Below are 72,089 nucleotides of genomic sequence, written 5' to 3'. Positions count from 1 at the left end.
GATGATAAAATTAAATTCAAAAGCAGATACAAGAAAGGAATTTTCAATATGTACACAGGCACCAGGCTGCAATAGGCTGCATTATTTTCCATAATTAGTCACTTTGCTGTTAATAGGCTTTTGCACTTTTCTATATTTAGCCCTACATAGACTTATGACTTGTTGTGTTTATCTAGTTACAATAATAATAATATGCATTTGTAGGACATTTACTTATTAGAATAATAGGTTTTATTAAATGATAAGTATATTTCTGTAATGTAGACTGGTGCTGTTTAACAATTGTATACTCAAGTATAATGTATATTCAAAATCTTAGGGGCATGTGTTATTTTTCATGAATTTATTGACAACTTAAACATTTTCTAACTGGTTTCTTTACATGTATTTCTCTTTTTTATTTCATTTTTGTTTAAATGTATTGTTCTAAATCATTATTGATTCATTTATTCTTTCTTTCTTTACCTGAGAAAGTTATAACTTAATCATTACATAAAATAACACATTTGAGTTTTGTGGATAAACTTCCAAATTAGTGGCTATTTGACTTATTTTTTTTTATTTTTTATTGAAATGTTATCATTTTAAAGGCCTTTGGGCAGCAGTAGACCGCTTTATATTTTCTATAAATTAATGCGACATAAACTCCCCCTTCTCTTGCCCACTCAGACGTCCCGTCAGGCCGTCTGTCAAACATAATTCTCACAAACCTCAGTCTACTGAGAAAGTTCTTAAACTGACAAGGAGAGAGCTGTTATCCTAATCTGAAATAACTTAGCCATCACAACAATTATTCTGATTTCACTTTTCAAATTGAATAATCTCAACATGTTGGGACGTAAAAGCTTGATCCCAAGCTGGTTTGGAGTGTAGGGTCACGTCTAATAATCCTCCTCAGTTTGCAGAACTTCCTAATTTGTCTCAAAAGCAGTTTAAGGTTATATTAAAAACATTATTATATAAAAATGATAAATAATGGTGAATTAAATATACAGTGTGCCATTGCAGCATCATGAGTTTCCTTATTTTGGACAGTGTATGCTGATGTTTGCTCACCATCGACAGAGGCTTCTGCAAACGTACAATGTTTTCTTGCAGAGTGTGTTTATCAGCTGGAAACCATGACAACAGCAGATGGATGGAGGTGTGTTTAGTTCATCTGCTGTAAGTACAATCTGCACAAAGAGCTATAGAGGATGCAGTAGCAGCCATTCAAATTGGCCCTTACCAGTCAAAAGTCAGCTGAAAGATAGCAAAATCCCCTCCAACTTCCAGCCACTGGCCTTCTCATTGGAGTTCAGATTTTTTTTACTCTGACTCCAACCTTTCATTGAATTACAAACTCTGACCTGGACATAACTGCCACAGTCTTAGTCCTGTTATGTTTTGAGTATTCAGTTTGACTTTGCTCCATGTTCTCTAGTTTTATTGGTTTAATTCTTATTTTGTTGTGTTTTCTGCATATATTTGAGGTCTAAGGTTTTTATCTGTTGCCCTCTTTTGTTGGTCTTTTCCTTTGCTCCTTCCCAGTCTGCTCTGTTCACACCTGCTCCCAGTCTGCTCGTTATTCCTCTCTTTGTTCAGTCTCCCATAAATAATCTCCTTGTGCAGTTGCTCAGTGCTGGTTCCTCATCTAATTTCCTCCAACTCCGTCTTACTGTGTCTCCCTCGTTGTGATGGTTTTCCCCTGAAGTCTCCATGGTTTCTGGTTTGTTTGACTTTTTTCATGTTTGATTTTTGGATTCCTGCCTCAGTTGTCTTTTGAGCTTTTCATTAAATCTACAAGAAACTCACCTCTGCCTCCCTGCCTTTACGTTTGGGTCCTCAAACCACAACCAAATCCTGACAATAACACTTCTCGTTAGATCTTAATGTCCACAAATCGTGGACATTAGATGTGTAACGAAAGTGGGGAAATTCCGAATGGACGGGTCACATGACCAGTGTCTATTTACACCGCCAGGCTGGACGGCATAAAGCCACCTGCTTCACCATAATAATACAGCGAGATACTACAGGGATGTTATACAAAATGAGGACAGAGCCTGCCACGCCAATATTGTCTGAATATGTTAAACATTGAGATGGAGATACAACAACACTACAAAGAAAATAAGTTCTCTTGTTGGAGGGCAGGATCCCTATAATTTGTCTGCTAGCCTGTTTTCATCCATTCAAGACCGCCAATCGTCCAAAATCCATGACTTTGTTTCCACGACAATTTTACTTTTCAGGAAACGTACTGTATGCTTCAAAAAGTTTGGATGTAAGTCAGGCTACAATAGCAAGCGTGTTATTCAGACCAGGAAGTTTTCTCCACGACTGGAACCTTGCTCACTGTTTTATGTCGCTCTGAAACATTGTGGCATCGACAATACAAAGATGACTCTTATCCTGGCGGGGAGTGAAAAAAGTCTGGTCGCCCTGTAGGCTTAATCACTGGGAGAAAACCCTGCATGCTTGTCAAAAGATGAAACACTCCACTTGTTTGTGACTAACAAAGACAATTTCCGCATGTTTCTTTCCAAGACCGACACCTGTGGAGCTAGTTTACTGATAGCTTTTCTAACTGAACAAATTTGAAGATCTTTCCTTAAATGTTTGTTTTGCATCTCTGTGTCAGGGTTCAGTCCTCTGCTTGGGTTTATTTTTAAGTTTCTTTGTGTTCTGTGTCTTTGTAGTTTATTTCTACCAGTGCTGAGTTATTTAGTTACCCTCTGTTGCCCCCTTGTGCTTGTTTTCCTTTCCTCTTGGCTTCCTCCTAGTTGGTCTTGTCCACACCTGCCCCCAATCTGCTGATTAGCCTGTCTTGGTTCTTGGTTTGTGGTTTTGTTGTTCCCTTGTCTCTGGCTTCCCATGTGAGTTTTCCCTGATGTGAACTTATTTTTGGTTCTCAGTATTTTGGGATTTTTTTGTATTTCTGCCTCAGTTTCCTATTAAATCTGCAAGACTCAACTGTGCCTCCAGTTCTTTGCATTTGGGTCTTCAAAAACCTCCAACCTTCGCTCACACTGAGCCGGATTCAGCTGCAGGTTTCTTCCTTTTAAAAGGTTTTTTTTTTTTTTTTTTTTCTGAACTGTCGCTGCTTGCCTGCTCTGTGTGAGGGATTGTCGATGCAATCAGCTGGTTTTAGATAAAAACTTTGAAACAAGCTGACTGTATGATCTGGTTGAATCATTACTACTGTATAAAGACCCTTAAGATGACACGTGTTGTGAATTGGCGCCGTATAAATAAACTGAATTGAATAAAATTGATACGTCCCCTGGACTAAATTTGTGCTTTAACACTGATTAAAAATATAGTTCTTCCAGTTTCAGCTTCAATCAAATTGAGAAAGAATCACAGTTTTCATGTAGTACTGTAGAGCTGATGTTTTCAGAGCTGCAAATGGCCCTTTGTCCTGTTTTTAGTTTTATTCTTTTGTTCAGAAAATGTAGCCTAGAACAGCCACAGGGAAAATATATGTAGAAATGGAGTAACAAAAAAAAACAAAAACAAAATGGGAGCAGGTTAAAATGGGTCGAGCATAAATTAACCTTAAGTCATAATGCCATAATGCATCCATATTTCAAAGAGCAGAGACTCACTCATTTCAAACAGGGTTTCACAAAATTTGCAAAAGCAGCTGAGATTTAAATCAAATATTACCCAATTTTCCTCTTGTGAGAATATTAGATAAACACTAAAGGATTTGGACCAAACTTTAATAAAGTTTAACTTTTATGCTTTTTTAAAGTTCCAGGTGTACACCTTTTCCTCTCTCAAATTTTAACTTCTTCCCCTACAGATATTCCAGGCAATATATGTTTTTTTATTTAACTTCTAATTATGAAACAGCCGCCTTATCGTGTTTTTAATCATTATTTGCACTAACCCAGCTTTTGACAGCCCTGTGAATACCAGAGCACTTTTCTTCTATTTAAATCTGAAATAGAGCTTTTTTGCTTCAGACATCACAGCTTACAGTCTTGGCACAGCACCGCCAGAACTTCATTAAGTGGGTGTTTCAGCTGAGATTCAGATGCACTTGAATTTAATTTTCATTTATTATTTAACAGCACCACTCACCGTACAGTGCATATATCAGCTGGAGGAGCTTGGGTTTCCTCATTAGTAGCACCAAAAGCAAGCAGCAGTAGAACAAATAAGCCTGAGCTAGCAGACATAACAACAGTGTCCAGTAAAGCTGGAGTGGTAGTGTATGAGAACGAGCTCTATGTAAGCAAATGAAACCCGACACCGCGGCTAAAATATTTCTATAACAGAACCCACATTCACTGCAGCCCTGAAGGAGTTACCTAAACTTCGGCTCTGGCAAACTTTTTTTTTATGTTATGTGATCTCATTAACAGTCAGACTCAAAAGAAAGACCCCCCCCCTCCCCTTTTTTTAAATGCACACTTTTCTGATGTCACCACATGATAAAGTTCCTTTTTTTCTTTACCAAGATATGAAATTATTCTGATCTCACCTCAAATTTTAATAAAAAAGACTCAATTGGCTTCATACTGTTGGTATTTACTGAGGAACCATGAAGTGCAAAAGAAAAGGACTCACTTCCATAACCTCATATCTCTGATTTAGAGGTAAAGTTGGTGAGTTTTAGGAGATGAAGAATAAATGCTCTTTTATTTTGAAATAATTTGTAGAATTTCAGTCTTAATGATTAAGATTTATTGAATACGAAAAAACAATCCTTTATTGTATCACCTATTTCTCTTCATATTGACTTTCGTCTGATATCTTTTATTCTATTCTCAAGACTTTTTTTCTTACGGAGCCCCTAAAGGGACATGGAGGGGAAAAAAAGAACTTTTGCGAGATCCCGCAATACTTTTGTGAGATCTCACAAACCTGAGCATGATGAGCCATAGAGCAAAGCAAAGAGGAGATTGGGGACGTGGTTGATGGTCAGAGCCAGGAGATCAGAAAGCCGGTGAGATGACCAAGGACAATCCAGGGGTCTGGTGACAGGTTCAATTCACAGAGCAGAAGACAGGCTGGACGATGGGGAGGCAGGCTTTGTCATCAGGAATAAAATGTGGTCGGTACACAATGGCAGAGATCAGTCAGGTAGTCAGGTCAGGCAGAAGCTGGAAGACAGGTCAGGCAATCTTAATCAGAAGGTAATAGGCAAGCTCAGAAGTCAAGAGGCAGACAGGTAAGGATCAGAAAGTCAGAATTAAGAATGCTGCAATAAGTCTCACCAATGGTTCAAAATATTCTGGCACTGATGACTGGTCTATAGGCTGGTTATATAGTGGCTAATGGAGGTGGATCAGATGAGTGAGTAAAGAGAACTGGATGGAGTTAAGCAGGTGTGTGAAATGTGTGATCAGACCAGGCATCAGTGCGGAGATCATAACAAATAATTACAGTGGGGGAAATAAGTATTTGACCCCTTGCTGATTTTGCCGGTTTGCCCACTTACAAAGAATGCAACAATCTACAATTTTAATCATATGTACATTCTAACAGTGAGAGACAGAATCCTAAAGAAAACTCCAGAAATTCCAATCATATGAATTTATAAAAATTAATAACCATCTGATGAGAAAAAAACAAGTATTTGACCCCCTGGACAAACAGAAAGTATTCTGGCTCCTACAAGCCAGTTAGTCTTTCTTTAAGACACAGCCCCAATCCCAACCAATTATCTACATCAAATACTCCTGCCTCACCTCGTTACTTGTATAAAAGACACCGGTCAACACCCAAACAACCAACATCCAACATCACCACCATGGGCAAGACCAAAGAGCTTTCTACGGGCATCAGGGACAAGATTATTGATCTGTACAAGGCTGGAATGGGCTACAAGAGAATCGGAAAGCAACTTGGAGAGAAAAGATCAACTGTCGGTGCAGTTATCAGGAAATGGAAGAAGCACCACACCACCGCCAACCTCCCTCGGTCTGGGCCTCCACACAAGATCTCACCTCGTGGGGTGTCCCTGATCATGCGAACGGTGAGGAGTCATCACAAAACCACAAGGGGGGAACTGATGAATCAACTGAAGGCAGCTGGGACCACAGTTACAGAAGAAACGGTTGGTAACACGCTATGCCGACATGGATTGAAATCCTGCAGCGCAGGCAAGGTCCCACTGCACAAGAGTAAACATGTACAGGCCCGCATGAAGCTCGCCATTCACCACCTGGACGACTCAGAAGAGGCCTGGAAGAAGGTGATGTGGTCAGATGAGACCAAAATAGAACTTTTTAGCCTCAACTCAACCCGTCATGTTTGGAGGGCAAAGAACACCGGGTACAACCCAAAGAACACCATCCCCACCGTCAAGCATGGTGATGGCAACATCATGCTTTGGGGGTGCTTTTCAGTCAAGGGGACGGGATAACTCCATCGTATTGAGGGGAGGATGGAAGGGGCCATGTATCGTGGAATTCTGGGCCAACATCCCTTAGTAAGAGAGCTGAAGATGGGTGGAGGATGGGTGTTTCAGTACGACAACGACCCTAAGCACACCGCCAAAGCAACAAAAAAGTGGCTGAAGAAGAAGCACATCAAGGTTCTGGAGTGGCCTAGCCAGTCTCCACACCTGAATCCAATTGAAAATCTTTGGAGGGAGCTTAAAATTCGAGTTGCCAGGCGACAAGCTGGGAACCTGAATGATTTGGAGGCTGTCTGCAGGGAGGAGTGGGCCAACATCCCTGCCGAAATGTGCACAAACCTTGGCTTTTCTACAAAATATTAACATGCTGTTTGGTAGGAGGTCAAATACTTGTTTTTCCTCATCAGATGGTTATCAATTTTTATAAATTCATATGATGTGAATTTCTGGAATTGTCTTTGGGATTCTGTCTCTCACTGGTTGAATGTACATATGATTAAAATTGTAGATTGTTGCATTCTTTGTAAGTGGGCAAACCTGCAAAATCAGCAAGGGGTCAAATACTTATTTTCCCCACTGCATACAGGCTGTAAAATAATCTATGTTTAAAATTATTTACTGATGTATAAAACCCTAAATTTGGGGGATAGTTTATATAAAAAATATGTTATACCAAATTACTAAGAAAAGGCATTTTAACTCCACTGTATAAATGAGCAGTGTTGCTTCCTGTTGATTTCTACCTGATCTAAAAATGTCTGCATGTGTTTGCGTGGTATTTGTTACAGATTTACCTCGTTTCAAAGCAGATTCAGCACCTTCTGGAAGAGCACCTCCTAAACACGTTGCTTATGTCTGCAGGTCAGATGAAAGTCACATCGCTTTCACTTCAACACCTGCAGATCTGAGAGGTCACCGAGCCGTGGTTGGATGTTTGGGGTCACATGACTACCCTTCTGCAAATCTCAGCCCAACATCCAAGCTTTTTCTTTTTTCTTTTATGAAGCTGCCGTTACTGGTAACGGTGGTCGTAGAGCTGAGCTGACAAATGAGGAATGACAGAATGTGACCCACAACTCTTTGAATATGGAGCCTTTCCACCTGAGAGGGGGATGGTGGGCTTCCCATCAAGCCTTCCCCACAGCAAACCAAACTCAGCCTCACTGCACATAATCTCACCCAATCTCCTGACTGTTTTATGTTTTTAGTTTTAAAAAGGATAGTTAATCTGAACAATAATCATTTCTTTCCTTATTATATTAAACCTTATTTTATTTCTTACAACCACAGTTTATATTTATTAAATCCCCATGGTTTCGGTACCTACTTTCGCAGCATATCTTGAGAGGTTATTTTGATTTAGAGAAATCAAAAAGACTCCAGTGGAAAAATCGTTGACTGTGCGTCTAATTAGAAAAGATATATGCTTTTAATTCAGGGTTAGCAGCTTAATTACAACCAGAAAATTAAATTCGATAAACAAAATAGTTACCAGTTAATACTAAGTATTAATATTTTCAAATCAGCTAAAGGCTGGGTGGAAATTATGTCTTTATTTTAAAGCTTTTAGTTTTTATGAACAAAAAATCTATAGAGCCAAAATCTTTTGAATAGACATTATTATGCTCTATATAAAAACAATTTATTACCATTAACTAAAGATATAAAAATTGTCTTTAATTATTGGTTATTGGTAATAAATTACTTTATTTTGACTAAAGACCTTTATTTTCAAAAATGCTGATAACTCAAAATGTTCTAAAAAAAAAAAAAAAAAAAAAAAAAGAAATACTGGTATTTATAATATTATGATATAAATCAATAGATACTTCAACCAGGAAAAAAGTCCCATTGAGATTAAAAACCTCTTTTCAAGCGAGTCATGGCCAAAAGGCAGCAAAGTTACATAATAAACAGAGATACAATAAATTAAATGACAGCTACATAAAAAAATAAAAAATATCAAGTAAAACATAAGGGCCAACGTTTCTCTGATGCACTATATAGAGTCAATGAAACTCATTATTTCTTTTGAAATAAATTGTTGACTGAATATCTTTAAAAAAAAATTGCAAAACATAATTCAATGACAAAAGATACAATTAAACAAAGTTGTTAAAAATAAAGGAATCATACAGCTATGGATATACAAATAACAAGCAGCAAACAGATACAATTTGTCAAAAAAAAAATTTGAGCTGCTGTTTATTATGAGTAGCGATTTGAAAATGACAACAATCCCTAAAAATGATTATACTTTTTTATTTGTGTTACTTATATTTGTGTTACTTATATATATATATATATATCATATTGCTGGTGTGGACTAAAATAACAAACAAAAAATGAAATTTAAGAAAAATAATTATGTTTTTACATAGTTTTTATTTTGAAAATGATTCATACTTTTTCTCAACAAGCAAATAATTAAATTTGATGGCAATAGAAAAATGTCAGGAAATACTGTATTGTACACCTACAGAATGTTCTCCATTTTTAGTGCTATGGGTTAACAAAAACCGCATGGAGGAAAAATGTAACCTGGTTACTAAAAAGATTTAGAAAATTCTTGATAACGATAAATTAATATTTCCTTTGTTCTGTGTTTGAAAATACCAAAACTGAAGAAAAAAAGACACCAAACTACAAAACAAAAATGATTTGTTTTCCAAATCTATTCTGTCATTTTGGAAAGCATAAAGATTTACCAAAATTAGACACCTTAACCAACCTTTAAAAAACAAAAAAATTATTTTACTAGATAAATTTAGATTTGTTTTTAGAGAATAGAGATATTATATTTTTTCCCTTCTAATTTAAACGTTTTCAGAGCATATAATATAGGAAAAACAAAAAATTTCCAAGTCATAAAAGTACCAAATAGTTTTAATGGTATGACTGTTACCGTAAATGGCATGACATTTAACCGTGCCTTTAAAATGACAAATATACATGAACAAAAGATTAACACATATTACCTTGAAATTGACCAACTACTTAAATAAACCAAAGAAAAATATAAAACCTTTTCAAAATCCTAATATGTAGACATTAAATGAGATGATGAGACAAACGGTCTTCAAGCTATAAAAACTGGTTCCACAGAAAATCCATAAACCTAATGTTTTATTTCTCTGTTTAGATAAAAAGTTTTAATTTTAAATATATTTAGCAAATTTGGTTTATTAAATAAAGGAATAAAGGAGTTCCAGGAGGTTTCTGATCCTTAATAAGTTCCTTAACAAATAGCTTCTAATGGGGATTTAATAAGCTGGATGGATACATATTAGCATGAACAATATTGCAATATGTTAAATGCGGATAAATGAGACCAGAATACAAAAGGAAAAAAAGAGTTAATAATAGATAGAAAAATCGTTTTTTCCTTTTAAAAGAAACCATTAACCGTTTCAGCTGCCAGATAAATAATCAAAACTATTCAGTATATCTAATAGCCGTTATTAAGGTGAAGGTAAGAAAAACTCAACGCTCTGAGAATGTTTGAATAACACAACAAACACAGTAAGCTAGAAAATACAAATATTTATCGAAACTTTTACTTTTTCTATTAATGTCTTATGCCTTAATTTATGAGACAAATGTCCATAAATATCTTTTTCTGCACATTTAAGACTATGAATTTAATTTTGAAATAAACTTTTACATGGATTTTGTTTTAATATTTTTTTCCAATAAAGACTATTTTACAATTAAATTTAGCTAGCAAAAAACCCTCAGAATATTCTACATGAAAACAATTAAGTTTAGTTCAAATAAGATAAATTCACCCAATTATTTTAATAAGTCTTCAGTATAACTCTGGATATGGAAAAAAGTCATTAAAAATAAATGTTGTACACTGCAAAAACAATCTAGATTTAAGTAAAAATGTCTAATTAAGTGCGTTTACCCTTAATTTGAGCATGTAAATAAGATTATTTGCCAACAGAATTAGTATATTTACTCTTAAAGTAGGATAATTAAATAATATGCGCTTAAAAAAAAAAGACAATGCAATTTTCTTTTGTTTTATATCTAAATTGTCTTGTTCCGTTTCCTATGTGTCTCAGATTGCTCCTCAATTCAAGAAAAAAAGCAATTATTTTAAGAAAAAAAATAACTAATGAAGATTTCAATGTTTTGCAGTGTACCTTCTACATTCCAATTACAGAAATCAACAGAAGACAATTTAATCACTTTTCATTTTCCTAAATTACGATAACCCAAACTTAAAACCTTCAATGTCCTATTTTGTCCTTATTCTAAAACAAGGTACTCATCAAAGAGGGCAGACCCCGCCCTCCTTGTTTTTCCTTTTATTTTTTTTCGTTTAATGGAATCTTTATGTTTCTTGGGCTGAATTTTATGGAAAAAGACCATCTTCTCCCTGTCTCTGTTTGTCATTCTTCATTTACTAAATTACAGCCAATCCTTTAAAAAGTCAAATCAATATGACAGAGTACCAAAGTCAGTTTACTGTTTCCTTTTCTACAAATTCATGTTTACTAGGCAGAGGGTAAATAAAAATTCCCTCTAAGTGGTTGTGCCAGGTCATGAATGCTGGCGCGCCCGTTTGGCGCTGGATGGCCTTAATTCCTTCTGTCAGGCAGTAATCAGGTCTGTTTCACATAACGGGCCATTAGTTTAAAGAGCAAATCTGCTTTCGGCACTACTGACAATGGACTGTGTGTGTTTGTGTGCGGTAGGGGCTCGTAGTGGGGTGGCTGACTTGGGCGGGGCCAACGCTGATCTGGCGAGGCCGGGAATGAGGAGCGGACGGTGACGCAGAAATAGAAATAGCTTTAGTTGAAAGATAGAGGGGCGGCTGTTGTGAGAGACACGCTCGTCGGATCCACTGGAGGAAAATGAGATTGACGGGTCAGCGTGTGCCCCGAAGATGTTTCTATCTTAGCTCCAGTCAAATCTGTAATCGCTGCCCTCCGCATGAACCTACTCCTCTTTACTTCTTCATGCACGAGGGAGGGGGGGGGGGGGGGGGTAAAAAAGACACACACTTACAAAAAGAAGTGGCTAGTATCTGTCTTACACCAGAGGACCTACAACCTTCGATGTCACAATGTTCCTCGTCCTTCCTTCGGTGTTCTGGGAGGTTTTCTCTTTCCGACAACAACAGCGTGCATGAGAGGTCAGCCCAGACAAGAGGATGACAACAGGATGCTGAGCCACCGGCTCAACCCAGCCCCCAAGAGATGTCACCAACTCATTAGATCATCCCCTCGCCGCCACAGTCCAGTGGGCAGTTAATTGGAAACATGGCAGCGCAAGAAGTCACACAAATACCCAACATTGCATTTTCTCAGAGCCGCTGTGAAAGTTAATTCTCTCAAGTGAGAAGGGCAAGTCTGCGCGAGTCACTGTTTTCTGGCCGTCCGTGTCTGATGGAGTGCGAGGGGGGGGGGTCAGACCGAATGGCGCTCCTTACCCTAATGGTTTCAGACACATCCAGCATTTGCTTTCATCTCTCAGGGGCAGCACTGACACAAACAATTTTCATTCCTCTCTGGCATCCCTTTACCCACAATTCTGCAAAACTTCCCCTTTGTAATTATCATTTAATTTAAGCGCATTAACACAAAACAGCATTTTATGTAACAAAACATGAAAAAAATAGTCCAGAGGGCAAAGTGGGTTTTAATGAGACGACTCAGAAATGCTGAAGCTTTACTGTCCTTTTTCACCACAATCAGGATTGAGATAAGCGGTGTAGCTATGAGTGAAATTGTTTCAGATGGATCTGCATTGCTTCATTAACTAAAAATAATTACATTTTTACATCTTATTTTTTCTAAAGGCTCGGATGAGCAGGGGTTGCAAAAGCTGGACTGAGTGCTAAATATTGCTTTAGATTCTGCTTAGCATCAGCCTCAGCGAGCCACACATTTCAAGGCTTTCAGGACAGTAAAAGGCAACATTATCTTTAACTAAACACCAAAAGATTGGTCCTCTTTTATATTATAACTTCTTCCTGTTATTATGCAACTTCCAAACCAGAGGGAATGTTTTGTTCCTGAAGCCAATATGCAGGTTTGGAACATTTTTAACAGAATTTTCTAAAATATGATTTTCAAATATATCAGTCTCTTAAAATGTAGAAATATTTTGGTAGCTTTTTTAAATGTTGGATGTTAGTAAGGTCTTCTGTAACCTTTTTTTTGTTATCAGCTTAATTAATTATGATTTAAAGGTATACTATGCAACCGGTGTTGATTTTCCAGCGGGGCTCCCCCCAGAGGGCGAAAGTAAAAGTGCACCGTCGTAAATATGCTCAGCTGTTCTCCTGGTTTCTCCGTCAAGCCAGGCGCGGTTGTTTTGAGCTTAGCAGACAGGCGAACGCAACAAATCACCATGTCTACTGCGGTAAGTGACTAATTTGTTCCAATTTTCGACTTTGAAAATTTAGCATGTTTTCATACATTATTTGTTATGCATGTGTCTAAATAACAAAGATTGTAGTTAGCCAAGTTGGAGTTTCCCATACATTTATCCGACTGTCGGATGACATGGGCTTTCGCTGTTTTCTCGCTGGTTCCACCATAACTGCACAAATATCGCCACTGCGCTAGCAGTGGGGGCGTGTAGCAGTGCTCGCCGTAAAGCAAGACCGACTCTCGCGATCCACAAGACTTCTGAGCCTGTGGGTGCGGGCCGAGGGCTCCTGCTATTGCAATGACGGTATTTCCCCTACAGACCACCAGGGTGGCCGAGAAAACCTTTGCTCGACCTGAAATGACTCATTTAATCATCCAAAACGTTATGGAACACATTAAATAACTGAAAAATGTTGCATAGTATGCCTTTAAATGATTAAAGCTCTATTTTTAATTGTACTGCAAATCATGTTTGCCATTATATTGTCCCCTAAGGACAGAGATGGGAAGTAACGAAGTACAAATACTTTGTTACTGTACTCAAGTAGATTTTTCTGATATTTTTACTTTACTTTACTACTTATTTTTATGGCGACTTTTTACTTCTACTTCTTACATTTTTACACAAATATCTCTACTTTCTACTCCTTACATTTTAAAAAATTGGCTCGTTACTTTAGTTTTGAATCATTTCAATGGAGTTACCGTTATTATTTTTCACGTCATCAATACCAAATTCAATCTAATTGGATGGGAATCTACGTTGCATTTGACGCACCACTACAAGATGAATCGACAGATTCGGCGGTATTCATTGGCGGCAAATCATTGCAGCTTGGCGGCGGTGGCGTTAGCATAGTAGCATGGACGACGAGATGATTGAAAATGAACACAACGGAGATCTAGTCCTATTGGCAGACATCCATTTAAAATGTAGGCAACGGCATGAAAAAAGTGGTTTCTACTTTTACTTTTATACTTTAGGTAAATTTACAAGCCTGTACTTTGTTACTTTTACTTGAGTAAAGAAGTTTAATCAGTACTTCCACGTTTAACAGAATATTTTTTAACACAAGTATCTGTACTTTTACTCAAGTACGGAAAGTGAGTACTTTTGCCATCTCTGCCTAAGGAACATGTGAACCCCTATGTGCCATAAAAGGATATAAAAAGTCAAAAAGGAGCATAAACAGTGAAGGTTGGCAACTACTTAGATCAGTCTTTACAAATGTTACATGGCGGTTTACGTAAAGGATTACAGCAGAGTGATAACATTTAGAAAAGATGCTGATCATAGCTTTAGGGATGTAAGAAAAAGATGAATTCTCTGTCCTACCCTGTTAACCTTTGAGAAAATATATGTATTGATTTAAAATCCAGCTAAACGGATCTTAAATGTAAAAACAAATTATTTGAATGTAATTTAGTCCTGTAGCCGCAAGCTGGCAAAGCTATATTATAAAAACTCAATATGATGTCTTTGTTATTGTAAAGGCAGAAATCGTATCTTTATACATGTATTTTGATATGTAACTTATCACAGAATTCACAGTTCACGCCCTTTATAGTTATTTAATTTAATAAATTGAATGATTTTTGAGCAAACTACCAGAAAAATAGATGAAGAAAAGTTTTACTTTGCTCAAAGTCACATGTGTTCAGGATTCAGTGACTTTATCTCTCTCTGAAAGGCATTACGGGTTCATGGGTTGTTTTTAGTAGAGCAGAAAAAAGCTCAATTTGTCACGTTACAAAGTATTTGTTGCTTAGTGAGAGTTTAAATCTGTCAGCTGGATTTGCTCCATGGTTAACATAAAGCAGTTATGATTATGTAACTTAACTTCCGCTGTCAGCTGGAAAAGTGTTTGGCATGAGAGTGCAATTATATGTTCCCTCACATTTCCAACCAACACCTCACCAGCAAATTAAAGATGACGTCATGCATTAATAAAGTGTATAAAAATCATTAGTCTTTCATTTCTGATTTAAAAAAACAAGCCGTAACGCAGAAAGAGTGTAGATCTTTGCATTGCTTTTTATCATAAACATACCTAAGAGTCTTTAAAGAAAAGTAGAGAGGTTTATAAACAACTAAGTTGATTAAAGATTCCTCACTTAAATGATTAAATTGCAGCAATACTCTAGTTATAAATGAAGCATCTGCTAAAGGTTTATGCTTTACTTCAATCTGAATTTTCAATCAAGGCTGAATTATTGATTTTACAATGTTTAGAGATGTAAAACATTCTTAGTTGTCGTCTCCCGCTTCAGTAGAAGAGACTCCCGGACTTCCCTCTCCTCAGACGCCTCCTCCAGCTCAGCAGAGGGAAGGCCGAGGCGCTCCCAGCAGAGAGACATAGTCCCTCCATGGTGTCCTGGTCGTCCCCTGGGCCTCCCCCTGGTGGAATGTGCCTGAAACACCTCCTGAAGGAGGCGTCCAGAGGTCAAAGCTACCTCAGCTGACTCCTATTGATGTGGAGGAGAAGCAGCTCTAAACCAAGCCTCTCCCAAATGACTGAGCTCCTCACCCTCTCTCTAAGGGAGAGCCCAGCCTCCCTACAGAGAAAGCTCATTTCAGCCGCTTGGATCCGGGATCTCGTTCTTTTGATTGTGATCAAAATTTCATGACCATAAATGAGGGTAAGAATTTATTTTTATTTTATTTAACCTTTATTTTACCAGGAAGTCCCTTGAGATAAAATCTCTTCTTCGAGGGAGACTTGGCCAAGAGGCAGCAGTACAATAAGACATATAAAAACACATAAAAACAACATAATAAAATCAATCATAAACTAGACTATAGAATAACAGTTATAATTCTGTGTGCAAGCGGTTTTCAATAGTGATTTAAAATGCTGTAGCGGAATAAGAGTCCGTAATTGCAGGGAGTTTTGAATATTGTGCCACGACCATGGTGCTGCAGAGGAAAATGATGTTTTGCCAAGGTTTGTGTTGATCCTGGGAATAGTGAAAAGAACACGACTTGAAGAGCGTGAGTTGTAACCACTGTTAGCTACAGACATGAGGTGACACAGGTATGGAGGGAGTTTACCCAGGATGGCCTTGTAAATAAAAGTAAGCCAATGATGTTGTCTTCTGAGGCTTAGGGAGGGCCATGAAACCAGAGCATACAGTTCACAATGATGAGTCCTGAAGGCAGAGTTGGTGATGAAACGTAAAGCAAAGTGATAAACTATGTCCAGAGAGTGGAGAGCTGAGGAGGCAGCATTCATATATATGATGTCTCCATAGTCCAGAACAGGAAGGAAGGTGGTCTGAACAAGTCTTTTCCTCACTGAGGGAATCAAAGAGGATTTTTGTCTGTAGTAAAAGCCGAGCAGGGCTTTCAGCTTTTTTAACATATTATTTAAATGTGTTGTGAAAGACAATTTGTCGTCTATCCAGATACCCAGGTACTTATAACAGGACACAATCTCAATTGCTTCTCCACTTGAGGTCTTAATGCCGTGATGCTGTGAGTTTTGGGAGCGAGCTTTAGAGAATATCATGAATTTTGTCTTTTTTTACATTTACACTGCAAAAAATATAAATCTCAATAAGTTATTTTTTCTTAAAATAAGTGTGTTTTTCCTTGATTTGAGGAGGTAAGTAAGACACTTTGCCAATGGAACAAGACAATTTCCTTTTAAAATAAGAAAAAACTATTTTATCGTCTTATTTCAAGTAAATATTATCTAACTATCTTATTTTAAGAGTGAAAATACTCATTCCATTGGCAAATCATCTTATTTACCTGCTCAAATTAAGGCTAAATATACTTAATTTAAGCAATTTTTTACTTATTTCTGGATTGTTTTTGCAGTGTAGGACCAACTTCAGCTGATTTAGGGAGACCTGAAGTTGATGGAAAGCAGACTGAAGATAATTCAAGGCATTGTTAACTGAAGATGCCATTGAATATATTATGGTGTCATCAGCATAGAGGTGAAATTTAACAGATTTCAAGTTATTTCCAATGTCATTTATAAAAATAGTGAACAGGGCAGGTGCCAAAATTGAACCTTGAGGAACTCCAAGAATGTAGACAGACAGGTAAATTGAGAACCTTGCTCAGTTTTCTCTTTACCACAATAGACCGGCGCATTGTCTGCATTACAGCAGCAGCCTCACCGACCCGTCTATCGATCTCCCGCTCCTTCCTCCTCTCGTTAAAGAACAGGACCCCAAGATACTGAAACTCCTCCACTTCTGGCTGTAACTTACTTCCAACCTGAAGGGGACAAGTCACCTTATTCTTGTTGAGATGTAAAAGTTTCTCAGGGATTGTTTAGAAAGTCTAGTTTAAAGGGAAAAACAATATCAAGGAGCTACAGTAAAAGAAACAAACCAAAAGATACAGTAAGAGTGGGGTGTAAATGGTGGACATATAAATTAGCCTCGCATACATTCTTCTGTTTCTTTTTTATGTTGTCTTGTTTTGTTCCAGAAAATCTTACCAGGTCTGTCATATTTATTCTTTTTTAATGATGATTTCATTCTTTAAAGGAGGAAAGTTATCCAAACCAACCTGGCCCTGATGTGAAGACTAACTGCCCCCTAAACGTTCCACCATTGGCAGAAAGAACTGGCATTGAGCGTTAGCAATAACCGCTAATGAGTCTTTCTCATCGCTGCGGAGGAGTTCTGGCCTTAAGATGTTTTTAGCTCCATAGTTTCTCCATTTGCACATATTGGCTCCAACTTCAAATCTTTCCAGCCTGAAAAGTGTTACTATGTTTTTGTGGTTTCCTTTTTTGTTTTTTTCCGTTTGGATACAATGGGATTTCTTTTTATGTTTTGGCCCACTTCATGTTGTCATACAGGTACTTTCCAGGTGCTAATCAGACTAAAAAAGATAAATCTTCATTTATTATTAACAAGTAACAGAAAATGCTCAATTTCTGCTGTGGATAAAGATGTAGGTATTCTCATCATATCGCTCATTTTCTGTCAGTCTTTCTAGGTTGAAATATCAGTTATTTAAAGCAGTGTTTATTTTAAAGACTGCTTGTTTCTATTTACTCTGGTATTCTTGGATATCCATCCATTTATCTTCCTCCGCTTATCCGGGGTCGGGCCACTTCTTCCAGCTCTTCAGGAGGAACCCCAAGGCGTTTCCAGGCCAGAAACATAGTCTCTCCAGCGTGTCCTGGGTCTTCCCCGGGGCCTCCCCCCGGTGGGACGTGCCCAGAACACCTCACCAGGGAGGCGTCCAGGAGGCATCCTAACCAGATGCCCGAGCCATCTCAACTGGCTCCTCTCCATGTGGAGGAGCAGCGGCTCTACTTCGAGTCCCTCCCGAATGACCCCTATCTCTAAGGGAGAGCCCAGCCACCCTACGGAGGAAACCCATTCCAGCCGCTTGTATCCGTGATCTCGTTCTTTCGGTCATGACCCAGAGTTCATGACCATAGATGAGGGTAGGAACGTAGACCGACCGGTAAATCGAGAGCTTTGCTTTTTGACTCAGCTCTCTCTTCACCACGACTCTTGGATATTACATTTATTTTAATAATCTGGTCAAATGTCGAACCTCTATTTTCAACCTCTGTTAAAATGGAATATCACCATTATATCATCATTATACATCCCATAATAAGCACATTCAGGTGTTAAAACATCTTCTCTTTAAAGGCTTGTGTATTCAGGACACCTTTCATATTTTTTTAAAGGTTGTTTTGGACATTATTTGATCAGCTGTATAGATTTCTTTGAAACTGTGCTCCATATACAGTAGAAGTAGAATGGATAACTTTAAAGGTCCAAACCTTATAAATGCATTTTATTAATAGTTTTTATTCAGAAATTTATACAAATTTAAAGGGACAGTGTGTAAGTTTTACCATCACAAGAGAAAAACAAACAACAGACTGGTGCCTCCCTGTCAAGTTTAAGGGACACACTACGGAAGCCATGGAGTGACATATTACTCTGAAGGGAGAGGACACATCAGCCTCCGTTACTCTTTTTAAAATCGGCTAATGTTGAAACAGGTGCAACAGTTCTATTTTGGTCACAACCTGGCATAACAGCAGCCGATAACTGTTGGATAAATATTGGAGCTTGTCTAGTGTAAGCTAACAAACAAGCTACCCGTCTTTACCAGCAGGACAGAGCCAGCTTTATCACCCTTGATATATCGGCTGAAATATATCATGAAAAACATGGAAACTCTCTCAGAAAACAGAGATCAAAGGAGCTAATGGCCGCCTGCTTGTATGACTTTTGTGAATAAAACAGGAGCTGATAATGAGATTTGTTTTTCTTGCCTCTCACTGAAAAAGAGTATGGATGGTCCATAGTTGCCGCATACAATGCTGAATTGAATTACATTGCAACAAGAACACCTTTTCAGATACAGGTTAAACACGTATGGTTGACAAGTTCGTCCCCTTTGGCTAAACTGGCAACATGTATTTTTTTAAGGCAATACCTGATTTTTGCTAATCAAAGGACACATTTTATCCACTGTCCCTTTAAGTTTTTAAGATTTAAAGGAGAAGTCCGGTCATATTCAGAATTCAAATTTCTGAAAGTACTTGAAATATGAAATTGTCACATACCGTTCAGTAAATGATAAGTGTTTTTAATTAAGAGTGGGTTTTATTTGAATGTGCTTTACTGGAGGCATAGCCTCGGGAGACCATCCTGATCTCGTGAGCTTTCAAGATTTCACTCGCAGATCAGTCTGGAGACTCTCCGTTGAAGAAAATTTGGAGCCGTTCACCAAACGAACGTCCAATCAGCGTAGGCTTTGAGGCGGGTTGAGGTGTGACGCAACGAGAAGCGCGACAGTTCAGTCTAAAGAACATGGCGGCTTCAGCCGATGAAACTAGCGTTAGCGTGGCTATCGAGCAAGTTTTATCGGAATTACAGAGTATTTCTTCACTGAAAGAAGAGCAGAACACTGCTCTGGAGGCTTTTCTCAGAGGAAAAGATGTTTTTGCTCTTCTCCCGACTGGTTTCGGCAAGAGTTTGATCTATCAATTGGCTTGTGCCTGGCTTGTGGTTGTGTTTTCGTCGTCGCTCTGTTAGTACGTCATATGCTTCGTTGATCTGATTGGTTTATTTGGCCCGTCTATCACCAACATAGGCCAATCAGCTAACCAGTATTTTCGCCCCTTCCCAAAATTACTTCAACAGAAGGTTTCCAGATGGATATGCGGAGCAAATCCAGCTGGCGGAGTCAGGTTACTGGAGGCATCCATGTTTGTCAAAGAACACTACTGCCACCTACTGGTTTGTGACGTCACGGTGCGGTATCGGTTGTTGATCAAGTCCCAGTGCTGTATCTGGTGTTTGTCACAACGCGCTATTATCCAAGTCATCTTGAAAACATTCTTCCAAATGTTGGCTACATATTACGGGTTTTTTCTCTGGCCAGAAGTTCGATGGCAAATCCTCCCTCTTCAAGTTGGCAATCCAACGACCAACCCATCCGTGGAGGACCATGAATAAGAAAGGTGAAATAACAATCTTTTTTTTTCACTTTTACCCGATGTATTACAACATCCAACTGACATGCACGTGGGCATTGCTACTTTAACTATAGCTCTGGCGAATTTCAATGGTGAAGTCTACAATAATTGTTGTTGATTGCAGATGTGTCTCATAGTTCCCATTGATTTTGCTTGTAAAGTGGGGAGAATAATGCTTAATTCATTAAATCACCACAAACATATTAGTTTTAGGTATAAATAATGATCCATTGATTATTCCTTGCTGACCAGACTTTTCCTTTAAAGTTCTTCTAAGGAGAAACATGTTAACAGTAATGATTTCTGCATCAAGCCCTCAGCGTTGGTGCAGTTAGTTCATAATCTGTGGGTACAAATCCATCCTGTCATAACAACAATTTGGTATTTCTGCATGCTTTCCCAGTTTATACATCATGCATATGTGTTCAGTGAGGTAAATTTTACATTAGTTCCCTTTCTGAAAGGCCGGGCTGTAGTCTCCATACCTCGGGGGGGGGGGGGAAATGTCCGATCCGGAAGCTTTCCCCGCCATGTGAGGCGCAATAAAAAAGCCCCCACTTACTCTCCTCCCTCCCCCCTCTCAACCAGCGACATGGTATTTGCACTGCTGAGGAGAATGTGAGCTAATGAAAGTGTAAAGCCTGTGTTCACTAGAGTATAAAATTCACATTTGGCCAGTACTGGCTGTGCAATCTGATATTATGAGCCCTGCTGCTGAGAGAGCAGGGGGTTGGAAATGGCAAAAAAAGAGAGAAAAAAATTCCAACAAGAGAGAGACACACTACGCCAGAGCACATTTTGTGAAATGATTTTGTTGTAATCAGTCTGGTTAAGTTGTTGCTATCGTAATTTTAACATTATCGTGTAATAAGTATGGCGAAAAGTCCAACTTCCTGGGGAAAAAAAAGGTCTGGAATTAACAAAAAAAAAAAGTCGCAGCCGGAAAAGAAATGTCATCCTGGTAGCGTTATTCAAAGAAAAGTGCAAGAGATTAACCAAATGCAAGGTACCGTACGCCGCCATCTTGTTTTTTTGTGCACACATAGAGAGAGCCGCCGTTAGCTCTGTTAAATGGAGGTTTGCTGCAGACAGAAACGAGGTCACAGACAGCGTAAGGACATGACGCAAACAAACCAAGAGGGTGAGAAAAAGGTCTAACCAGGACTTCTCTGGGTTTAAACAGCATAAAAAAAAAAAAAAAAAAAAAAAAAAAACAGATTAATCTGGAAATGAAACAAATCGGATATAAAATAAATAACTGCAAGCTTGTTTTGATCCATTTTAGCATCTTACTAAGTTGACAGCTCTACTGCTTTTTGACTACTTGCTCAGAAGCATAAAATAAAACTATTAAAACATAATAACTAACATTGTGTTCCGGATTAAAAGTCGGCAGTTGTGTTCTGGCAGTAAGAGGAGTCTTTTGTTGAGCTACTAGCTGCACTTCTTTCAGGTCAAAAGTTCAAGCACATTAACACTGGCTGACCTATTTTCTCTACTGAACTTCGGAAGGCATCTCTTTGTGTTTGGGTTTATCCACTTCTATCTACCCAGCTGGATAAGTCAGTGAATATTTTCCTTTTTAGAATAAAAACAAAAATGCCACTTTTTGTATTTAAATAAATTATAGACACCAAATCTGTGGATTCAGTGTATATATGTAGCGAAAGGTTAAAACGTTGCGATAACTGTAATATTTTCTTTAGTTCTTTCTGTGTATAGTTTTTTCACGAATATTGCATCTTAAATATGCATGAAATATTAATTTCCGAGATGGCTGCAAAAGCTTTTTATTAAAGATCAACCTTCTTAACCTATAATCACATGGACATAATTTTGTTCCATTATTGTTGCAAAGAAAGATCCTGCTTTCTAAATGGAAAAAAGAGTTACAGTACTCTAAATTTTTCGTTCAATTTTTCCTGTTCCTGTTTTTTTTTTTTTTTACAGATTTCTTTTTTAAAATGCAATTTTTTTTAGATTTTTATTTTCCAGATTGAGTTTATGAATTGGATTTTTTTTAAATGTACTAATGATCTTTACTTCTGGGCTTTACTCTAGAGTAAAGATACAGATTTTTCTGCACGAACATTAGAAACAACATTTTTATTCATCAAGAGCAAGCATTCGTATTGGGCCTGATTTCAAAAGAATGTGATCTGTGGAACACTAGAAACGACGCAATTCGTAAAACTCAATTTGAAAAAAGAGAAATTATAAATGCAAAATATATAAATCTAAAACCTTTAATGAAAATAAAAAAAATTCTGGAAAAAAAGGAAGAAAAAAAGGATAAACAAAGTTCTTCTCAGAACCTTTATATAAGGAAGAAGTTTTTCAAAATTTAATTTCTGGATTGCTTTGTTCCAAATTTCCATTTACAAAATGCAATATTTACAGAACAAAAATAACTCCAAAACTTAATGTATAAATATCACTACATACGAATTAGTCTAGATATTTATATGTTCTTCCCTTAAATAAACATACGGCTGCAGCCCCATTTTTATTAAACTAAATACAAGACGTCAATTTTTAAATGATCTACATGAAAATTGTTTTGTTCCTTTTGCTGCTAAATCTATCATCTTTACTGTTTACATTTAACCTCGGTTACAGGGGATATACAACAATCTAACAATATATTTGTCCCTAAAAAATTACACTTAAATATCAACCCTATGCAGCCCATCATTATGAATCACCATTAGTCCCCGCCAGCGTTTGCAGAGAAGATGAGAGGGCGGATAGGAGCGAAGGTCAAAAGTCACATGTTTGTCAGCATTAGAACATGATCCGTGCTGCGGGTGAGCCAGTCAAGCACCGTGATGAGCAAGGTTGGCAATTATCATCAGGCAAATGGAGGCCTACCTAAATGATTGCATGCTATTGTGTTTCTGCAGAACTTTGCAAAGACAGCGTGGAAAATATAAAGTGGCCATCACTGTGGATTAACTTTTATATTTCATTCAGACTTATATATGGGGAGGGAGGGGCATTGTCTCACCAGGTTCACTCAGAGTGTATGTAGGCCAGCATGTGCTGCGGAGTGCGGTGGCCCTTTAGCTATAGGCCAGCCTTGTTTTGAAGATGTCTAATTTTCTTTATTTTTGTCTGTAACATCTCTGCCTCTTATTTCCTTTATATAACCAGGTGAAGCTGTGTTTTTTTTTTCACTGCAGGCGTTCAGACCTGTTTACTTAGAGCTCCGTTCAGATTAGCATGAGGTGCAGCCTACTGTAAAGACCGCAGACAGGCTAAATAAAGTCATTAGATGTTAGGAAAAAACAGTCTGGATGGAATATCCATATTTTTTTCATCCCAAATGACTTCAAACCTTTTCAGGGATTCTGCAAAGAGTCACATCGAAAGACGATCCTATTATTTTGTATTTTACTCTTAATCCGGCAAAAATACTTCAAATACTGAAAGTATTATTCAGAAAAAACAAATACAAAAAGATATTATCCCTTAAAAATCGGTTTACTTAACAGTTAATCAGAGCTTCCATACAGTTGTATTAAATTTTCAGTTGTTAGCAGTTGTTGTTTTGACCCATTAAGAACCAGTGGCTGATATTTTATATCTTGTTTTTTTTTGTGTATAATGAGATGATGGGATTTAAAATTGTATTTTGGAAGTTAAAAGAATGCAGTGTTTTCCGTGTGAAAATTTTAAACATGTTTTATATAGAATTTAATAATTATCTTCTTTTTAGATCATAATTTACAGTAGAATCCTCCTTTGGTTTATGTAGACGAGACCGGTTGGTCATCGGGGGTCAATAAAGCAAAAAGAGAGACCAGAAAAGACAGAAAAGTGTCGTAGCTCAGAGGTTGACTTTAAAACTAAAACCCAGCATCATCTTGATAGTTCATCAGCGGCATTTTGGGGTTCTTGACCATTTGGATAGAGACTAAAAATAAATCCAAATCTCACTGTTTTATTTCCATTACCGTTTCTAATATTTAGATATTAAGATCAGACCTTTTAGTTGGTTGCTTTTTATGACGATTATTGCTTGTTTTTTGTTTTTTCCTATCTTTTATTCAAACTTTAGTCATAGAGCAAATGGTGATACGATCAAGTCTAAAACAGACAGTTTAACAGAAGCTGTAAACAACAAAAATCAAAATGAATAAATCAAGTAAACAAGATGATAGCTATTATTTACTGTTATTAAAAGACTAAGCTGATCAAAGAGAGAGATTTTTCTTTTTATATTATTTAATCTATATTAATTAGTTTAGCTTAAGAACCTCTTTTTAAGCGAGTCCTGGCCACGAGGCATCAAATGTTACATAACAATAAACAAAACACAATTTAAAAACAATTACAATTTAATCAAGTTGATCAGATTAATGAAGCACTCAGAATAAGGAACTTTGGAAATCCAATCGTTTAGATTAGATTGGTGAGGAAATACTGGAGGGTTTACATGTCGTAGAAGGAGAAAAAAGTCGAACTGATCACACGTTACAGTAGATGGTAGATAAATAATCATAATAACTATAAAAGGAAATAACCTTTTTTTTTTTCTAAATCAGGGGTTCCCAAACGTTTCAGCCTAAAACCAACGAGGTAAAAATGTAACAGATTCACGTCACCTAATAACTTCACTCAATTTCTATTCCTACATATAAAGCGATGTTATTACATAAATAAAAATATATATATTTTTAAATATTTAATTAATTAATTTTATTTTGATATTTTAATGCTTTCATTTGATTTCCTTTCTATGTTTTTATTTATTATTAAAGGAACTTTAAGAATTACAAATATGAAAATACATAAATAAAAAATGTTAAATTTAGTCATTGTGCATTTTATAATCGTATGTTGGTAATAAATATATACTTAATCTATTTATTATTTGTACAATACATGCATGTATTTTATAGTATATAGTCCTCCACATACCTTAGGAATAATTGTGACCCCCCACTTGGTGTCCAGGGACCCCTCAGGGGGTCCTGACCTTCACTTTGAGAGCCCCTGCTCTTAATAAATAGCAGGACTTGACTGGAATATTAAAAATGAACAATAACAACATATTAAAATATTAAAGTAATAAAAATAATAAAACATGAAGGTTGCTAGGGATTAAATAAAAAACATTAATGATATAAGCTAATTAATAGCTATAAACCTTCATTGAATATTTGTTTGTTTTGCTTTTATATAAAAAGAATTATAAAATGTCCTCAAGATTTTTATAACCGGAAAAAATCTCAAGAATTCTGGGAAACTGTTAAAGGAACGCATAAGCTGACGATGCTCTGACCTCCGGTTGGTTTTTTATATTTATTTGTATGATTGCAGCTTGTGAGGTTGCCGTGCGTTTGCATGTTACCTTGCATTAAAAGATATCTTCAAGGCAATAGAAAATAGAAATTGAAATACCAGAAGCATAAAAAAATTAAATCTGCATATATATATATATATATATATATATATATATATATATATATATATATATATATATATATATATATATATATATATATATATATATATATATATATATATATATATATATTATTTATTTATTTTTTCAGACTCCAAGTAAAGGTGTTTTCTGTGAGGTTGTCGCTCAGGGCTGGAGTGGAAAGTCAAAGAGAGGTCACGGTGATGAAGATGGCCAGAAAGAGAGAAGTTGTGTTCAACACGACCGCAGAGGGGAAAGATCCCACTCCACTGCAGAGAAATCAAACTCACCTCTGGATGTATTTTTGTAACATTGCTGCAGTGGGTTTTGGGAGGACTTAAAAGGGATGTGTGGAAAGAAGGTAATGCACATTCAGAGTGCGATGCGTGTTGCATTTCAGCTGCCAGACAGCCGCTCAGCCCTTTTTCCATCCCAGATTTAGGTCGAACGGCTACAGAAGTGTTTTTCTCCGAAACTCTGCCTCCAGGTTCTTTTCCCATCCCCGGCCTCGTTCAGGGAGACCTTCACACTCCATATCCATGTTCCCCTCCGGCCCTTAACCTTGTTTTGGACGAAATCAAAGACTCTACAGGTGAAAAACTTTAAAATTCACCTTTGGTATTCAGCTCCCAACTGTCATTGTGGAGAAGGAGTAAAGTGTCTGAGAAGTACAGGTATTCAATTGTGTGGAATGTGGTGTAAAATGAGCGGTGGCAGCTTAAACTTTCCGCCTATAAAATCCTCACATATGTTGGGATTTGCAAAACTGTCAGACCTGATTCCTCTGCAGAGTCAACCTCACTGATTTAAAGAGGGAAAAAAAAAGTTCTGTTGTAACTGATTAAAAAAAAAAAAACATTAATTGAACCACAAAGTGGCAAAAAATATAACGGCAATTTGTCACTGAAACATCCATAAGAGGAACAAAGTTTTTAGTTACGCATCATCAAATCAATTAGGAATGTTATTTAACTACAAAATGTCTCCCAAATGTATTTTTTATGTAAGAATATTAAATATTTGGCATAAATGTAATTAAATTCGAAAATGTCACTGCATTCTATATATTGCTCTTTATATTGTAATATTTGCTAAGAAAATCGATAAAATCTAAACATTTTTCACTGCAAAAATGACCTCAAAATGAGTAAAAATGTCTTAAATTAAGGTTATTTACCCTTAATTTGAGCAGGTAAATAAGATGATTTGATGGAATGAGTATTTTTACTCTTAAAATAAGGTATCTAGATATTATGCACTTGAAATAGGACAATGCAATTGTTTTTTTCTTATTTTAAGTGTAAATTGTCTTGTTCTGTTGGCAAAGTGTCTCACTTAAATCCTTAATTCAAGAAAAAATGCACTTATTTTAAGCAAAAATGACTTATTTAGATTTCATCTTTTTGCAGTGTTGTATTTTACTCACAAATGGTAAAATTCAGCCCATGTACATCCGCTGCACTGTTGAATAAAAATATCATTAGATTTTAAACAAATGTCACATATTGTTTCATACATCTAATTAATTATGTTTGCATTTTAACTCCTGGCCTAGATTCATATTCTTGGACTATTTGCTGGATTTTTTTTACACTTTTCTCTTCAATTTTCACATTAGATGTAGCGTTCCAGATTCATAGATGCAGAGAATTGATTCTGGGGTCAGCATGTCGTCCTGTGTTTCTTAAATTTGCGGCTCCAAGTGTCAGAGCGTGGGTTCCGCTCGCGGTTTTTTCCATCGGCTCCCAGTTTGTTCGGTAGACGGCACACTCGCTCCACATTAAAATCAGCAGAGTCCTAATGGCGGCTTTCGGTTATGACACAACCAAAAAGAAAGAATGCGTGTGTGTGTGGGTCAGACAAGCTGACCGAGCACTCACCTCTCCCCAAACACTTTTATTTATTTATTTCCACTGTGGATTAAAGAGCTTTTGTTAAGCTAACCTACATAACAGCTTGCTTGTGCAGCCAATGCGACAACAACGCATCACCTTGATACAGATACGATGAGAGATGCCTCAGAAATAAACACAATGGCTTCTCCGTCACTCATGTTGGCCCAGTTAGTTACTGGAAATCACACGGACACTTCATTAGACTCTTTTGAGTTTCTCCACTCAAGCACATTATGCTTTGCTGAGAAACTTGGGGCCTATTGAGAAGTAATTTACTTCCATATCATGAACTGAGGCCGTCAGAGACAATTAAATCTTCTTGTTTGTTTGTGCTGAACAGCGGTTCTCAGTCAGATTCGGTTTTCCTTATCATCGTTTTAAATGCACGGAGTGAATTTGGTTCCGTTATCGGTGCAGCATAGAACACCAATTTGTAAATGGAAATTAGAAAATATTACAATATAGAAATAATAGAAAAACTGAAAACTTCTCCATAAAAAAAAAAAGTTTTAAAAGTATCTTTGATTTCTTTCAAATAATTTTAAATTTCAAGCAAAATATTAATTTTTTATTTGTTTTTTTTATATTTCCTTCTTCAGATTTAGCTTTACGAACTGCATCCTTTTCCAATTGTGTAGGAATAAATTCTGCACTGGAAAAACGATCTAGAAATAAGTAAACATTTCTTAAATTAAGTGTATTTGTCATTAATTTCAGTAGGTAAATCAGATAGTTTGTCAATGGAATGAGTATTTTTACTCTTAAAATAAGATATTTAGATCATATGCAATGGAAATAAGACAATGCAACTTTGTTTTCTTATTTTAAGTGTAAATTGTCTTGTTCCATTGGCAAAATATCTGTTTTACCTCCTCAATCCAAGAATAACTGCACTTATTTTAAGAAAAAATTACTAATCTTTAGATTTTTCCAGTGTGGTAGCAGATTTTCCTATGGAGTAATAAGCATTTTGATTTGGCGAGGTGCGCCTCAACACTGCAAAAACGATCTTGAAATAACTTAAAATTTCTTAAATTAAGTGTATTCGCCCTTAATTTGAGTAGGTAAATGAGATAGTTTGCCAATGGAATGAGTCATTTTATTCTTAAAATAAGATAATTAGATAATATGCACTTGAAAAAAGACAATGCAATTGTGTTTTCTTATTTTAAGTGTAAATTGTCTTGTTCCATTGGCAAAATATCTCTTTTACCTCCTTAATTCAAGAACAAATGCACTTATTTGAAGAAAAAATTACTTATCTAGATTTCGATTTTTTTGCAGTGAATAGGAAGGGTTTCTATGGAGCTTGAAGTGCAAAATATCAAATCTGTAAATAAAAAAAAAAAATAAATAAATCTTCAAATAGTCTGCAAGCTCAGGGTCTTCCTGTGTGGAGTTTGCATGGTGAGTTTTTTTTAAATAGATGGTTCAAAGTTTCTTTTCTGGATTTTTATTTTTTTTTTTATTATTCTTTGTTTTCAGTAATAATCAAACAAAATTAACCGTAAGTAATAAAATCACAGATAAAACTTTTCAGCATTAAATGCCATGATTCCCATTATGCTCATCACTCTTTATATGATATGAAAACATTTATAAGATATGCAAAAAATAATAATTTCACAATAAATCAACTGCGTAATACTGCGAAATCACACAGTAAAACATATTAACATAAATTTATCTTCAGCTTAAAACTCTTTAGTTAAATCTGGATTTCTGGCTTCTTTAGTACAATGCCTAAAAGTCTGAGAAGTGAAAGCCGGACAGTTTCTGTTTCACTAAAACTGTAGCTATAGTCTTTGACGGCAAATTAATAAATGCGTTTTACAAACAGGTTTTACACGTATAAGAGCAATTTATTTGTACACCATGATAAATAAAACGCACAAGCAGTAGGTAGAGGTCGATTTATGTTTTTCGGAGGTATGTTTGAATATTCTGTAGGCATACACAGGATATGTTTTAATTAATCATCTTCAAAGTATTATTAATGATCTAAATCTTCAAAAACAATTTAATAATGTTTAAACTTTACTTCTCTAATACCTTTTTATTCAGGCTTTTTGTATTACTGCTAAAAGTTGTAATAAAGATTATAGATCTCAACCGAAATAAGTTAAGAGATTTAGTTTTACAATGTTTTTACTTGCTTCCTCTGCTGAATAATCATGTTCAAAATGAAATATATATATATATATATATATATATATATATATATATATATATATATATATATATATATATATATATATATATATATATATATATATATATATGTTTAAAGCTACTTTACATAATAATAATAAAAAAAGAAAAATGCTTATCTTCCTTTGATATTTTATTACTGCGTGTTAAATCGAGTTTTCCAGTTTCATTTTTTTCACATGCATACATTCGCATTGAGAGGCAGATGCATGTTGTACATGGATTATGCTCAAAGGTTCATAATTAGAGCATGAAAGCAAACAGCAGGGAATAAAAAAGACAAACAACAAATGTCTAAATGCTTCATCAGTCTGGGGGAGAGGACTACAGCCCATAATGATATCACGCCAACATGGTTTAAGGGATTGTGCCGTTTTTCCAGCTGGTCACATGAAGAGGTGAATGTTCCGGAACCTGTCTGGTTCATGGGCGCTGCCCTCTGAGGTATCACCCGTTTAAAGCTCTCAGGGGACAGAGACCGTTTACGCACGGGACACGAGGAGCACATGTCCTCTGTCCTCACATGTCCCCGCATCATGCTGAGGTCACGGGGAGGTTGGCGTGGAATATGATTGTCTCCTGTGGCATGTAATGTAGGACTCCTCTGGTTGATGGCTCTAATTTGAAACCGTCTCTCGGTGCCCTGCTGATGGCAGCAGTGTCAAGTCAAAGTCTGCATCTGAAAGCAGGACACTCACAGATTATTCTATCAGGGATTTCAGAAACTGGCTTTTCTGTTTCCTGGCTTGTAGCGTGTAAAAGTATTTTTATGGGATCAGGAACACAGGATTGTGTTTGTCGGAGAGAGCCGTGAATAAAATGGAGGAACGGCGTGAAAAACAGAGAACGGAGTCTTTCATGAGCACAGGTATGAAAAGGGCGAGAGAGTATGGGAGCGAAACACAGCTCAGCGTGGTCAGCGCGCCGCGGTCAGATTTAGTCGATCTTTCTCGAGGGCAGCGGCCATGATGAACTCGAGATGAACCCGCTTGTATCTGAGAGAGCTGAGCAGATCAGGGCTGTGATTGGACGAGGCTGCAGCTTCGTGTTTGGGAGATTATTGAAGCTAAGTTCAGACCATCATCAGCGCTCCAAAAACACCCCCCCTCCTCCATTTACGACGATTCAAAATGTTTTACAGCCCATTAAATTGACCTATAGTTTCCTATCATCAGAATACAGAGAGCAATTTTTTTTTCTTAGTAATATTTAGAACTTTATAACTATTTTTATTTTCACATCTAATCCTAATTAAAAGAAAAACACTTAAATTAATCATCCTTTATGCAACTGAAGAACGTTAAGTAATAATTAAGAATAAAGCTGGGAAAACATGTAACGGTTATAAATTTTTTATTAATAACTCTCTTTTAATTTAAAAAGATTGAAATCTTAATGTAAATATTACTACACACTGATGCCTAAAGTAACTCAAACAGAAATTATGAGAAGATATACTTTGGATTTTTTCTAAAAACAAAAGAAAAAAAGAGTATTTCTTTATTTTTTGGAAAACTTAAACAAAAGGTTTGTGTTAGAACAGAAGGAACATCTAATTTTTTTTTTTTTTTGTGATCCAGTTATTTGAAAAAAAAAAAACAACAGAAATTGTAAAGCTTAATAAATAAGTTTTACATACTTATTAAGTGAATTAATAAAGTAAATAACCAATATTTACCTTTTATATTGTCTAAATAATAATAAAAACACATTTTTTTTATCCATATATTTTATTGTATTTCATATTGCGTTCCATGCTTATATTTTATTTCACAGTTTACTAAATAATATTGATAAATCTGTTTTAATACATATATCTGTGTCAGTACAAGAGAAAATTATTATTGCTGTATTTAACTGTGTGAATAATAAATTATGTTGTATTTGTATAGTTTTAATAGTTATGTTTCAGTAATTTCTAAAACAAACTTATGAAAATCATTTATCGATAGTTAAAAATCCTCAGGCTGATTCTTCATATTATCAGGTCATATCAGGTTGCTCTGGCCTCTGGTTCACCCTGAGGTTTTGGGGATGTTTACCCCCTAAATCATGTTCTCACCCCTTCAGCTACCAGCATCCTCAGGGTTCAGAAAAAGTTGATGGATTTGCTGATATATAGTTTTAGGATCGTGCCGGCGACTAATGGAAGGTGGCGCAGACGATGGAGCCAGGCGGAGTGGAAACAGTGGCTCCCGCCTCCTGCCATACTAACCCCTGTCTGAACCGTCTATCCCACAGGCCCTTTCCTCGCCCCCTTACTGTCACGTGCTTTCTGACCATGGCTCCCATGGAGAGTCCACCCCCTCCCACCGCCTCTCAGCCTCTTTTTGGAGCGCTTTATTCTCAAATTGATAAACTTTATTTTTTTCCCTCTCTCGTGCCTCATTTCATATTCATTGCTGTATAACACAGACAATTTTTTTCATGATGAATGAGTGGACTAGATCAGATTAGATTAGATGAGCTTTATTGATCTCACAGCGGAGAAATTCACTCGTCACATATTGGCATAGAAGTCAAAGAAGGTGCAAACAAGGAGGAAAAATGTGCATTAAGAATAAACAATAAACAATATATATACAGTATATCCAGGTTTATACAGTATATCAAGATAAATAAGGATTAAGGTGCAAGTGTACCTGTATCGCACACAATGAAAAACAAAATAAAAATCAGAAATAAAGAAATAAGAAATAAAAAATAAAAATATGTACAATCCGGATGGCTTATATACAGGTGGATTTACTTTTATGTTAAAGTGTAGTAGGTAAGGAACAACGATGAGGTAGTGGTATGACTATTATATTCACATATATTGCACATTCAGCATATTGCACAGAATATTGCACAGTCAATAAATAAAAAACTATAATATAGCTGCACAGTGGTTTTTACAGGAGTTATTGTGGTTATAGTGCATTATTATAGAGTCTGGTGGCAGCAGGAATTAATTACCTGCAGTAGCGCTCCTTCTTACAGACAGGGTGTCTAAGTCTTTGACTAAAGACTGCTATTCCTCTTAATGGATCCAGATTCAGTCCAGAGGGCTAAAATGAACTTTCTTTAGGAATCAGAAGGAGGAACATTTCTTCAGACAGATGGTCTAAGCACCTCTGATAAGAAATCATGAAGTCAGTCTGGGATTAGAAGAAAAACTGTGATTCTAAATCCTTAGTAAAACACAAAAAAGCACTAAATAAAATAGTCTGTAGTTACATCCAACAGCTTAAACATTTATATTTTTTAGGATGTCACATATCTTGATCAAAAAAGTTTTATCAGACATGATGTGTGAGAACAATCTTCTCCCAGTTTGATGCTAAAACTCTTTTTATTTGAAAATCTGTATTTTTTTTTTTTTTTTAATTTACAGACATTCCCTAGTTGAACCTTCCAGAGTTGCTTCACTTTAGTGTGCGGTACATTGGAGCGCCTCACTTCAGATGATGAAAACTGACTGGGCTCACACTGCTCGTCAGCTTGATTTGTGTCACAAGAGTTTAATCGAAGTGAAAATTGGTGCTGCAGTGGTGTTCCCCGACCAGAGCCGGTGGGGGCGCTCTAGCCTCGATGTGGAGCAACTGCCGATTGGGCCTTTTAGGTCTGTTTCTCCTAAGCTGGGTTTTAGCTTGAGGCAACAGCTGGCACGAGTTTATGGAAGTAAGCCATTGGTTGGTGGGAGGAGGAGGGGGGGTTACACGCAATCCCCCCCCTTAACTCACCCCCCCCCCCTTGTGTTAATCTGGAATCTCTGACCCTTTAACGAAGCCACCAGTCACAGTTGGGGCATGCAGTGCAGATTGAGCACAAAAAGTTACAGCAGCGGACAAGAATAAAGCTTCTTAAAACTTCCCTTACTTGGATCTCTCCATCATTGATTGCTATTCAAAGATTCTTAAAGAAAAATATAATTAATTGCCCTATGACATCTGACCAGTTAACCAAATTATACAGACTTGAGTGCGTGTTTTGCATCAGAGTAGATGGGGAACCTGTTTCTTTTTTACAGGAGTGTGGTGAGTAGTTAAACATTGAAGTTAAACCCATAAAACATTTCAGAGTTAAGAGTTAAATATTTTATTGCAAATGTTGTTAAGGACATGTCTATCAGGGAACAAATCCTTTGGTAAATTATTCATACTGTTATTTTGATTTCATTTGGCAAATAGATTTATTTTAGTTCAGTTTATATATATATATATATATATATATATATATATATATATGTATTGTGGGGTCAGTCAAACAGAACCAAGCAGATGAAGCTAATATATCGAGAAACAGCAGAGGGAACATAACGTTATGGGTTGATCAAAAAATGCTGCGGAATTGGAGAATAAAATGAAAGGGGTTCCTCTGTCCTCCAGCAGTTTAAGCCTATAGCAGCATAATTATAGAGATAGCTAAGATAACCTTAGCCAGTCTAACTATAAGCTTTAAAAAATGAAAGTTTCAAGCCCTGAAAGTAGACAGAGTTTCTGCCTCATGGAGAGGATAACATCCAATGTATTCCAAGTGTCTTGAGTGGGTAGTGTCCATAATTTACTCGAAACAAAGTCATTTAGAATGTTTTTAGAGCATAAACAGTAGTGTATAGGATTTCCTAAAAGCGCGTTCACGAGTCTACGGAAACTGCGGCAGACCAAACCAGATGAAAGTGCGCATTCAGCGTCTGCTCTGCCGATAATGCAAGCGTAGAAGAAGAAATGTGCTGTTTACCTGTGCAAAGAAAGAAACAACGAAAGAAAAATGTCTGAGGACTTCAGTGTTGAGGACGAGCATGAGTTCTTTGCTGAGCTTACCACAAAAAATCTTGATAAAGGGGAGATGGCACAGCTATGAATAAGCATTCTGTTATAAACGGAGCACAGAACTACAGCCGTAAGAATAAATGTAACAGTTTTCAGAGATGAGCGCACAGCTTCAGTTAATCCAGCTAGCAACCATCAATCAGGGCCAATCTCTGGGCGTAGTGATGGACCCAGACCTGAACCCTCAAAGGCTCATAAAGACAGAAACAAAGTCGGCCTTCTGTCACCAAAACAACATCTCCAGGATTAAAGAACAATGTCTCAGCAGGATCTTGGAAAACTAATTCCTGCTTCGTTCGTCTTTAGTAGAATTGATCCATGCAGTGGTGTCTTCATAGGTCTGCCTAAAGACTGGATCAAACAGCTGCAGGTGATCCAGAGTGTCAGGCTCTCTCTAGTTCTTCTCTGACACCTTGGTATTTCTCCAGTTTCTTGTGTTTGTTCCCGATATTCCGCCACCATTTAGTCTGTTGGTGTCTTGAAGTCCCACAGGATCTTAGCTTTGTCATTCTCCACCACATTGAAAGGTGGCTTCTTTTTTGACCTGGGGATCAATTTGTATTTCTGTTCACTTTACCAGCCACTTGGTTATGATGTTCCATGTATTCCTTTACTGCCAGTATCTTACACCCTCCTTCGAGATACTGGGTTGTTTCTGGGGCCTCTTTGCAATGCCTGAACCTGGGATCTCACCTGCTTTGGTAGATCTGGGTCTCTATTGCTCTAGTGATCAATGCTTGTTCCTGTGCTGCTATGATCAGTGCTTCTGTGTAGTCCTTCAGCCCGGCGCTCTCTACCTATTGGTAGGATTTGGTCTTGTCAACACTTTCAGCTATATATCAGTGGTCCATCCCATGCAGGGTTTTTTCCCCCATTATGGTTCCTCCAGTTCATTCCTTTCAATCTTCCAAAGTCTGAGACTTTCACTGAGAGCATATGCATCCTTCTACATTCTGAACATTAGTCATGTTTTCACAAAATCAGTAAAATAAGTGCATTCTTTGATTGAGGAGGTAACAGAGACATTTTGCCAATAGAACAAGACAATTTACACTTAAAATAAGAAAACTCAATTGCATTTTCTTATTTCTAGTGGATATTATCTAATTATCTTATTTTAAGAGTAAAAACACTCATTCCATTGGCAAACTATCGTATTTACCTACTCAAATCAAGGGTAAATACACTTAATTTAGGAATATTTTACTTATTTCTAGATCGTTTTTCCAGTGTACGTTCCTCTGTTACATTCCTCTGTGGAGAACAGTCTTTTTAATGGTGTTAGTTTTTCTACTTGTAAAGTGAAATTACCAACACTAGCATATATTGTGAGGTAAGTGTGTTTACTTGCATTTGCGAATTTAAAATTAGTTCTATAACTGATAATTAATTAATTAATAACTTTTGTAGTTGTACTAATATTTCTGTATTTGCATTTGACCAGATTAAATCAGGGAACTAGTAACCTGACTCATTGCTTCTGGTGTCATAAAGGCGACATATCTTTTAATTGTAGAAATGCCATTCCCGATTTTTGCCACTTTCTCAAGGTTAATTTATGATCAATGAAATTCCTTAAAAGTTTAACGTGATGTACCTGATTTATTTTCAAAATCAATCTAGGATTTTTACTCATTGATTAGTTTGACTAATGTATTATACTGTTTTTTTTTTGTAATCTTAAAAAAAACAAGTATTATTTTTCGGCCCAACCCATAGGAAAGCAAAATCCAAGAAGAGATCTCGTTGTTGTTTCTTTCATTTCTCCTAGACACAAATGAGCTATTTTTGATACTAAGGTGAGACCAAAGGTTTTTTCTCCTGCTTCTCAAATTCAACTCAGGAGAAACAATCACATATAATCTCATGTTTGATCAAAACAAGAGATCTCTATATGATCTGAAATATGTCTAATTTCAGCCTCCTAAACATGAGACCATGAGATCAAAGAAAGAACTCAAAGAAAACTCAGCTATGACTCCCAAGATCTCATTATTCTTCTCAAATATGTCTCGGTTTTCTCACAGTGACCTCAGAATAAACAACCAGAGTGTGTCTTACTCTGATCAAAAGAAGAGATCTCTAAATGATATTAAATAAGTCTCATTTAATTCTCCCGTACATGGATAAGAGAAGCTCCATGAAATCTCATAAATAGAGTTACTTGCATGAGTATTTTGATTTTACATACTACATACTACATTTCAAATTCTGCATTGTAATTATTGTATTATATTACTGTAAGTTCATTACCTTGTAACTTACAAGAAAACAAGACAGAAAATAATGCACTTTTAAATTCCAAGTTTTCCAATTTATTAATAAAATAATAAAAATCAACATAACTAGACAACCAACCGTTTCAGTATTATATTTAGAGATTAATGCAAATTCTTTAAGGATGCATGTACTGTACAGAAATCATACAGAAAAAAGAAAAAAAAATGTGGTTAAGAAACATGAATCCTCAGTGCACATACAGTGAGAATGAACTATATTTCAAATAATTTGTAAGTAAGGTAGTAATAATGGAAATAAAATATTCACTGGGCCAAAGACGAGAGCGGGATGGGTCGGACGTCTAGAGCAGCTGATTGGAGGTTTGAATTTCAAACTGACACTTTGAGCGGGACAGTCCAGTCGGGACCAATTAGGTCTGCAGTCTCTGAAGTGGCACCTGTTGACATTGTGCAGTGGAAGTTGTCTGGAGTGAAGGTAAGTTTTAAACTTCTTACATATAAGTTAGTTTTGTAACCGTCGACAGCATTATACATTGATAACTTGATAAAAATGCACGGATATCAGTAGTCAATTTATTTTAATTTTGGGCGGTGAATTTTGAACGACCATGCAGTCTCAAATCAAGCTAGCTACTAACATTACAAGTAGCATGGTTTCCTTTGATTTTTAGCAGACTTGGAAGTTGGTATCAATGTTGTGTTTGTGAAAATGTCCATATAAATTAACCTTTTAAGTAAGAGCGCCCACTGTACAAAGGGCTGCGTGAGATGCTTGCTGCATAGACGATCATTAGGAAGCTAGTAAGCTAACATGTAGCATACCAAAATGATGCTAACCACACAAACAAGGTGTCATATGAAAATAGAGACTCTGCTGCGTCACCAGTTTTCTGTCTTTTTGCCACGCACTCCCGCCACGCCATGTATTTGATTTTTCACGCTGAAAAAAATATAATACATTTCTCTGTTCTGTATAAAAGCTTGTGACCATGGTGAAGTCAGTTTCAGGTTGGATATTCGACACCGCTGAATCTACTGTACGCGACTACAGTATGTCTGACTAATCAACCTGAAACTAACTTCACCATGGTCATTAACAGCGGTGACGGTAAGAAAGCCGGTGAATCAGATCAATAAGACGTCAGTTTATGATTGGTTCACAGCGGTTACGTTCAACAGCACAAGACATCTAGAAGTAGAGTCTTTTATTGATGAGTAAAGACAGTTTAGTTATTTGAGGAAACATGATCTGAAGAAGACATGTTTAGTTTAATAAACCCAATATGGACTGACTATATATATACGTAAATGTATGTATATGTAGTGTTTGTAATTTTCACTGTTGCTGCACTTTGCATGAAATCATATTTCTTATCTTGTATGTGATATATGAAAGCATTAGATTGCTAACATCATGCTTTTTAAACTGCCGTTTACAGAATGACATCTGGTTCCAACTCAAAAAGACAGAGGTTACCTTCAACCAAAATGAAAGATCATGTACAGCTGGGAACTGAAGAGGAAGAGGAGGCAGCTGGTGAGTTATTGTTAATTTATTTACTGTTATTTTTTACTTTTAACTTATCAATTGGTAATTAAAGGAAAGTATAAGTAGAATAGCTGATTTTTAAAGATCCCCTACATGCTAAACTGTATACAGTATAAACTACTTGAATAATAATTTGAGTCTACTATGGTCTTTCCACAGAAACATTAAATTGTCTTGTTAGAAATCCTTAAAATTGTATCAGCACCTTTTCACACTTTAAAAATTGCACAATCAATTAATATATATATTTAATATATAATAATATATATTTAGCTGCTAGACTCAAGATGTGTCTTAATTCACTGTCAAGCAGCAGCGGCACCAGAAAATTATTATTGGGGGGGGAATGGCCACAACAAGTACCAACAAATAAATAATACTATAATAGATATAGATTTACTGTTCCCGGGCTAATACACTACATATTGTGAAATGCACATTACTAAATGTTTATCATATGATAAGCACATACATCAACACTTCTTTTATCCTTTTTGTTTTTCAGAGCCAGAAGACATCAGAGTGGCTCGAGGATTTCTTAAAAATGTTGCTCTGTACCAGGAGAGCTCTGCAGCCTTGATCCACCCGTCACAGAAGGCTCTTCAGGAGCTCTTTCCCAATAGTGGCTTGTTCCTGTCATCCTTCAAGCTTGCCTCCATAATGCACCAATGTGACCATGACAGCCTTCGACTTTTCCATCTCCTTTTTGAACACTTCTTATCCCGCAGAGGAGTGCACCAATGCAGTGGCTTTCGGACGACATGGCAAGATACCAGAGGGGAAGCAGCTGCTTGACCAAAGCAAAGTTGATGGAATTCTGAGTGAGTAGTTTTTCTGGTGTAATGACTGCAATGTTCTAGCTACTTTCTAGCATTTTGCTTTCTTGATTTGTTGTACACTAGTTACTTGATTGTTGTTGTTTTTTTTGAGTAAATATATTTTTAATATGATTAGATTATGAAAGTCTACAGTGGCCGACAAGGGTCAAACGGACAGCAACGACCCAATACGTCTTAGTTTGAGAAAACAGCTTCAAGTACAGAAACGAAGCAAAATCACAAAATCAAACACAAGTCTAAACGAGGTACAAAACGAGGAACGTGTTGCAAATGAAAAAACGCATCATCAAAAATGCATCACCATCAAACGCACTGCAAATGGAGAAACGATCTGTAAACCGAGAAAAGATCTGCAAACGAAAAATGCTGCATGCTCCAAACCTGCAGGGGGAGCCCTCAGCGTAACAGCTCAATAGAGAGACACACGGGATGGAGAGAGACAGAACAGCTGACTAAATCACAACGGTGTATGAAAATAGCAGGAATAGCAGGAACCGCTTATAGTGATCACGGATATAGTAATCAGCTGCTTTAGGATCCAGAGGACAGAATCATTTCTATACAAATGCTGTTTAAATAATTTGGTTATAGTGATCAAGAAATCCACTTATAGTTTCATTTTTGGGAATTTTATGAATGAAAACATGCAAAAACTATTTTAAAACTACGTGTATTTAATTTTTTACTCGCAGCAGGACATAGTGCAGCTGTCCCATCCAGAGCTGAGGAATGCAGTTCACATTTTAAAGGTCTCCTGCATGTTGGTTTTAAAAACTTTGACCTTTTACATGGTTTTGAAAAAGAAGTGAACCTGGTGTTAGGCAAAAGTAATTAAACTTGCATGATGCTTCTCAAAAGAAGCATTTGAAACGACTGAGTTTAAAATCAGAATAAAATTCAGTCAATGCTGAAGCTGTCTATTTCCATTTTTCTCATTGAAAAACGATACGAATGGCATTTAGATGATGTTCTGCATAAAAAATTAAGTGAAACAATAAAAATTCAGTTATAGTAATCAACTGCTTATTGTGATCATATTGACTCCAGACCAACGTGATCACTATAAGCGGTTTTCACTGTACAGCAGGAACGGTAATATGACTTTTACTTGATTTTATATATATGTTTATATATGTTTTCATGTAGATTAGCCTGCTTGATATAGGTATGGGAGACTGTGAAAAGAGGGCTTTTTAATGTATTTTTAAAGCGGGTGTTTTATATCAAGTAGGCTAATCTACATGCAAACATGTATATACATATATATATAAAATCAAGTAAAAGTCACATTACCGTTCCTGCTGTATTTTCATACACTGTTGTGATTTAGTCAGCTGTTCTGTCTCTCTCCATCCCGTGTATCTCTCTATTGAGCTGTTACGCTGAGGGCTCCCCCTGCAGGTTTGGAGCATGCAGCGTTTTTCGTTTGCTGATCGTTTGTCGGTTTACAGATCGTTTCTCCATTTGCAGTGTACCTGTTAGAAGTTAAAGTTTTGTACCTCGTTTAGACTTGTGTTTGAGTTTGTGATTTTGCATCGTTTCTGTACTTGAAGCTGTTTTCTCAAACTGAGACGTATTGGGCCGTTGCTGTCCGTTTGACCCTTGTCGGCCATCGTAAAAGTCAAATAAGAAATTGAATGATACTGAATGTAGCTCCTGGTGTGTTGAGAGATGCAAAGGAAGGCTAAGATGGATATAAACAGTCCTTTATTTTAACCCTTTGATACACTGGCACTGCAAACCCATTCTAATGCACAAGATGGACCAAAAATTACCTGTACTTGTGTCATGCATAGCTGAGTGTTTCTTTGCCATATCTTTTAAAATCAATTTATTTCATCATTTAATATTCCTAATATTAAATGTTTTCTTTGCCACTAGTCATTATTTCCTCTTATGTTAATAATCAAAAACATTATACACTTAGATGGAACCATTGCTATATAGAAATGTCATTTTACAGATAGTTGAATGAACATAATAATGTATTAAAATATGCTAGGAAAATATCAAACTAATTTAAGTCTCTTTTCTCCGTTTTTTTTTTTTTTTTTTTTTTTTTGCAGCCTATGTGAGGCGGTGCGCAACGATGGAGAACTGGAAACCAGTAGAGGAGGCCAAGCTTAAAAAGGCCCTCATAAATAAATGCTGTCACAGGTCAGTACAGTGACTGGCTTTACAGGCATAATGTTTACAACAGCCCCTTGTTCACCAGTGTGCCCTCTTGTTCAGCAATTGTGAATTTTTTCACCGTTTATTGACATGTTGTTACACCAGTGGTTGTCAATTGGGATAATGTGATTGCTGTCACTTTTACAATGTATGGCCTGGTTCACTCTTGTAAAATGGTATGCACACTGGTATGCGTGTTGAATTAATGCAAAATAAATGATGCTGCAGTTCATTCACAGTTGTTTCTTATTTCTTCCATTTTAATCTTAATTTTCTCTTACCTTAGTCTCAAAGTCGTTCTGACATTATCTCAGTTTTTCTCCTAAGGGGAGGGGTTTAGGAGCAATAATTCAGATTGAGGTGATCTCAAGAAGAGAAGCAATTGAACTCCATCTTACAACTCTTTAGTGCTCCTCCTGGCTTTTTAGGAGCAATAAGTAAGACATGAATGAGATCATAAAGATGGAATCCTGAGATCTCCTATGATCTCAGTTTTTCTCCAAGGTGTGATTTAGGAGCAATAATTCAGATTGAGGTGATCTCAAGAAGACAGGCAATTGAGATCTGTATTTTAACTCTTTAGTGCTCCAACCGGCTTTTTAGGAGCAATAAGCAAGACATGAATGAAATAAAAAAGATGCAATGATGAGATCTTATCTATGACTATCATTTCTCCTACAAGTCTCAAAAAGTCATTCTCACAATATCTCAATTTTGCTCCTAAGGGGGGGTTTAGGAGCAATAATTCAGATTGAGGTGATCTCAAAAAGATACACAATTCAGATTGAAGAAATCTCATAAAGATATTCAATTGAGATCTCCGTACTGTCTTGAGAGATCAAGAAAAGACTATCCTGAGCAAAAAAGTTTTCCTCTGGGAATGAATCTCAGATTATAATTCCATTTGAATAATCCTGCTGAATTCATCTATAGTAACTGCCAATGGATATACAACTGAGTGACCTGCATACATTATAACTTTTGTTTTGCTTAATATTAATGCTGAATCATTGGTAAAAAAAAATGCTTTGTAATATAGACTAATGCAATTTCCCTGAGGTACTCCATGTTTCTTTTTAAGCATTAAAAAAGCCACTAAAAAACTCTGTGTTCTATCTGATAAATAACTTTCAATCTATCTAAGAAATAAAACAGTGATATAGTCTTTTACATTCCAGTTTCAGAAACAAATTATGAGTATAATGTCTAATGCCATAAATGTCCTTATGTTTTATTATTCTCGAATTCTCTGAACCAGTCATCAGGCCTAAATCAGGACTAAGTAGCCTCGTGAGACCATCCTGATCTCGCGAGCTTTCAAGGTTTCACTCGCTAATCAGTCTGGAGACTCTCCGTTGAAGAAAATTTGGAGCCGTTCACCAAACGAACGTCCAATCAGCGTTGGCTTTGAGGCGGGTTGAGGTGTGACGCAACGAGAAGCGCGACAGTTTAGTCTAAAGAACATGGCGGCTTCAGCCGATGAAACTAGCGTTAGCGTGGCTATCGAGCAAGTTTTATCTGAATTACAGAGTATTTCTTCACTGAAAGAAGAGCAAAACACTGCTCTGGAGGCTTTTCTCAGAGGAAAAGATGTTTTTGCTCTTCTCCCGACTGGTTTCAACAAGAGTAGCCTGGCTTGTGGTTGTGTTTTCGTCATCACTCTGTTAGTACGTCATATGCTTTGTTGATCTGATTGGTTTATTTGGCCCGTCTATCACCAACATAGGCCAATCAGCTAACCAGTGTTTTCGCCCCTTCCCAAAATTACTTCAACGGAAGGTTTCCAGATGGATATGCGGAGCAAATCCATCTGGCCGAGTCAGTTAAAAAGTAAGAGCTATAAAGGTGGAATGCCCTTTTCTGTAACCATGCTGAAAATGAAAGATCTTTTGGAGTAATCATCGATCCATGCATCTATCCATCATCTAAATCCACCCTTTATCTTTCGGGCTAAAATACATCTACAGTGGAAATTTGTTTGTTCCATATTAATTCTAACATATAAACTTTGTAAAATGTGAAATTTAGTGAAAAATATTGGAAAAAGATAGCTTTTTGAAGACAAAGAAAGGAGCATAACTATAGAATTTATTACAAATGTAAAATCATAAAAAGGTTTTTGAACTATTTGCGGTTGCAAATTTCATAAAAGAAGTGACCTTCCTTTCCCAATGTCAGAGTTAAAACACTGATATTTAAAAAGCTTTTTCAGGGATTTCTTTGGTACAAACACTTTTCTTTTTCTGCCGCTTCTGGTACTTTTTTCCTTGCTTACATTTGTCCAAGATAAATAATAGATACATGCAATCGGACAAATGGAAAAAAAAAAGCAAGAAAAAACTCTTCTCGGGACATTTCTACGACTGTATTTTTAGCCAGCTTTTATTTCCAAACATTATTTACTCTTCTAGAGTTTGTGCAGCCATCATAGAGATGGAGGGAGAAAGTGTTTTGAAATCACCTCTGTGTACCTTCCATTAGCTGGACATGATTTTTCCCTACATCCAGAGTATTTATTTTCCTGCCAGCCTTTTTTATTTTTTCTCAGACTACTATCTGTTACTTTTATTTCAGGTCTTTGGTCGGATGGCAGATGGAGGCATCGGTACAAGCATCTCATAAATAAATTATGCCATGAAACATCGATTGCACGTCTTTTTAAACGGTTCAAGAAACAGTAAAATGGAAAGATTTAAATTTGTGACAGTGAATCCAGTCAAGCCAGGAATAGAACAACTCAGAGAACATGCAGAGATGCCTGTTCTACATCTTTTACTGAACAAGACTCTAAAAATTAAATGTTAAATTTTATTAAAACCAAGATGCACACTGCAAAAACCATCTAGAAATAATTAAACATTTCTTAAATTTTGTGTATTTACCTTTAATTTGAGTTGGTAAAAAAGATTTGCCGATGGAATGAGTATTTTCTACTGTTAAAATAAGATAATTAGATATTTTGCTCTTGATATAAGAGATTGTGGGGTTGTTTTTTTTATTTTATTGGCAAAATGTCTCACTTACCTCCTCAATTCAAGAGAAAATGCACCTATTTTAAGAAGAAATTGCTTCTATATTGCCAGAAGTATTTGCTCACCCATCCAAATTATTGGAACCAGGTGTTCCAGTCACTTCCATGGCCACAGATGTATAAAATCAAGAACCTGGTCATGCAGACTGTTGTTACAAACATTTTTGAAAGAAAGGGTCACTCTGGAGCTCAGTGAATTCCAGTGTGGATATGTGATGGGATGCCACCTCTGTTGTCTTATATCCTAAATGTTGCACAATCAACTGTCAGCGGTATCATCAGAAAGTTTTTGGGAAGGACAGCAACTAGGCCACAAAGTATTAGGCCACATAAACTGACAGGACAGGGTCAGTGGATGCTTAAGCTAGTAGTGAGGTCACCAACTTTCTGCACTGCAAAAACCATCTAGACTTAAGTAAAAAAATTCTTAAACTGAGTATATTTGCCCTTAATTTGAGTACATAAATAAGATGATTTGCCAATGGAACTAGTATTTGTACTCTTAAAACAAGATAATTAGATATATGCACTTGAAATAAGACAAAGCATTTTTTTCTTATTTTAAATGTAAATTGTCTTGTTCCATTGGCACAGTATCTTAATTACCTCCTTAATTCAAGAAAAAATGCACTTAATGTAAGCAAAAATGACTCATCAAGATTTCCATTTTAGGCAGTGTGCAGAGTCACCCACTAAACACCTCCTAACTTAATGTTGCCTTCAGATTAGCTGAACACCAGAGAACGTCATTGACTGGGTTTCTATGGTTTAGCAGCTGCATCTGTGCCATACATCACCAAGCAACATATTGTCATTATCAGTGCGTATGAAATCATATGAAAAGTTATGCACACTATTTTGTACGTTTTGGACGTTTTTCCTCAAAAAACCGCATCAGTGCGCATGCGCTCGCAGACAGAAAAAAAAAAAGCAGATCCGCGGTCGGACGTAAAATTGGGAAAAACAGTGCAATCATCACTTATTGATGTCTCTAACTATGTTGCTTGCTGCTTTATATCTTAGGGTCAGGGTTAGGGCTAATTGTAATTTATGTTATATATTCGCGAATGGTGCGTCAGATGCGCATTCGACGAAAAAAAACGTCCAAAACATACGAAATTACGGTGCATAACTTTTCGTACGATTTCATACGCACTCATAATGACTCATAATAGGTTGCACCAAGTGCAATGCCAAGCTTTGGATGCAGTGCTGCAAAGCACGCTGCCATTGGACTCCAGAGCAATGGAGATGCGTTCTCTGGAGTAACAAACCATGCTTCTCTATCTGGAAATCTCATGGGCTTCTCTGGGTTTGATTGCTAGGTGCACAGTACTAGTTTGAAACAATTGTGCCAAGTTGGGGGGGTTATGGTGTGGGGCTAAGGGAGGCAAGCTGGGACCTTAGCTTGGCCCCTTAGTTCCAGTGAAAGGAACTCTGAATGCTTTAGCAGACAAAGACAGTTTGGATAATTCCATGCTTCCAACTTTGTGGGAACATTTTGGAGCTGGCCCCTTCCTCTTCCAAAATGGAGACATGGATGGCAGAGATTGGTAAGGATGAACTTGACTGGCCAGCACAGAGTCCTGACATCAATCCCTAAGAATACCTTTAGAGCGTAGACCGAGAGCCAGGCCTTCTGGTACAACATCAGAGCGTGACCTCACAAATACGCTTCTGGAAGAATGACAAACATTCCCATAAACACTCCTAATCCTTGTGGACAGCCTTCCCAGAACAGTTGAAGCTGTTCCAGCTGTAAAGGGTGGAACACGGTCGTATTGAACCCCAATGAATTAGGATGTCACTGAAGCTCATGTGTAAGACAAATACTTTTGGCAATAAGGTATATGTCATCTGGTTCAAACAAATTACGACCACTAAATCCAGATTAGTTTGATAGATGCCAATAAGGGTTAATTATACCAGTTATGTTCAGTTTAATTCATATTATTGCGTTGTATTAACACTGTTGCCGTTAAACAACCTAGTTTAGTGAAAAAATTTGGCATAACTGAGTTAAGTAGTTGCACCTTTTAATATTAAGTGAGAGGATTATGTTGAAATCAGTCTCTAATCCTTTTTGTTTCAACGCCGCTTTTTGTTATTTTTGTTAGGTTAATTCAGTGATGATTATAAAATTAATGTGTGCTTATAAAACATTTGTGCAAGGGGATGCTCCACTCCTGTGTCATGATTCAGTCAGGAGACCATCCTGCCTTTTCATTCTGATGGAGCATTCTGTCTTCATGAACTGATCAGTTGTTCTGTCAGAACAATACTCTGTTTGTAACCATGCGTCATGTTCTGTTAATAAAACTGCTCTGTGGGGGAATAAATTGTGTATTTCAGTTCTTCTTAAGCAAAAACCTACATTTTATGAACCCGACAATTTTAATATGGTTTAATGTTGTTATATTTAGCATGAAAAACATAAAGATACAGTTTGGTAGTCTATCACCATAAACATAAACCTTACGGAATCGCAATATTACACTTTTCAGTGTTAATTCTGGGGCTGCTATGAGTACAAATCTAAAAAGTAACCAGAATAGCATTACATTGTACCATGGGAGACTTGGTCTCTTCCATTAATGTGCCTGTGATGGTAAATTATCAGAGGCCTCGAGGGTCCCGTTTCACATCCAGCTTGTCAATCAGTCTAGCAACAAACACAAGCAGATTCTAACTGGAGTAACTGGGACATTTCAGTTTAGCCCAGCAGTGTTTGCATCACAGGGCCCCTTCAACTCTGTGGAACTTATAAATGCATGAAAAACTAAAAAATGAAATCTAGTCTTCGGCAGCATTCATTTCTGGGAATGACCAGTAGGGATGCTGTTGACTGTCAAATCCAACTCGGACTGTCTGAAAGGAGACAGAGAACCTTAAAACTCCTCTTACTCTCACCCAGTCTGCTCCCATTAGGGGCACAAAAAGAGGAGCTGGGGGGACTAGCTGTGCTCCTGTGGGCCCTCGCCTCATCTTTTTAGCTTTTCCATTTTCTCTGCGCCTCTCCTGTCCCTGGCTGCATAATGCCACATCAATGCCGCAGCAGGGAGGAGGCACCACACGAATGTAAACACTGAACCTTCGACACAAAGGAGGGATGAATAAGGTGAGACATGTCATCCTGATTAGAGTTAATAAAAAAAGACGAAGAAAAGGAGGAAAAAAGTGGAGTGAAAGAAAGATGGCGAGGGGGGGTTTGAACAGAATTGTTGTCACTAAAATGGCATCATGGGCATAAGTCAGGCTTTAGGATGGGCCACCCTCTGAATGGGTCCTGCATGTCGGGTCCAGTGGGAGAACCGAACGGGGAGCAGCGGGTAGCCGGGAGAGCCTCCTGGATTTTAATCCTCCAGTCTGAGCGGGAGGAATTAAACTCTTCACAGTTATTACTGCGGCGGTGGGAACCTGCTGCTGCCCTTTTCTGTGACTCATAAAGTATTCAGTCGCCTCTTCTCGACTGTTTGACACTTTTTTTTTCTGCTGCTGCTTACTGTTAGCCCTGATTGAAGGACTTGTGGTTTTTCACTTAAATACAGCAAAGATTTCCAGCTGTGAGATGCTAAGCCTCTTTAAGACGGTGGAAGATCCCTGGAACCGGCCACCCTCAGCAGGGAAGGTACAGTAAGATGAACCCGGCCAGGATAAAATCACTACCACTTTGAACTGTTTTCCCCATTTTAAACCTAAACATTATGTGAAATCTGAAAAACAAACTTATAAAGAAACTGAATGCTACAATATGCCACATCTTTGAAGAATATCTACAAGCCTATGTGGCCTTTTCACTACATTTCCAGTTTGTTTAAATGAGAAATTAAACTTGTGAGATAAGCTGTAGAAGATTTAGAACCACAGACTGAAATTTATAAAAACCAATTTTAGCCTTAAAAAAAAAAAACAGGCATTCTATTGAAACTATAGTTGCCATCCTAGGAGGCTTTTATAGATGAAAACATGCCACAAAAAGAGTTAGACCATGTGTAGGGTGGTACACAGACGAGTGTACAGCAGCCGAGATGAGAATCACCTCAACCAAGTCCAAGTACATCGCCCCCCATGTCCCCTCAGCTTGGAGGAGAGTATCTGTGGGAGACCAATAGATGGATCGGTGCGGCAAAAGAAGAGTTCTTTAACATATTGTTCTTATGTTAGGGGAGTGGCGGCCTAGTGGTTAGGGCATAGGGCCTTGAATCCTGAGATTGGGAGCTTGATTCCCAACTCCCCCCAGACTGCCACTCTGGGTCCCTGAGCAAGACCCTTAACCCAACACTGCTCCCCGGGCGCCGCACAATGGCAGCCCACTGCTCCCCAAGGGGATGGGTAAAATGCAGAGATAAATTTCTCCAATGTGAGATCAATTAAGTTCAGTTAAAAAAATTACCTAAGAAATATTACACAAAAAATACTTTATTATACACACCGAACATGAATAATTTAAAATTTTATTTTTAGATAGAAAAAAAAACAAGACTAACAATTGCATACATATATATTTTTTAATTATTATTATCATTATTTTTTTATTCGTCAGGTTCAGGTCTCTTCTAAGTGGGGAGCCAATTCCCCTCGTCCTGCCAGACCCCCCCGCCCCCCACCCTCCACTGGCTGGCACTGTGGTCCACCATTGCAGTGGTGGTGCTCGGTGTTTAGGGGCGGGTGCTGGCTTATTGCTGGCGGCTGCCTCACGGGGCTCCTGCCGGAGGGCTAGGGCTCCCCTGGGGTCTCTGGTCCCCCAGGAGGATCCCGGCTGGGGGATTTCCTCAGGGCCGTCTCTCCTCTTCCCTTGGTGGGAGGGCGGATTTCCTGGGTTGGCCCCTCCTGGGGGCTTTGCTCTCGGGATCCCTTTTGGCATCTAGGGTTTTGCGTACTTGCCGTATGTGGACATGTGCCAGTGTGCTTTCAGCTTCCTTCACCGTGCTCATAACAAATTTAACGTACGTCAGGCATACGCTGGCTAAACCGTCATGGCGTGACAGGGGCTTAATAGGAACCATTTCTTGGCTCCATCATGGAGCTACTAAGACCTGACAACACCTGAGCTCCATCTGACATGACTTCAAGTTAGTATTCTGATTGGTGCAGAATTTCTTAGTGCTGATATTGACATCATTACTTAAAGTAAACAAGTATATACTTTCAAAATAAAAAATATATTTATTTACTATTTGTATTATTTTCCACTGAATGTAATACTTTATTACTTTATCACTCTGGACCATCACTCTTCTGTGGATGGATCTTTTTTTGATTAATCATTTTGATTAAAGGATTGTAGCTAAGTCAGTTTTAAGACATAATTGTTTAAACATGGGTCGTTTGACAGATCATAAACAAAAATTAGTTACCAAAGTCACGATTAGATTGGCTTTACTAGATAAGGTATCAACCAGGACTAATAATAAAATGGACTGGCAGGTAAAGGAAGCCCAGGAAGAGGTAAGGACTCAGAGTAGATATCATCAGGTCTGACAAAGGTTGGAGTTTTCTACACAGGCCCTAGAAAACAGAATATAGATCACTGGATTTCAGAACTCCTATATTGACACTGAAATATTGTTTCTGTTCTTCAGGATGTCAGGAACTCAAGTAGAAAGTAAATGAAATACAATGAGCAAAACAATCTGCTTTCTGTTCCTGTTTAAGCTCTTGTTGATGAGCCTTAATGGGCGGGATGTGGTGGGCCTGCAGCTGCCCGTCACATCTTGGAAGGAAGCAGGAGCAAAGAAACACCAAAACAACCTGGAAGCTTTGAGGATTCGACTGATGTGATTCAGGATTTGACAGATTTTTGCAAAACTTGCAGACTTTTGTGGTCCTTGAATTTTCCATTTTCAAACTAAGCATGGAAGAGTTTTTAATCAGGCGGTTTTAATTGGTCTAAAAATGAACAAAATATACAACACAAGCACATGCATAAAACATACCAATACATTGATTTGTCTCCAAATTAGATGTGCACATAGTATCCATCTTTTTATGTTTACCCAGCAGGGTTGAAAATATCTTGAACCTTGAGTGACAGAAACTTGTCAAGGCTACCAGTACATTTGTGTGTGTGTGTGTGTTTGATGCAGGTGCATTTAACATGATGGTTTATATATATATATATATATATATATATATATATATATATATATATATATATATATATATATATATATATATATATATATATATATATATATATTAGTGCTGTCAAACTATTAAAAATTTTAATCGCGATTAATCGCATAATATCAACAGTTAACTCAAGATTAATCGCAAATTAATCGCATATTTTATCTTTTTATTTTATTTATTTTATTCGGGCATTTAAAAAAATGCAAATGTGCAATAATGTAAAAAAAACTTGCTTATACAATAAGTTTTTTTAATTATTATTTTTTTAAAGCACTTTTAAAAAACTAGAATAAAAATATCCTGGTTTAAATTCCGGCCAAAAATTATTCAAAAATTGTAAAAAAAAAAATTACAAAACTACAGAACAGTAAACAGTACTTCAAAGAACTCCATAAAATTAAGTTTTTTCTCAAACATAGGACAAAAATAAATATGTACTGTTAAAATAAAGTGCACATTCCGTTATGAAATTCAGACTTAATTCAAATAAAATGAAGTTGCTCACAAAATAATAAATAAATCAAACAAATTTACAATAACTGGGCTTTGCAGTCATCTCAACAACATAACATTTTACATGTAGAACATTTTCAAAATGCTTTAATATTCCTTTTGGTCTGAACAGGAATTGCAGCAGCAGTGCATTCCACATGACTTAATTTATTTCTTGGTCTTGTTGGCACTAAGCCAGTGAGACGCTCGTTTCTTCTGGACAACATAGACATAGGACTCAGGTTTTGTCAAGACAGCCTTCTGGCATAACTTTAAAATGAAACTTATCATTCAGGATACCTTGTCTGCTGGCCATTTTTACTCATTCAAAGCACGGATCTGTTATGCTGCGGTCTCTCCCAAAACTTAGCGTTCCTGAAGCTACGGAAAGCGGCGAGGGTAAAACAAACAGTACAGAGAGCGCTGCTAAAAAAAATTAAGAACAAAAGCGCAAGGTGCGTTTGTTATAATGCGCGATTAACGTGCGTTAAAAAAAATGTCGGCGTTATAGTCTAAAGCAGTCAACGCGTTAATAACGCTTTAAAACTGACAGCACTTATATATACCGTATTTTCACGACCATAAGGCGCACTGTACTAATAGGCGCACTCTCAGTTATGTGTCCCATTTCTGTATTTAACACACACATAAGGCGCACCGGACTATAGGGCGCGTTTTTTATATACAGGTACATGTCCTCTACTACCTTTAAATACCTCTACTGCGTATTTAAAAATACAGCGGGGGCAAAACTGAGTATGACTGTGCTTTATTCATGTATTTATTACAAACTATTAATCAAACCTGGGAGCTGACCGTGAGACAGACACATCGCAGATGACAGAGCTGTGATCGCTCCTAAATTAACTTAAAATCCTGAAACCTGCCGGCGGAATTTGTTCGCTTTTATTACCTGGTGCCTGCAGCTAAAGTTATTTAGATGAAAAACACCTGCCAGCAGCCGCGGTGAACCTGGAGGCTGCCCAGCCTAGAGGCTGCTGATGAAGGGATTTCTACTGTCGGTGCACCGCTGGTATGTGGGGGTCTGAGCGCCTCCGACAGAAATAGATAATCTGGATGAACTGACTGCAATTATGAAGTTTTCAGGTGGACTTTCTCACTTAAAAACATATTAAAACTACTTTATTCCCACTGATCACAGCAAATATAGCTGCAAGATTTAGATTATTTAGATGAAAAAACACCTGCCAGCCACCGCGGTGAAAAGGAGGAGACCCGCCTAGAGGCTGCTGTTGAATTAAGTTTTCAGGTAGAAAAATAGAGCGGGAGCAAAACTGATTATGATTGTGCTTTATTCATGTATTTATTACAAAGTATTAATCAAACCCATCAAAGTCATCCTCCTCTGTTTCTGAATTAAACAGCTGCGCTAAATCAGACATGCCAATTTCCCCTTCTTTGCTGTCAGAGTCACTTTCCGTGCCAGGCGGCTCCTCGGAAATAATGCCGGCTTTTGCGAAAGCTTGAACAACAGAGCCAGCAGACACGTTATTCCAAGCATCTACAATCCATCCTCAAACGGTGGCGTAACTTGCCCGGCGCTGCCTTCCACTTATCCTGAAACTGTGGTCTCCGTCTGTCATCCATCGCTCCCACGCCGCTCGCAGCCTTACTTTGAACGGCCGGTTCACACCGATGTCGAACGGTTGAAGTTCCTTTGTCAGACCTCCCGGGATAACGGCGAGCACAGCATCCATTTGATTCACCATGTTTTTCTCATCAGCTGTGAGATGGGCACGCATGGAGTCACAGATTAACTGCGATGGTGATGCGTGGAAAAAAGCACCTGGTCTCCTCACATACACCTGCCTCAGCCACGCTTTCATCATCTCCTCATCCACCCAGCCTTTTCCATTTGCGTTAATATCATATGTCATCAGAGCGCTGTCTGTCTCGCTGTCAGCTCCCAGATCAGCTTCTCTGATTGGTTGATGCGGCGTGCCCAGCAGCAAAACTTCAATTTCTCCATCTCGAGCAGCAGCAGCGCGTTGGCAGATGCTTAAACGCTCCCGACGCAGCGCCTGCTGCTCAAAACGCGCTGCGGGACCTTTTGCTGCACCTATACGCGCGTCAACCATTGACTTTGCATGTAAACTCGCTGCTTCTGCTGCACCTGCTGGGTACGGTTCACACCGATGTCGAGCGGTTGAACAGCGAGCACAGCGTTAATTTGTTTCCCCATGTTTTTCACATCAGCTGTGAGATGGGCACGCATGGAGTCACATATTAACAGCGATGGTGATGAGTGGAAAAAAAACACCTGGTCTCCTTACATTCAGCCACTCTTTCATCATCTCCTCAATGAGGTGGTCTCAAAAGTCGCACACATAGGGCGCACCGCACCAAAGGGCGCACCGCACATTTTTAGGGAAAAAAAAGACGTTTAAGTGCGCCTTATAGTCGTGAAAATGTATATATATATATATATATATATATATATATATATATATATATATATATATATATATATATATACTCCTATATATATATGTGTGTGTGTGCGTCTATGCCTGTAACCAGCTCAAAGTAAGAGCATGATGCCACTGCACACTTTCATATCTATTACCGCAGTTTAACATAGTATTTTAGGGTTTTATTTTGATTTTGTATTCTTTGTGTAATGGAAAACTGTTCAATAATTTTTAAACACTATAATAACATAATTATTTCCTTGTGGTTTGTGTAAAAGGATTTTGGAGCTAATAGTCATGTGTGACATAAACACCAAATCTATGTTGTTATAATGTTATTATGAAATTTAATTAATAGCACATTTGAGAAATGATGTCTGAGTGTTACAGACCCTGGTTGCGTGCACTGAAGTGTATATGACAATAAAGTAGTAAATCTCAATCTGTTTACTTATTTATTTTCATTGCATTTTCAATAGGCCTATAGGTTCACAGGTTTTTTTCTCCAAAAAAACCAACAAAAATTTCACAGCACCCCCTGTTCAAAAGTACTTCCAGCAGCCCTGCTCATCCTGGAATAAACCACTTCTGCAGCTTGCTAACTTAAAAATGTACCGTTCAGACAAAAGGCATAACCAACTCTCCAGCTAATTTCTAACTTTTGAAAGTCCAAAAAAATAAAAATAAAAACACAATACTTTTCTAAAAAAGCTTATAGGAGCCACGACAGAACCAAAGCGACCAAAGGACGGCTCCTTTGCACCAGAGTGATGTCTAGACACCACTTTGGTGCTAATCGAAGAGATCAAACAGATTTAACACTCAGCTAATGCAGATCAAACACTTAACCAACCCATAGTTGGTATGGAAAGGGGGTGGGGGGGGGTGCAGAAATTAATTGGGGACAGATAAAAACAAGTGTAGCAACAGGGACCTGATTAAGTTTTGATTCACTAATGGAGGAAGAGATGAAACATGAAGCCGTGTAACAGAATGACAGACATTAGCAGCTGTTTCTTGTAGCTGTTTGTCTGACTTTTGCAAAACGGAGGTGTTGAATTATTCATTATGTCAATGTTTTTGTACTTTAACTTTCTAAATCATCCACGACCACCACTTTGTATCTGAACCCTGAGACTCTAAGCCCAATCAGAGTGTCTAAACAGCCTGTGCCACATCATCAACCTGCAGCACTCCTGTAATCATAGAAAGACTCAGACATCGATGCAGACATAGCAGAACCCAATCAATGACAGTCATCTGTAAATCTGGGTATAAAAATTGTAGTTTTTATGTGGTCAAAAGGCATTACAATTATGGTCAGGCAGTTGAAGCCATCATGTCTGAAATTATCACAGCGAAGGTGATCGGTTTAAGAAAACATTTTTTCTGATATTATTTATATTCATCTGAATGTAGTAGATGATATTTTAGTTTGCAATAAATGCATTTATTTATATATCAAACAGAACACTGAATAAAAAAACAAGAAAGTAAAAATGTGATCTTAGTGACACCTCATTTATACTCAAGTGTCGTGTTTATTTGGTGCTGTAGAGTTTCCAAACAATTTCTTTGGTTTAAACGTCCCTGTTTGTTTAAAAGCAAAACCAAACTCAGTGGGCTGTCAAGTGTCTAAAACAAAACAATGTGGCAGCCTGAAGGAATGGTTTAATCCAGATGTAATTTGTTCCACATGTATACCAGCAATGCCATGCAAATGATTCAATTCTCACTGTTTTAAAAGCGATCAATCAGCAGCTACAATCATTAAGTAGCTTTGGCAACACTTGATGTAGTTTTATTGATGTAGTCAGATTGAGGGAATGTATTTGACTGGGTGGTCATGTCATATACAGCTGCCTATTGGGTATACAGATGTCACAAGTGCCCAAAGTTGGAACCAATGAGTGTGATTGTGAAACCCCTCACTCCGGGCTGTCAACTCTCACCCATTGGGCCTGAGACTCACGCATCTCAGTGTCCTCACACCCTCTCACTCCATCATTTTTCACCAATTTTTCACGCAAAAATGGCCGACATAAAAACTCAACTCCCTTTATTTACATGTCAAAATACCATAGTGATAAAAATCCAGTCTGTCTTTTCAACGCATCTTTATAGCAAACACTCAAAGACATACCAGGGTCGATCCAGTCCGTATTTTCGCACCAGCCCACCTATTCACTGTGCTGAGAACAGTAGCTGAAAAACCTGCGCCAGATATTAACCCTTTAAAGCCCGATCCAAGAATAAAACTAGGGTGACCAAACGTCCGTATTTCCCGGGACATATCCGTATTTCACGTCCTTTCCCGGGCGTCCCGGGTTTTTTTTAGACAGTGAGGAAATGTCCTGATTTTTTTGACGCTGCGTGTGACGTAATCCCTGAGCCGTGCGGGCAGCCCTGTTCTTAATCAGAGGCTCTGTTCGAAATCCTGGGCTGCATCCTCCAAGGACGCGGTCTACCTAGACTGGATCCTTCGAAGTCCTTGAAAATAAGGAGGCCGGAAGAGTTTTGGCTGTAAATTCGAACAGGTCCACCCTTCGGCGGGTTTTACCGCCATATGCTCTGTTGCTTAGCAACCGTGAAAGTTGACACACAAAGCAGGAAAAGAATGAATATCGAGGTTTTCAAAACTGTTTGTTTATTTATTTATTTTTTAAAAAGTTAAAGTGAACAAAGACTACACTCACTAGAATCCAGAGTGGAATAAAGGTTCCAACCACCGGGAGCAGGAACAAATAAAATCAAATGTAATGATAGAAACCTTAGTCAGTTATATAACATGCTGCTGTCATTCTGTACATCTCTGATGTTGCTGCTATTTTCAAATATCCATTACTGTAAAAATGTCCATAGCTGCATATTGGTTATTAATTCTCCAGTTTTATATTGTTAAAACACTTTACAGAATTGTATTGTTTATGATACATTTGGCATTACAGGGTTAAAAAAGGATTTCTAGGTAGTTGTTAGCAGCCCTGTCTCACTCCATTTAAGTTTTTTGAGTCCATATTGTCCTCGTCTGATTGACTTGAGTGACTTGCACTGGAGGTTTACCAACTATGTATTGGCTACAATTGACTAGTGGCAAATGGCGTCATGTTTAGTTGGGATTATTCTTTATTTGTCTTATGTGGTCTATTGTCAGTGCAAAGAGGAGACAAGACCATTCCAGACCAGGATTTATAGAGACATGCCAGCGTTACTCCTGGCATTATATCATGAGATGTCATAGGGTTGAACACTTAGTCATTCCACGTAATGACTCATGTGACTCTGATAGTACATCACATGCTGTGAACACATGGTAAAGTCTTACTGTGTGACATTACCAGTCCAGATATGACATATGTGTATTTCGACTGAAGGTCCTCTTGGGGTCAGCAAGTTCCCCCATTTTTCTCCATCTGAACATTTGGTGGATCAGGTCAGACACCACTTCTGACCCACTGTTGATCTGGCAGATTTGGAGGGCTTCATGCATCAGCCATGGGTGAACTTGCTGCAAAAGTAGACCATGGCTAGATGGAGCTCAAAAAAATTCAAAATAAACCATGCCTTGCCATTCTACAGAAGAGGATTAAGGCCACTGGAAAAAAAAAGTTAACTGATTTTTACATTTTATTTCAGTTTAACATGGGGAAAAAAGTCAGAATTCTGACTTTAATCTCAGAATTCTGACTTTTTCATTGTCAAAATTCAGTAAGAATTTTGAGATTAAAGTCAGAATTTTGAGAAAAAGTCAGAATTCTGAGAAAAAAAGTCAGAATTCTGAGAAAAAAGTCAGAATTCTGAGAAAAAAGTCAGAATTCTGACTTTTTTCCCATGCTAAACTGAAATAAAATTTAAAAATGAGTTAACTTTCTTTCTAATCCTCTTCCGTACCATTCGGCTGACTGCAACTTCATAATAATTCTAAATGGTTAAGTTAAAAAAAAAAAAAAGAATGGATTAAAGTTACCTTGATTTTATTTCAAAACACAAGACCAAGATAATGTTATTAACTGCTTAAAAACCCTAAGAAAATGTTAATAACTTTAAGGAGGTTGCTTCAAACTCAGCAACCATTAGTATCGTGCCCATTTTGACTGGAGTTTAATGGGTGTGGACATTAGGGCTAAAAGAGTTTGACTAAAACTGATTGCTTTATAAATTAGTAAATTATATTCTGTTAAAGAGCAATTATATTACAGATTAATTTAATTGCCGAGACCTAATCTACTGTTGTGATGCTTAATATCTTATTGGAATGCACATTGTGTATCTATAACCACTAACAAATCCAAGTTCTTTGAGGTATTACCTCTGCAAAACTGATAAACATTGATACCCCGCAATATATTAAATATAAGGAAGTCCATTTCTCTTACAATAATTCCATTGTCCTTTAATTTTTGCAGGTAAGTCCAATATTACCTGCCCCATCAATGGAAGTCCATAATTCCATATTGTGAATAACATATGTTATAAATCCATCAGTATATAGTTTAGAATATCAGCCTCTTTCTACAGTTGACTGGAATAATCACCATTGAGCCTATGAGGTAGAGATTTCCTGCCAAGGTCAAGCCAATATTTTCGTAGATGTTGAAAAAATCGTTCATACCACATACTCGTATGTAAATCTACAATTTGCTATAAGCAAAACAAATTATATAAACTACATTTCCCTACCTACTGTCATTCATTTGTGGATTTCCACAGAAAGACTCCTACCGTCTCTGTCTTGGGGCGCTGATCAGACTGCCAATCATGTACTATTGCTAGGTCAATTTAATAATTTAATGGCCAATCAGGGTCTCAGAATTTTATGGTCTTGGGGCTCTGAAAAAACTGCCCTTTAACAGGCTTCTGCACCCAATGCGCAGGTGCAGACAATTGGAGGGACGATGGCGAACGTAACGAACGAGATGCAGCTTTCACCAAATTCGGTGAGATCCTTATTTATCTACCCGTTTGCCAGAAGAACATCCCAGTTGTAGGATATGAACATTTCATGTCATGGTTATTGTGACCAAAATCATCACTGTTACTGTTATTATATAGTAAATTAAATCATTACTGTTAAATTGTATTTATTGTCCAATTGTTTATTTGAATTCTTATTCTGGATGAGTTGGAGACATACACTAGGCTATATCAGCCCCACCAAAAAAATTTTTTTACCGGCCGCCACTGCACCCTTGACAGATCCCCAGTCTGTCGCAGCTTTTATTGAACTAAGATCATTTAATCTCATTTTTCAACCCCTACAATAACTTTATCATTTCAAGAAATGTCAATGATTTTAATTTTTTATTGGAAATGCAATACAAGATATTTTCAACACTATTTTTCAGGATTTTCTGGTCTTAAAATAAGTTTTTATATTTTACTCAAATGTATCTCCATATATGGTTTTGACTTGTGTTTGGGTTTTTGCAGTATGACCTCAGAAATCTCCGTTCGTGGATGTTTAATTCCTGATTTTAAGTGACCGCAGCAGTCAATAATATAAACAGCTCAACATAGCTGTGAGCTGTAAACATATATCATATCCTCACGAGAAAAAGGACAAGAACTTCTGACACAGTCTAACTTACAGTACGTTGTAGACATGTAATTGTATGGACATGTCATGAAACTAGCTATGTAAATAAAACTCCATTTGTCAGCTTCACTAAAACGGAGAGGTGTCAGCTCCCTCAGTCTGTGCGTTCTAAATCCATCAACGAATACCACCTCAGTCCAGGCGCTTGGAAATTGGTGAATAACAGTATAGAAATTCTAAATGTACCACACATTTTCTCATTTTAACCAATCATTTCACAGGCTTATAGGCTTAATGAAAAAAGACAAACATAAGGAACCCAATACATATACAACCCAAGCCGTACTATTTTTCAAAACTATTGAATTTGCTGAGCTCTACGGGTTTTTCTGCTCGTCTATCTGTCACCAGGCATTTAAGCGATCCAATTACTTCGAGGCTGAAACATTTCCACTATAAAGGCCTCAGTGGGCAGATTCTTTCCCCAGTTGCCCTACACTCACACCACCTCCAATCCAGTTCTCCACATCTGCTGCAAAACAAAGAGGCCAGATGAGGCACAGCACTCCACAGAAATCTGGGCAGATACTGGAGTTTCACTTTGACAAAATAAACCAAGGGGAGCCTCAGATGCTGGATAAATAAGCAGTACGCTGTGGCCTGCTGGAGAAACAACGCTCCCCGGCGCACTGATATAAGTGATTGTTCCTTTTACCCACTGATTAAAAGGAGCCTAAAATTCACAGAGGCTATTACATTAAACAGTAAAAATTCCCCTAATCCCTGGAAAATGATCAGCTAAACAATTTTGACTGGCAAAGTCCCACAAGAATCAAAAGAATTTTAAAGCTCTTTGATGTGGAACAGAAATGCTCTCGAAGGTCGGAAACCTGAAGAAAAGACTTCGTGTACAATATTATGTCCATATTCAGCATGGAAAAAGCTTAATGAAGAGAGACTATGGGAACTGTGATTAAAAATCCACCTATTGCTTTGCGGTTTCTTTTATTTAGAGAAATATATTCAAATCTACATTACAACTCAGAACACAGCTAGGTTCCTGTTAAAAGCATCAAAAAAACACACTGCATGAAAAGTGAGATTTTCGTCCCCGTAAACCCCCGTAAACTCCCGCAGATCTGCCTGATTTTCGTCAGTTTCCGACAATTTGCAACCCGTGCTTGTCCGCGTTTGTCGTGCCACAAATTGTCGAAAACGTACCGTGACGTATGTGTAGAGCGATCAGCTGTACTAATGGCCCTAATTAGCATATGAATGCAGCGAACCCGCGAGGCTGGCCAGGTCTGGCTTGAATAACCTTCTCAGTATTGGCTGAAACCACTATTCTCAAACAAATGAAATCGCTCGTGATTGGCAGCAAAACCACACGTGGCCACGCCAGGCTTTAATTTTCTTACTGAGTAGACTTAGACTTAGACTTAGACTTCTTTATTTGTCATTTTGTATGCACAGGGTGCATACAGAACGAAATTGCGTTACATACAGCTTATGAACGTTGCATTGATATTTCACAATGGCACGAGTTATAGAAAAATACAAAAAGTGCAGCAGTGGTCAAAGTGTGAACAGTGCAGAGGATAAGAGACAGTGTGCAAGTTGCAGTGGTTCAGTGCAAAATGGCATTTGTGCAAAAAATGCGTTATTGAAAAATACAATGAGATGAACAATTTAAAGGGCTAAAAGTTAAAAGTTCAGCAGCATTTGATGCCCGATAATGTGCAATAGGTGCAGAGTTCGGATTGTGGATCAAAGGTTCAACAGTCTGATGGCAGTGGGGAAGAAGCTGTTGCACAACCTGGTGGATCTGCAGCGGATGCTGCGGAACCTCTTTCCAGAGGGCAGCAGGGAGAACAGTCCATGGTGGGGGTGTGAGGGGTCTTTGATGATATTACGGGCTCGGGACACACAGCGCTGTGATGAAATGTCCTTAATGGAGGGAAGAGGAGCCCCAATGATTCCTTCCGCTGTCCTCACCACCCTCCTCACATTCTTCCAGTCAGAAGCTCTGCAGCCTCCACACCACAGAGAGAGACAGCTGGTCAGAACGCTCTCTATGGTGCTTCTGTAGAAGGTTGTGAGGATGGGCGGGGGCAGGCGGGCTCTCCTCATCCTCCGCAGAAAGTACAAGCGCTTCTGTGCCCTCTTCACTAGAGATGAAGTGTTTACAGTCCAGGTGAGGTTGTCCGTGATGTGCACCCCCAGGAACTTTGTGCTGCTGACCACCTCCACAGCTGAGCTGTTGATGAGCAGTGGAGCATGGTGGGGGCGGTTTTTCCTGAAGTCGACGATGATCTCCTTCGTCTTCTCCACGTTCAGGATCAGACTGTTTTCACTGCACCAGTCCACCAGCTGCTCCACCTCCTCTCTGTAGTCCCGGTCGTTGTCGTCCCTGATGAGGCCCACCACCGTGGTGTCGTCCGCAAACTTCACGATGTGATTGGTGGTGAACCTGGGGACGCAGTCATATGTCATCAGGGTGAACAGCAGGGGGCTCAGGACGCAGCCCTGAGGGGAGCCCGTGCTGAGGGTGATGACATCAGAGGTGTTCTGACCGACCCGGACTGACTGAGGTCTGTTGGTGAGGAAGTCCAGCAGCCAGTTTCGAAGGGGTGTGTTGAAGCCCAGATGTTCCAGCTTTCCCACCAGGTGCTGTGGGATGATGGTGTTAAACGCTGAACTGAAGTCCAGGAACAGCATCCGAGTATTGGACGGAACCACTTCTTTTTAAACAAGTAAAGTCGCTCGTGATTGGTTGGCATATATATATATTTACATATATATATTTATTCATATATATATATATTTATTCATTCATATATATATATTCATATATTTATTCATTCATATATTTATTCATTCATATGCTGTATCTATGTATTTATGTTATCCTACACTACTACACAATTATTAGGCCACCATCAAGGACATGAATGAATTTATACAGGAAATGAAGATTTGCCAGGAAGCTGTTTATGCAAAGAAAGAGCTTTATTAAAACACACACAACTATATACAACGCGTATCCAAACACATGCGTATCTAAAAATTACAACTCCGTGAACGGTCCGTTTGCTTCCTCTGGGTTGGAGGTAACTGGCAGCATTCCCTCCGAGGCAGGTCCGATGTGCAGACGCCTACTGTGCGTGGCCCTGTACTTCGGCATCGCTTCTAACCGGGACTGCAGCTTAACACAGAGTTCAGTGAGATCCGGCCTACGAAATGGCGGCGACCGTACAATCCATCCAGAGACACCGCCAACGACGCCATCTTCTTCGTCGGACATGAGGTCGACGGTGGCGGACTTACAGAGTTCCACTTCCTCATCTGCCAACACACTCTGCCTCGCCTTCAGCAGCTGAAAAAAAAAAACATGAATCAGCGCACTGCATATGGACACAACACATCTATCAATGCACCTGAAAAATAGTCACCAAATAAAGTCTTACCCTCTTTCTTCTGGCCCGACTCCGAGAAGATAGCCTGGCAGCCTCCGCACGCAGCGTGCTGGCTAGCAGCGTGTATCTGAAGCTCCTGCATACCGTCTCATAATAGGTCTTACAGGCAGCTAGAAAACAATTAAATGAGAGTGGTATGAATAAAAAAAAATAAAAATCAAACGCAAGTCACAGTAACAAGGAAGGAGAAAACATTAAAACAAGTCACTTACACACAATGTCGTCTTTATCAACATCGTGCAAATCCGAGCAAATAGGAGGTCACCGCCTCATTGTGAGGCGACTGTAGTCTGTGAAAAAAAAAAAAAAAAGTACAGCTATGGTCGGTATCCATCCGTATCCATGTCCTTTTACCGCAGAATGAAAGCATATTCTTTAAACCTTACCCCTGCTCCGGTTCATAGCGCCTGCAATTAGTCTCCGAGTTGTTAAGACGGCATACTGATTCCTGTGAATCACAAAAAATACACTTTAATAAAGCTTTAGGCTAGGCTGCTTTTAGCTTACCTAGCTAGGCTAGGTTGTCTTTAGCTTGCCTAGCTAAGCTAGGCTGCTTTTAGCATAGCTACCGGTAATCGAACATATATTTACCGCTAGCGTGGCGTTGTGCACCCGTCTTCTCTTCCTCGAGTTCGTATATCCCGCAAAGTTGCTCGTCTGCTGCAGAGCCCTGGCAGCAGGGAATTCTCCAGCTGAGTGAGGCGCTCATTCATGTCGGCAGTATGTTGGGCAAGCTGACGAGACAGTCCGCTGATAGCAATCAGCAGTTTCTTCTCGTCAGTCTGCGGGCTGGCCGAAAGTTGTGGACTAAGAGCAGTTGGAGGCGAGTTGAACGCGAGACATCGTGCAGCCATTGTTCACGTAACAACAAAATACAAACACGGTAACTGGAGATGAAGCTCTTCTAAGTGTAGTAACACAAACATGTCTGCTAATATGCTGGTCTCGCGAGAAGTCGTAGTGCACAAAAGCTCACACGTGATTGGACGATGGGGCCGAAGGCTCATCAGGCTCCTCCAATCGCATACGACGTCATTGTTATACTGAAGGACTCGCGAGAAGAGCTTGCGTCGCTCCATTCTGGAAGGTGGCGGTAATGCACCTATAAATTGTTTGCAATTGCAATTGTTTGTCTCCATAAGATTGAATTTGAGCAGGTGGACATTAGAGATAATAAATGCAACAACAAGTTTTTGAATCAATATTCTATAAATAATATGTACCCAGGAAGAACAAAAAGCACAGCTCTCTTACAAAATTTTAAGAAATCTATGATAGTCAAAATTAGGACAAATTATTTGAAATTCCCAATTCCTCCTAAATATAAAGAATTACAATTTAAAATAATAAATAACATATATCCTTCAAATGAGTTTTTAAGAGAGAGATTTAAGTTTAATGTTGAGAATTGTGGCTTTTGTACAACTCAATTGGAAACAACTAAACATCTTTTTTATGAATGTAAAGAAGTATTAAACTTATGGGATCAACTTCGAACCTTTCTGTCTTCTAAAACAATAAATTTAGATTTTATTTCCTGGCAAAACATTCAATTCGGTTTATCCATTAAAGAAAAAAAAATTGGAATTTTTAATCAATATTCTAATAATTGTAACAAAGTATTATATCCATAAATGTCGCTATGCAAAATGCTCCCTCTCAATCTCTGCTCTCAAAAATGAACTTTCCCTTTTCAAAAGATGTCTGAGAAAGATGCAGAATTTAAATGCAATTAAATTGTTTGAGTTAATTGAAGAATTTCAGTTGGTAGTCCCCACTGATTAATTTACTTTAACTACTATTATTATTTTATTTATTTTTATTTATTTTATTTTATTTTATACTTTCTTCCAGCCTGAGCATTTAATTTTATTTTTCAAAAGCAGGAGTTGTGATATTTCTTCTTGTATTGAAATATTTGTTATTGACTTGTTATTTGACATTGTTATTGTTTTCTTATATATTCAATAACAAAAAAAAAAAAAAAGTGGAAATCTAAAAAAAAAAAATTAACCATTACAGCCAACTGATTCTGATTAAAACTAATTTTTGAAGTAAATTATTTTGTGTATTTTTTTTACATAACATTTGCATACACAGTAATCTAGCGTACTTTAATTAAATAAATCAATTCAAGCTAAAATGTAAGAGTCTATAATTAGGCTATACTGAGCCTGATCTATTTCTACCATCTATTTGGGGGATATTTATTGCCACACTTTGGGCCACTTAAAACCAATTTAGCATGCTGACCTATGTCCTTATGACCACAGTGTACCAATCTTCTGATGGCTACTTCCAACAGGATAATGCTCCATGTTATAAAGTGAATCATCTCAGAATCATTTCTTGAAACTTTTCCACTTAAGTAATTGTGAATTGAGCATATTAACAGACAACATTTTATTTTTTATCTTAAATGCAAATTAAAAAAAAAATAATTACTGCTCTAAATGTATTGCTCTGTCAGCTAAAGATCTGTTTTGGTCTCTATACTTTAATTAAATAAATCAATTCAAGCTAAAATGTAAGAGGCTATACCTGATCTCTTTGTATCAGGGTTGCATTTGTATAGCTCACAGCATGTTCATTTACATGTTAAAGCCTCCCCTAGAATTCCATGGGGGGGAGGCATGGGGGGAACACTGCCTAAGAAATTCCACGTCAATTTCTGACAATTTACGGGAGTTTTCGTCGAAGCCTGCAAATTGCCGTAAACTGCCGCTAACCTGAAGTTCCACGACAATCTACAGTGCCGTATATTGACGAAAATCCCACTTTTCATGCAGTGACAACCCAATAATAGTAGGGAAAATACAAGGTAAACCTCCCCCCACAAAAATAAAAACATCTAAACAGAAAGCTTTAGAAATTAAATTTGCTCAGCCTGACCAAACTTTTTTATAAACATTTTCCTTAAAGCTACGGTGTGTAATAATTACAGGGATATACAGTCAGAAATGTAATATATTATACATAACTATGTTATTTATCATCATCTACGAGCTCAGCCTCTTAACCTTAATATTTGCGTTGCCTTAGAATTCGTTATTTATAATTACATAGGAGCGGGTCTTGCAGCCATGGAGGCAGACATCTTTGCGCTACGGCAGCGCAGAGCCAACAAACTAGCGATTGTGAGATCGCCAAAATGTCCCAACGATGTAGAAAAAATAACGGGTATATTTATTATCTTAAGTCTACATGAAATCTATACCCTACACAGACTAATGAAATACTATCTGTAAAATTATCTATGTAAACAAACCTCATCACTTGAGAAGGTAGGTGATGCGGACGTCATGGAAGACATTTTGTCCCGTAACGCTCGCCGTACTGTTGGGGGGGAGAAGCGGTGGGGGGGAGATGTTCATGTTGCTGCAGTCTGACCGCTAGATGTCGCTAAAAGTTACACACTGTAGCTTTAAAAGGATCCATTGTGACAAAATATTGTATTTATGAAATATTCTTTAAATGTAAATACAAAAAACTGTTAACCGTTTAGAGTTCTCCATCCTAGAGTTCTTAAATCCTTCAATCACTATGTAGAGCGGGGACTAATCACTACTTTTCACTCCCCATAGGTCACGTAACTCTGCCTCACAATGCCGTGCCTGCACCATATTTGTCATTTCAATCTGAAAAACTCGCACAGAGAGAAAAGATAATTAGAAGAATTTTATTGATAAGAAGTATAGTCTTTGTCGCTCAGGCCTCGGCAGGAACATTCATGCTGAATTATGCTTTAACATGCATAAGTAGATGAATGAGAATAGGGATGTTCCCCCCCGGCCTGAAACTGGTGATGGTTTAGTTCGAACTGGTTGACGAGGTGACACAGGAGCTGACACCGGGCTTCACTCGGAGACTCAGGATATAGAGGTCTTGCTTGGTGATGCAGGTACCGTGAACTGTCCATGATGAGCAAGCATAAAGCGACAGTGGAGAGGAAAAACTCCCCTTTGGGAAGAAACCTCTGGCAGAACCGGGCTCAACATGGTGGTCTTCTGCCGGACCAGTTGCAATGAGACGAGGGATGGTGACGACTGGGATTATTACTCTCTGATGAGGTTGGGGTAGAAGTCATGTCATGGAAGACGACTCAACTACAATGGCGGAGGAGGGGATGGAGGTGGGGGAATTGCCGTCTGAATAAAATCTGACATTGCGATTGCTGGATAGCGGGCTGAGACGTGGATTTGAAGGTGCTTATGAAGTGAAAACAGGATGCTGATTGGGCTTCTTGGTGGAGTAGTTTGAAGCTGATTGGCTTGCGTCAGAGACGGATCAGCTTCTGATGGATGAGGTAAGCCAGCGTTTCTTCAATTGAACTTCCGCTAGAGCTTCATTAGTCACCGCTACAACAATTCCCATGATGCTTTGCGAGGAGACCTCTCACAAAGTAATCTGGGATATATGTACTCGTCCAGTGACCAATAATCACAGACATTATATACATAGATGCATGACTGGACACTGTCAGCTAGGCCGACGTGCCCAGGCGGCGGCCATCTTGGATCGGACCACAGTTCAGACAGCTGCTGTCAGAATGAATAGCAGAGTCCTTAGATCTAATTTTAATCACATGAAAGACGAGTCAGAGATAATATTACAATAAAATCTTTCATTTCACAATCTCTTAAAAGACCAAAACAAATGTTAAAATTACCTTTCAGTTAGATACACTTATTTATTCAGATTTAAAACTATTTAAACTGAACTAAAACTGGATGACATATATGCAAAGTTATGTATTTTGAATTAAACCATGAAAAATAATATTGTAACTAAAATGATCTCATGTCTTCACGAAATTTCCACCTCTATTCAAGCACACATACTTCCCATAATTGGGACAAAAGTAGTTTTGTAACAAACACAACAAGATTGTTCCTACACTGCACAAGGCCTAAATATGTGAAACATCAAGGTGTACACCCTATGAAAATAAAAAAAATAAAAAAACTGAACTGCAAATACTGATGGTGGCAAGCTGCAATATAGTCAAAGCTGCCCAGGGGTAACCTGACTCTGCCAGATGGATTTGATCCGCATATCCGTCTGGAAACCTTCTGTTGAAGTAATTTTGGGAAGGGGCGAAAATACTGCTTAGCTGATTGGCCTATGTTGGTGATAGACGGGCCAAATAAACCAATCAGATCAACGAAGCATATGACGTACTAACAGAGCGACGACGAAGAGGAGCCAATTGATAGATCAAACTCTTGCCGAAACCAGTCGGGAGAAGAGCAAAAACATCTTTTCCTCTGAGAAAAGCCTCCAGAGCAGTGTTTTGCTCTTCTTTCAGTGAAGAAATACTCTGTAATTCCGATAAAACTTGCTCGATAGCCACGCTAACGCTAGTTTCATCGACTGAAGCCGCCATGTTCTTTAGACTGAACTGTCGCGCTTCTCGTTGCGTCACACCTCAACCCGCCTCAAAGCCAACGCTGATTGGACATTCGTTTGGTGAACGGCTCCAAATTTTCTTTAACGGAGAGTCTCCAGACTGATCTGCGAGTGAAACCTTGAAAGCTCGCGAGATCAGGATGGTCTAACGAGGTTAGCCCAGGGGAACAATGACAGAATCGAGGCTGCCAAACACAGGCGCCATAGGCCGTCAGACCACCGTCAGTAGGCCCCTTCATCAGCAATTATTTACATAAAGCTGAAGTTGTACACAGTGTAGTCAACAGTGGACAAACTTGAAAAAGTATTCTAGAGGGCTGGGAGTTACACAAAAGTTTATAATTAAAATCTACATTAACTTCTATTTTCAACTTTTTCTACCAAAAAATCTTATACTGAGGTAATTGCCTTCTTCATTACATATGTAATGGACACTCTGTACCTACTTTCTGGTGTTACAGACAGATAATAGCTAGCACCATCAATTTGATGATGGTGGTTTCTAGAAAATGAATCCCAAATTTTAGAGAATAAAAAAGGCAGTTTAGAGACAAATCAGCCTTGTCATGTAAAAAAAAGGAAAAACCAACCTGTATGACGTGCTGGTCAGAAGATTTCTTGTTACTAATGGAAAAACCTGAGTCTCTGTAGGCTGGACAGGCTTTGACTTACATGTTAACTAATGTAGCTCAGTCTGAATACCTCAAATTGATAAAGATGGTGGAATCTACTGTGGAAGTATGTTTTCCATCAAAGTGATAAGAGCATTCTGAATAAGCTACAATATGAGGTATTTTAAGTGAGCCTCTGATCCGTCATATAGTTCCATGTCTGCACATATGGTGGTAGAGTGGAGATGGATGAAGTTGGTTCAGTCCATAGACTGCTGGTTAGAGAGACCATCTGCTAGAGCTGTATTGGTGAGACGCAGTAGACTGTTTGAGCTGATGCTAGTACTTCAGTCAGAGACCCGGAAAGATAGATGTCCAGCTTGGATAAACAAGCTTTATCTGTTTGATGAGCAAGCATGAAGCAACAGTGGAGAGGAAAAATTCCCCTTTGGGAAGAAACCTCCAGCAGAACCAGGCTCAACATGGCAGCCTTCTGACGGACTGATTGAGATGTGTCCGGGAGGAAGGACACTCTGATAGGGACAAGGTTGAAGGAGCACCATGGAAAAGCTGGAGCTTACATGAGACTGTGAAGAAAGGGATGGAGGTGGGTTGAATCAGGAGTATCTAAGTCAAAATCAGACATAGCGCAACCACTTCTTGCGCATTGGGTGGGTAACAGGCTGGGTCATGGATTTAAAGATCTTTTAAGATGAACTCTGGATGCTGATTGGGCTTCATGGAAGGTGCGGTTCAAAGCTGATTGGTTTGCATTGGAGGCACTTGAGCCACTGATGATGAGGGCAAGTAACTTAGTTTCTTCAGTTGAACTTCCGTCTAGGCTTCATTAGATAAAATCCTTTTAAAAGAAAATCTCCAATCTGGTCAACAACTGGGATGATAATCACAATTAAAACTAACCAGGTAAAAACGAACATGTCTTGTAAATAGAAACTTTTTAAGAATAACTTAACACATTTTGACAATGGAAATTGAAAAAAAAAATCTAAGTAAGCCAAAAGGAATCCAAAAAAAGGTTAAAACACTGTTTAATAAATAAAAAGGTTTTAAGAGTAAGTTCGTTCTTTTCTAAGATTTCTTAAAAATCTATTTTATTTATTTTTTCTCTACAGATTTTATACTTATTATATCTTTATTTTTTTTCATTATTTTTTTTTCAATTTACTAATTGTTCTTTTTAAGGTGTTTATTGATTCCATCCTTTCCTGGATACATAAAAATGATCTATCTTAGTTAACCTGGAACGCCTCCTGAAACAGCAGATGAAGAGAAACCAGCATCTGCATAGTGATGATAGACTTTTTTTTTCTCCGTCTTAAATAATTTTCTTTCAGATCTTAAAGTTTTCTTGATCTTTTTTTTTCATATTTTCTCCAAAGCTAGGCATATTTTTCTAGACCGAAACTGCTCCTCTGCAGCACAACTAAAGCAACATGTTCAAGTTTTCTATTTCTGTATGTGACGTTTGCACAGCTCAGCAGAAGAGGCAGCTGGGCCGCATTGTTTTACTCCCATTCTGAAATCATCAGCTGCTTCCCACCCATCTCTTACATCTGCTGGACCCACATATGGTGCAGTGGCCTAAAAACACACACAGCTCCCCATTTTCAGCACAGCCTCGTCTTTGCAACACATCTGCACGGGATAATTTCCTTGTGTCTTTAACAGCACTTAAAAGTCTTAATTAGTCTTTATATTATGCACAGATAGCTATTTTTTACATTGAATTTGACTTTTTTTTATTTTTTTTACTTTACTTTGCATCTGTAGGTTTTGTGTATTTGTACCTTGAATCTAACTCCATATCATGATGATTTTGCAGGCAGATCTCAAAAGAAGAAGTGGACTGCTACTACAGGGGTTGACGTGAAGGATTTTTACCACTTTCCCTTTGGGCATTTCACATTTCATTTGCCCAGAAACAGTTTTTACTTGCCCAGTATAATATTTGATAAATATAGTTCCCAATATTCATTTTTGTATATATATCAATGAAACATGTTTGTTTTTTAAATGTTTTTTTGTAATTCAGTATTATTTAAGTTTCCAGGTTCCTGGTGTGTATCTGCATGCGTCAGATAATGAACTCCAGCCTACATTACCGTGTTAACATGCTTTTCAATCCTTCCTGCACATTCTTTTCAAACTAAACTTTGCTTTAAACTGTTGTGTGCTTGGAAAAATATAAATTGTAATGTTAAAAATCAAAAAAAAAACTTGACAGGTTAAAAACTTACACTACTACTTCTCACCAATTTAACATATTTAGCTCTATAACATTTAAATTCACCACTCCAATGTCTAAGAGAAAAAAATTTAATGAACATTTTTTAATGTATGACCTGCATCACTGTACAGAAGACTGCCATATGATAGAAATATTTACACTGTGCGCATACAATTATTATTATTATTTTCCTAATCCCTGACTGATCATTTTTAATCTAGCGTGTGTTATAGTATAGATTAAATTGATCATCCAGCTGCTGCTCTGCAGAATTCTCTCCCCAAGAGCTGAATCACTATCCTGACTCCGCATATCCATCTGGAAACCTTCCATTGAAGTAATTTTGGGAAGGGGCGAAGATAAAGGTTAGCTGATTGGCCTATGTTGGTGATAGACGGGCCAAATAAACCAATCGGATCAACGAAGCATATGACGTACTAACAGAGCGACAATGAAAACACAACCACAAGCCAGTCTACTCTTGCCGAAACCAGTCGGGAGAAGAGCAGAAACATCTTTTCCTCTGAGAAAAGCCTCCAGAGCAGTGTTTTGCTCTTCTTTCAGTGAAGAAATACTCTGTAATTCCGATAAAACTTGCTCGATAGCCACGCTAACGCTAGTTTCATCGGCTGAAGCCGCCATGTTCTTTAGACTGAACTGTCGTGCTTCTCGTTGCGTCACACCTCAACCCGCCTCAAAGCCAACGCTGATTGGACGTTCGTTTGGTGAACGGCTCCAAATTTTCTTTAATGGAGAGTCTCCAGACTGATCTGCGAGTGAAACCTTGAAAGTTCGCGAGATCAGGATGGTCTCACGAGGCTACTGATTCACGCCATCTAGCGGAAAATCACGCAGCTTTTTCAAATCATGCGAGAATGTGTACAAAACAACAAAAATGGCGCCGGCAACGCTTGTGGGTCGTTTTCAGCAAATGTCGGTGATTTTAAAGTAATTTTGAGTGATAAATAATTTTTTATGCCCGCTGGGCAAGTGCAATCAAATTTGTACTCTCCCGACAATAAAAACTACTTGCCCCGGGCAATCGGGCAATGGTTAACATCAAGCCCTGTGCTATATTAATTACTTCAGTAATCTATTTACAAAATATCTATTTTTCATTTTATACATTTATTTTCTAGTATTTTAACAGTTTTAAATATCCCATTTAATATCTTAATATATTTTACCATATTATATGGTATGGTATGCTACAGTACTGTACTGTATAATATGTTATGGTTATTATTTGTGTGTCTGAGGTTCATTGTATTTGTTTTTGTTTAAAAACTGATTAAAACATGCTTAGATTTTACTTTAACCAAATGCCTGCTTCATTGAAACAATTGGCC

The 72,089-nt window shown here is 37.7% G+C and overlaps 3 long non-coding RNA genes across 3 annotated transcripts; all 3 read left to right on the top strand.

The window, feature by feature from the left end:
• Positions 1–20,834: 20,834 nt before the first annotated feature.
• On the top strand, positions 20,835–44,911 carry LOC119782101. The gene is made up of 3 exons (XR_005280636.1): positions 20,835–21,228; positions 25,784–26,245; positions 43,948–44,911. It is a non-coding gene; the product is annotated as an uncharacterized LOC119782101 (long non-coding RNA).
• LOC119782099 lies at positions 37,084–39,068 on the top strand. The gene is made up of 3 exons (XR_005280634.1): positions 37,084–37,288; positions 38,253–38,350; positions 38,868–39,068. It is a non-coding gene; the product is annotated as an uncharacterized LOC119782099 (long non-coding RNA).
• Positions 39,077–41,605, top strand: LOC119782100. The gene is made up of 2 exons (XR_005280635.1): positions 39,077–39,183; positions 41,268–41,605. It is a non-coding gene; the product is annotated as an uncharacterized LOC119782100 (long non-coding RNA).
• Positions 44,912–72,089: the final 27,178 nt, after the last annotated feature.

The sequence above is a fragment of the Cyprinodon tularosa genome, unplaced genomic scaffold (genome assembly GCF_016077235.1).
Source record: "Cyprinodon tularosa strain WSP-4 unplaced genomic scaffold, ASM1607723v1 ctg189, whole genome shotgun sequence".
In the NCBI taxonomy this organism is placed as follows: domain Eukaryota; kingdom Metazoa; phylum Chordata; class Actinopteri; order Cyprinodontiformes; family Cyprinodontidae; genus Cyprinodon; species Cyprinodon tularosa.
Note: the sequence above shows the minus strand (reverse complement) of the source record. Positions and strands in the feature narration are given on the sequence as shown.